Source organism: Salmo trutta, chromosome 18 (genome assembly GCF_901001165.1).
Source record: "Salmo trutta chromosome 18, fSalTru1.1, whole genome shotgun sequence".
NCBI lineage: Eukaryota > Metazoa > Chordata > Actinopteri > Salmoniformes > Salmonidae > Salmo > Salmo trutta.
Genome location: NC_042974.1, coordinates 36,576,152 through 36,648,240, shown reverse-complemented (window position 1 = coordinate 36,648,240; position 72,089 = coordinate 36,576,152). Strand labels below are relative to the sequence as shown.

Genomic DNA, 72,089 nt, shown 5'->3' with positions numbered 1-72,089 from the left:
GTTTGGCGATGGATATGAAGCGAGGGCCAGCCAACGAGAGCATACAGGTTGCAGTGGTAGGTAGTATATGGGGCTTTGGTGACAAAACGGATGGCACTGTGATAGACTGCATTCAATTTGCTGAGTAGAGTGTTGGAGGCTATTTTGTAAATGACATCGCCGAAGTCGAGGATCGGTAGGATAGTCAGTTTTACTAGGGTATATTTGGCAGCATGAGTGGAGGATGCTTTGTTGCGAAATAGGAAGCCAATTCTAGATTTAATTTTGGATTGGAAATTCTAACGTGAGTCTGGAAGGAGAGTTTACAGTCTAACCAGGCACCTAGGTATTTGTAGTTGTCCACATATTCTAAGTCAGAACCGTCCAGAGTAGTGATGCTGGACGGCGCTGGTAGGTGTGGGCAGCGATCGGTTGAAGAGCATGCATTTAGTTTTGCTTGCATTTAAGAGCAGTTGGAGGCCACGAAAGGAGTGTTGTATGGCATTGAAGCTCATCTGGAGGTTAGTTAGCACAGTGTCCAAAGAGAGGCCAGAAGTATACAGAATGGTCTCGTCTGCGTAGAGGTGGACCAGAGAATAACCAGCAGCAAGAGCGACATCATTGATGTATACAGAGAAAAGAGTCAGCCCGAGAATTGAACCCTGTGGCACCCCCATAGAGACTGCCAGAGGTCCGGACAACAGGCCCTCCGATTTGACACGCTGAACTCTGTCAGAGAAGTAGTTGGTGAACCAGGCGAGGCAGTCATTTGAGAAACCAAGGCTGTTGAGTCTGCTGATAAGAATGTGGTGATTGACAGGGTCGAAAGCCTTGGCCAGGTCGATGAATACTGCTGCACAGTATTGTCTCTTATCGATGGCGGTTATGATATCGTTTAGAACCTTGAGCGTGGCTGAGGTGCAACCATGACCAGCTCGGAAACCAGATTGCATAGCGGAGAAGGTACGGTGGGATTTGAAATGGTCGGTGATCTGTTTGTTAACTTGGCTTTCGAAGACGTTATAATGGAAGGGTTGGATAGATATAGGTCTGTAGCAGTTTGGGTCTAGAGTGTCTCCCCCTTTGAAAAGGCTTTCCAATCTTTGGGGATCTCAGACGATACGAAAGAGAGGTTGAACAAGCTAGTAATAGGGGTTATAACAATTTCGGCAGATCATTTTAGGAAGAGAGGGTCCAGATTGTCTAGCCCTGCTGATTTGTAGGGGTCCAGATTTTACAGCTCTTTCAAAAAAATCTGCTATCTGGATTTGGGTGAAGGAGAAATGAGGGAGGCTTGGGCAAGTTGCAGTGAGGGGTGCAGGGCTGATAGAATATGTATCTTTAAGGAACAAAATTATGTCCACGTTTTCCTTTACCAGCAAACGCAATTGACACAATGTGAACAAGTAAGTTTGCTTACCTTACTTTTTTTAGCTAAGTGGCAATGCAATGAATCATATACATTACACCATGGTTAATTCAGTGGTGGGAATATAAACAATTTATTCAGCCTGGCTGCTATTTTTGTGCTCCACTGCTGTTTGTGGTGAAATACATTTGCATAATTCTTCATGATATTATTTACCGAAAATGAGACCGAAAATGCAAAATAGTCTCTCTGAGCTACACTTCTTGATTTGATCGTGGTGATAAGTTGCCTTCTGCTTGAGTTCCCGCACCTCCTATAGAATATGAGGAGTTCCTGCACCTACTGTAAATATAAACTGTACCGGCACCCAAAATGCGTATCGGCACCTACTTCAGTCCAAGTCAAGCACTGATTATTATTTATGCTCCTTAACTTTTAAAGTCACTGTAAACTAACACAAATAGGCACAAGTCTTTGAAAACACTGTACAGCAAGGGTCCTAAGTAAGGATGCTATGTGACATTTAGAAGTGTAGCCAGGATTTTTTTAACTGACCATGTGACCTGACCAGGAAAAACTCCTAGCCCTATTTGTGGGCCTTGAGTTTTTTCCCCCTGGACACTTGGTCTGGAAAAACTCTTGTCCCTATGCATAAGCAAGACAATAAGTCCTTCACTAGCAGTGCATAATGTACCTGTCCCCACCACATACAGGGATGACATTTTACATGACCAACATAATGATGTGCAGTAATTGTGACTCCTCACCCTTGGTACGAGACATGAGTATTGTTTGATGACCTAATGACAGCCTCATTTTATGACAACCACTAACATATGAATCCCTCTTGCATTACAGTGTCATAGGAAAACATTTGGACTGATCATATACAGGGGAGGATTACTGTCGATAGCACAAGGAGAGGGCAATCAACCACGCTTCAATTATGCTTCTTCACTCCCCATTCACTTGCCACTGTAGGAGGAGAGTTTTGAGCAAATGCCACCATCTATCCACAGTTTCTGGTTAGGGTAGGTTTTAATAGTCACAGTGGGTACAACATCTCCTATACACTTCCATATAAACTCACTCACCGAATTAGCGTATACGTTGATATTATTCTCTGAGGCTACCCGGAACATATCCCAGTCAGCATGATCAAAAACTGCTGTTTATGTTGTGTTTGTGTCTAATCCATGTCTTTCAGGTTGGTGTATTGGGGCGGCCTGTTCTGTCGTCTGTATTTCAGACCAAAGCAAGACAATGTTTAAAGCTCACTATGGATCTTCAAACAGGTTAGCCTCTATAAAGTTTTTGGATGGATTTGCAGTGTGATTATTGTTTGTTCTGGTAGTCCAATGTCTTTGTCTTTTCAAATAGCAACTGAATGGTGAATTAATGCATTTACAGTCAATCAATCAATACAGTGTGATTATTGTGTGTTCTGTGTAATTCCTTTGTCTTTTCCAAAGCTAACTAAATGTCTGGTGTCACTTTGTCTTATTTTTGTATGTGAGAAGAGAAGTTGTTTCTTAAGGGAAAGGAAATGTTTCTTTTCCATTCTCTATTATTTGAACAAAATTCAACTCCAGCTTAAGAACTAGGATAAGCTACAACTCTCATTGTGGGGTAGGCCACATGTTATAAAGATGGTTAAAACTCCTAAACTGAATTATGTCATCAGCATGTTTCCACTGTCCATACCTGCCTACACCTTTAACACCATAGTCAAAATGATTACTCAGTTTACCTGGACTATTAAAAGGGCAAGGAATAACCTAGCTAGATTACAGGCAGACATAGAAGGGAGGCTTGACATAATAATTATATCAAGAAGCCTTTATAACTGCCCAAATAGGCTCTCTTTAATGAGAACTCTTGCATATCAATTTGGGTTGACATGGAATAAGAACTTAATGCCCAATTTGGAGCGTCAAATTATCTGAGTCACCACTTAAATGTGGGACTTCAGAATCCCATAATGTCCCATACTAAGAAATATTGGGTCAGATAACCTTTCACCTTTCCTGACCAGCTCTGCTTCATTATGGAACAACCATAAATACAAATCAGGAGGACAGGTGGTTGTGTGGAAAGAGTGGTATCGTTTTTTTTTTGCCTCAACACTAATAAATCTCACTTCAACATGGATTTGAGTGTGGCTGTGGAAGACTGGTCCCTAGATGATGTCTGCAAGTGGCTGAGAAAGTATATTTGTTTCAAAGTGGACAATTGAATAGAGTTTCCATTCTGCAGACAGATTGTGAACCTTAGAATGATGGGATGGCATCATGAAAATCATTGGTACTCAGTGTCCAGTCTACTCACACATACCTGTATTGGCCTCTATCACTAGCATGAACCACGTTTTCCAATTACCTGTGGACTTAATGGGTGTGGGAAAACAAAATAGATTTTTCAGCGCCTATCGGTCACACATATACCAAAGCCACAGTGCTTTTAAGCTCCAACTTAGATGAGAATTGCCCTCAGGGGCGGCAGGGTAGCCTAGTGGTTAGAGTGTTGGGCTAGTAACCAAATGGTTGCAAGTTCAAATCCCTGAGCTGACAAGGTAAAAATCTGTCCTTCTACCCCTGAACAAGGCAGTTAACCCACTGTTCCTAGGCTGTCATTGAAAATAAGATTTTGTTCTTAACTGACTTGACTAGTTAAATAAAGGTAAGATAAAATAAATAAATAAATAAATGATGTATCTGGGACTGATTCCATTGAAGATGATGTGAGTGATGTAGAGAGTCTGCCAGAGGCTGAACATGTTCAAGCCACAGAGAGCAACACTGTCCAGCTAATTGAAGGTCTCAATTAGCTGCTCAGGGAAGGACAGCTATGGTACAAAATAGAATTGTTGAGGACCTCAGAATGATTTTTGATGCATTTATGACACACTACAGTGATGCCCTCAGGTTTCACCTTCCAAATAAGCAAATAAATGTGGATGAAGATGACGATCTCAGGGACTTGCTTAATGACTCAGCAGTATTTGAGGAACGCATTAGATGCATAAGCTCTAGATAGATGCTGGATCATTACTGTGTGAAATAATTGGGCATGTTCAGGCCAATTGAAGTACCCCTGAGCAACAAAGAAGGTTGTAAAACAAGGTAATTTCAATACATGCCATTGGTCAGCATACTGCAAAAAAATACCAAGTAATGAAGAGGTCTGGGCCACCTTGAATCAAGCCCAAAAGCCACATAATGATGAAATTATGGAAGACTTTACTGACAGTGAATTGTTCAAATCAAATCCCAACCTAACAAAGAGCCTCTGTCTGCAGTTCTATGTAAATTAATTTGAAGTTGTCAATCCAATGGATTCTAAAAATTGGCAAGCACAAATTGACCACAGTGTACTTTAGATTAGGAAATGTTGACCACAAGGATACTTCCCATCTCCAAACTATATACCTCTCCACACTGGTTCATCAACAACAAGTCACCACTTACAAATAGGTATTCAAGCCTTTGATACGTGACATCCAGGAATTGGAATTTCACCATGCGTGACCCAGACAACTGCAAGTACCATTTGCAGACTGTGGAAGAAAATCCGGACAACGCATCGATGTATGGCATCAAAAAAGCCTGTTGCTTCTTTCTGCTGAATCATGTGCCATCTCCAATTACCTATCTGTTTCTACCAGACGTCATGCATGACCTTCATAAGGGCACCATACCCACAGTGCTCAGACTAGTGCTGCAACAACTGGTTCAAGAGAGGCAAATTACTCTTACCCAGATTAACTATGAGATTGAGAACTTGTTTTATGGCAAACGAGATATGTCTTCTAAACCTGTGCCACTATCTGAGAGAGTCCTAAGGAAGAATAGCCATCAGAAAAATTTACATTTCTATGTTTACTCCCCCAAAACAACTGCTCTGGAAACACAACAACACACTTTGCAGACACAAGAGATGTCCCACTGCATGCACTTCCAAACTCTGGCCTTGCAGTACTAAGTGCCAGATTCGGAGAAGCTATCAGAGGAAGTCCATTGCAGTGAACAACACGCAATACAATGTAGGAGACTATCTGGTCATCGACACAGCTCATTCTGAAGAGATCCCTGTGTTCATAGAAGTGTGTGGAATATACCATTTCCTTGGTATTTACTGTATATATATAGAATGTATATCTGTCTATATTGTCTTTTTAAATGTGTCATAACTTATTGAGTATCTATAGAATGTATATCTGTCTATATTGTCTTTTTAAAAGTTTCATAACTTTTAAAGTTTCAACAGCCATTTCAACAGCCATCACCATGTCATACTTGGTTCAACACAGTCAACAATGGATTGCTATACGGCCTGGTGGGTGAGGAGCTCAGTTGGTAGAGCATGGTGTTTGCAACACCAGGGTTGTGGGTTCGATTCCCACGGGGGGCCAAGTATGAAGAGAAAAAAAAAAGAGAAAAAAATAAAAAATGTATGAAATGAAAATGAAATGTATGCATTCACTACTGTAAGTTGCTCTGGATGAGAGCGTCTGCTAAATGACTAAAATGTAAAATGAGATTGATTTCCATGGGATAGAGGGATACAGAGTCTCAGCGGGAAGAGTGTCCATTTCACTTCACCACTGGATTGCAATTAGTGGGAATGCATTAATTTATTAAGCACAACACACTTCTGTTTTCACATTTTCAAATGTGTTTCCTATTCTGATATGCACTGACTAGAACAGTGATCTTTTTGGACCACGTTGATGGAGAGACGTTGATGTCATTGGACCAAAAAATGGTAGAGCAACTCGTTCCAATAATCAACGTTTAAAAAATGCACAAAATTAATTGAGAATCTAAAAGCTATAAATTGCTAAGTCAATTTATGATTGTTATCTACATCATTGATTCTATCACATTGATCCTATTCCAATTTTCGGCTATTTAATATTTTCTGAGCCTGAAAGCACAAAGAAACGATGTTATTGTTAGTTCACAGATGCAGCAAACAGCCCAGCAAAATGACCAAGCACCTGTCCATCAAAATGACACACCAACTGGCCTTCAGCATGACATCTCACATGGCCAGCCTCAGGACACATCAGTCAGCCAAAGAGTCTGGCCATCTGTGTTTAGACTTCCACAATTTCCAGCCGTATTAAAAGAAAAACTTGAGGGACAAAAATGCATGATCTCCATTGCGCTACTGTGCGCTCGCATGTGGAGGTCTCAGATTGTGCAGGTGTTGGTCGACTTCATGTGTACCTACACTTGGTGAGTATAGTTATGTAGTATACTGATCTTAGCTTCATGTTAATGTTAGAAGCTCCTCAATTATGAATCATAATGTGTGTCCGTCACCCTGAGCCCTTCTCCTGTCCATGTCCTCCATACTCTCCTCCATACTGTTGTTATAATCACTGCAGCTGATAGCATAGCACATGCTCAACTTTTACATGATGATAATCAACGTAATCGATCAATGTAATTTGTATTACAAACTGAATTGTTAGTCTAATTGTAATGTTGTATGTTTCTCGTTTGCTTTAGGTACCCCACTCCCTGGCAATACATGGATGTGTGCACAGCGCTCATTCAAAAGTACCCCTCATTGAGAGACCAGAATGGGAAGGGATACAGTGTGTAAGAACTCTTCAGTTTTCCTACTCACATTAATTCACACTAATAAACTTTTTACACCATTTTGCCTACCCAGACCATAATGTTCTTCTCCCATTGTTAAACCTTCACATTTCCAGCAGCATAACAGGACCATCTCTAGTCTGCTCCTCTGACCTCAGTCCCAATAATCTGTCATGACATTTCTCCTCTCCTCTCCACATTACATTTTTTAAGGAGTCACGGCATGGCATGATAAAGAATAAATACAAAAAAGAATGGCAGCCGCTTGCTCACGTTGCACAAGTACAGGAAATGCAGAAGAGGTTTGGGAGGCAAGGGATAAAAATAAGCCCAGATGACACCAAAAATGTAAATGTACTGTAAATGTATACAGATAACGGCCCATATTCAGTGTTTCAAAAATGGATCCCAGATCCGTATTTAAGATCAAAAATAGGATTGCATGAACAGGTGGGGACCTGATCCTAGATCATTTTGCCTTTTTCAATAGACTTTGATCGGGTTCGATGCTGTATGTATCAATATTTTATCATATTTATATTCGATTTTCAGATTGAGTCTGATGCGGATTCCTTCAGTCAGAAATTACATGTTGAAAAGATGCAGGTGGAGTGCCAAAAAATTTGACCTAACATAAGTTCCCTACAACACAAAATGAAAAGGACTGAAAAAGAGACAACAAGGCACCAACAAAGGTCAACTAATGTAACATATCTAAGTACTGTCATCTGAGTCCAAGATATATTGATGATGCATAATAAACAAATTGATTGTCAAATTTTCTCTGATATGATAAGCAAATTCGGTATGAATGTGGACAGAAAAAGGAGTGGTATGGCCTTGGAGTTGCTGAATCTTTACAAGATGCCACTTCTCTCACACACAGAGGAGGCTCACAAAAATATTTTTTACTGCATGTAAAATGTACCCTTAACAGAATGGAGCTGTTCTAATCCAGCCTTATTATTACACACCGTCCAATTTAAGGTCTGAAGATCCCTGCAGCCATTTTGCTCCTCCCCTACTTCCTCAAAGAAGATCCAAGTGGGCTGTACATCACAGACAAGGTATTTCCCAGCAGACAAATAAATAAATGTAAAGTTAGTAGTACTATGTAAGGAGTGCTCAGTTGTTAACTTACTGTTTGAAATATGACTTGAGTAACCTTAATTTTATAAAAAATGTTACTTACAGTGTGTAAAGTTCTCATCACCTACCATAAAAATAGAGGGGAATCCCTTTGCAGATGAGAGCCACATCCAACTCTTCCTGGATGGAGAGGAGCTACATCTCCATGCAATTGGGAGTAGCAATGGGGGGTCCACTTCCTTTTTAATATTGAGTATGCAGCATCAGTGAAAAGCACTATGCTATTTTTCAGAAATGTGTTCTGGGAATTGATGAGGGGTGTAAATGACCAACAAATGTTGTATGAATGCCAAACGTTTTGCTGAATGTAACAGCTGTTGAATGGAGCAGACCAAGGCGCAGCGTGGTGAGTGCTCATCATTTAATATATATTCTGAGAACACAATAAACAAAGAGAAAACGACAGCCAAACAGTTCTGTCAGGTCTACAAAACACTAAACAGAAATTAACCACCCACAAAACCCAAAGGAAAACAGGCTACCTAAGTATGGCTCCCAATCAGCGACAACGATGTACAGCTGTCCCTGATTGAGAGCCATACCAGGCCAAAACAAAGAAATACAAAACATAGAAAAAAGGACATAGAATGCCCACCCTAGTCACACCCTGGCCTAACCAAAATAGAGAATAAAACCCTCTCTATGGACAGGGCGTGACAGTACCCCCCCAAAGGTGCGGACTCTGGCCGCAAAACCCTGACTCTAAAGGGGAGGGTCCGGGTGGTCCTTCCTTACGGCGGCGGCTCTGGTGCGGGACGTGGACCCCGCTCCACCTTCAGCTTGGCCCACTTAGGTGGCGCCTCTGGAGTGGGGACCCTCGCCGCCAACCCCGGACTGGGGACCCTCGTAGCAGGCCCCGGACTGGCGGGCGACTCTGGCGGCGCCGGACTGGCGGGCGGCTCTGGTGGCGCCGGACTGGCGGGCGGCTCTGGCGGCTCCGGACTGGCGGGACTTGCAGTAGGCCTGGCTCTGGGCGCAGGCACAGGATTCACCAGGCTGGGGAGACATGCAGGAGGCCTAGCTCTGGGAGCAGGCACAGGACTCACCAGGCTGGGGAGACTTGCAGGAGGCCTGGCTCTGGGCGCAGGCACAGGATTCACCAGGCTGGGGAGACATGTAGGAGGCCTGGCTCTGGGAGCAGGCACAGGATCGACCGGGCTGTGGGGGAGCACTGGAGATCTGGTGCGTAGGCTTGCCACCATTCTTCCAGGCTGAATGCCCACTTTTGCCCGGCACGGGCGGAGCGCAGGCACAGGACGAACTGAGCCCTCCCAGCGCCCCGGAGAGACAGTACGCAGAGCCGGCGCAGGATACACTGGGCCGAAACAGCGCACTGGAGACCAGATTCACTGAGCTGACACAATCTGCCCTGGCTCGATGCCCACTCTAGCATGGCACTTGCGGGGGGCTGGCCTATAGCGCACCGGGCTATGAGCGCACACTGGAGACACCGTGCACCTCACCGCATAACACGGTGCCTGACCAGTACCATGCTGCTTCCAGGAAGCTTGGGGAGTTGGCTCAAATCTATCACCTGACTCCGCCAATCTCCCCGTGTGCCCTCCCCAAAAAAATGTTTTGGGGGCTGCTTCTCAGCCTCCTCTTGCCGTGCCAGCCGATTCCCAGAAACGCCGTTCTGCCTTCGCTGCCTCTATCTCCTCCGGAGGGCGGCGGTATTCTCCCAGCCTTGTCCACGGTCCTGCCCCTTCCCGGATTTCCTCCCAGGTCCATGACTCCTTTTTCCCACGCTGCTTGGTCCGTTGATGGTGGGTGGTTCTGTAACGGCTGTTGAATGGAGTAGACCAAGGCGCAGCGTGGTGAGTGCTCATCATTTAATATATATTCTGAGAACACAATAAACAAAGCGAAAAACAACAACCAAACAGTTCTGTCAGGTCTACAAAAAACTAAACAGAAATTAACCACCCACAAAACCAAAGGGAAACAGGCTACCTAGGTATGGCTCCCAATCAGCGACAACGATGTACAGCTGTCCCTGATTGAGAGCCATCCCAGGCCAAAACAAAGAAATACAAAACATAGAAAAAAGGACATAGAATGCCCACCCTAGTCACACCCTGGCCTAACCAAAATAGAGAATAAAACCCTCTCTATGGCCAGGGCGTGACACTGAAGAGAGGGACCAGATTTTTCTGTGACTTTTAAAGTCAATAAAATGAATGTGACTACAAGTTTGCCACTCAATATTATTTTTATTGTTATTGTCAATATTATTATTATTATTCACAGTGGAATACACCGGACATAAAAAGGTCCCTACAGGAACCTTAACACCCTAAAAGGTCATTTGAAAGGTTCCTCATGGAAAAAGGTTCCTGGAAGCACCTTTAGGGGTTCTGCCGGTGTTGCAATCTGAGTAACCCCTAAAGGTGCCTCTAGGAACCTTTTCTTTTAGAGTGTGGCACAGAAACCTGTTACTGTAATTATAAATATGGCATCAAAATGTTTAAAATCTGATTTCCCCTTAGCTGATCATTGTCTGCACCTGGCTCTGATCATAGTGTAGGCCTAATGAAAGAGGCAGGGAGAGTGAGGTCGTCCGTGGTGGTCGGCTAACCCTTACTTAACCTTCTGGCCCATAACCCTGCGTGGCATCCACTGTGCCACAAAAGCATGCTGAAGCAGCAATCGATATCCACGTTTATAAACACAGGGTCACTACAGTTGTTGTTATTTGTGGTCGTAAACATTATTTTGAGTTAATTCTATGAGGGGTATACATTTCTAACTGTCCCTAAGCATTAAGTCAAGGACTCTAATATGACAATGAACACTTCAAAAACACTTCAACGCCTGTGCTGAGACACTAAAAATTGACTAGAGATTGAAGTGGGTGGCTGGTAAGCTAGGCTTAATGCTTGATTTTACGTAAAATGTGTCCACGTACAGAGTGTGTAAAAACATAGAAAATACTGGAAAATATCAGTTAGAAACAAACAGGCCAGACTTTGGTAAGAAGATAGGTTTACATGATGTTGGGAAATTATAGATTCCATACTGAGTCTCTGTGGTTCTGCTGCCCTCTGGTGTGAGGACGTGTACCAATGTGTGTCTAGGGCAGTACAGTATAGAATGGCGTCTATGCTCAAACACAAATTTCATAAGAAAAAAGCAGCTTATGACCATTTGTTTACGTCTTTAACATTTAATACATTTATTGTAGTTCAAATGAACATTGTATGGCCCTAGAAACAGGGTGTTTCATATTTATTTTTAAATATTAATAGAATAGAATAGAATAAAACTTTATTGTCCATCCAGCATGGAAATGTTTCTTTGGCATCACCTTCCATTACTTGAAGGCAACGTCATCTGATAAAATCCATTGTGCTGTTTGCTCCAATATTGTTTCTTACAGAATTATTTCACAGTGACTGCAATTGAAATGCCCAGTGGCATACAGCAGTGTTTTCAACTCCAGTCCTCAAGTACCCCCAACTGCACGTTTGTTGTAGACCTGGACAAGCCCACCTGATTCAACTTGTCTATTAATCATCAAGCCCTCAATGATTTGAATCTGTTGAGTTTGCCGAGGGCTATAACAAAAATGTGTGCTGAGGAGGGGTACTCAAGGACTGGAGATGGGAAACACGGACATACAGTATATAAAACGATCAATCATTAGCATTGTGAGGGCTCTCTTTTCACTCTCAGTATGTGTCATGTCAAAGCTTCCCCACTAGAGGGAGTAGTCCACCTGGCTCTATCTCAGTCATTTTCCAGGAGTCTCCTACAAAAAGCGAACTCTTCACCAGCATGTAAATGCACCGCCGTCAAATGCGTCATCACGAACGGCAAGCGAAAGGATATCACAGAGGGAAACCACACAAAAATGATATCCTTTCAACTTCAAGTAGGGCTCCTGAGTGGCACAAAGGTCTAAGGCACTGCATTTTAGTGCTAGAGGCGTCACTAGAGACCCTGGTTAGTTTCCAGGCTATATCACAACCGGCCGTGATTGGGAGTCCCATACGCCGGCGAACAATTGGCCCAGCGTCGGCTGGGGGAGGCTGTCATTGTAAAAAATTATTTGTTCTTAACTGACTTGCCTAATTAAATAGAGGTTATTTAAAAAAGTACTAAACAGATTTTTATTGTCTATACATTCGCCCATTGTGACATGTCATGTCCATGGTTTATCCCACTTCACAGTTTATCTCATAGGACTCATAGGACCATGGGGGACTTACTCCTCAGGACTGTATCCATCTCTGGTTAAGACATTCCTCATGTCTCTGTCCAGTGGAAGGCCTTGTTGTCCAGGACTGTGGCCAGTTTGTGGTTGAATGGCTGGTGGAACACCTTGAGGAGGTCCCTGGTGCTGGGCAACATGGGGCCCAAGCTCCTGTCTGCTGCCCTCCGTGTGTTGGACATGGGTCTCTTGGTGAGCGCTGCCTCGATCTGCTCAGATAAAGGCCCTATGCAAAAGACAAATTGTTGTTCAATATTTTGTTTATAAATAGATTATTGTGTTTCTATCGTCTGCCTTGGTATAGGCTCTGAGATTAAATAGGCTATGATGTCACGCTCCTCAGCAATACTGTAGTATAACCATACTTTCACATACTGTCAACGCTACCGGTCTATTTACTTTCAAGCATGCTTGATTGATAAATGGTAGCCTACTATTTGTTGTGTAGCAGGAATAATTTAAACCAATTATGTCAGAAAAGGACCCACTGGGCACAGATGTCAGTTCAACGTCCAGTTTTGATTTACATCCAATCCGCTTTCCACGTTGATGCAATGTCATCACATTGAATGTTTTGGTTGAAATGACATGGAAACAACATTGATTCAACCAGTTTTTGCCCAGTAGGGAGAGACATGTACTGCAATATGATTATGATTCAGGCCTATGTAATAAAAGTAAAATAAACATATTAGACGACATGCTGCAATGCGATCTCCTTACCAACGGCAGATGCATCTGTTTTAATATTTTTATTTGCTTACCATTATAATAATTCTCAAACATCAAACACCTCCCCATTTCCCCCCAAATGAACAATAAAGCTTATTTTCTTGCAATTCAGTTGATCAACCTTCTAGAAGTTGTGTACACACATCATTTGAGATTTGTGTGGAGATATGCACACTTTCCCATCATGTTCAAGATTAATATATACCAACCTTTGTGGCGCAGACAAGGTATAGAGTCTTTTTTATCCACACACACTTTTGATAAATGAGGCCCAAGATTTTTAAATGCACACAGAGGAAGAAGCAGACATGTACATGCATCAACAATATTGTGTCTTAGCGCTGAACAAACCTAGGATGTTGATGTAGAATTGAAGCTGATAACTGTGTTTTTCCAGTACGTACCCACGTTTAGGAAGTCAAAGACTTTATTTATGGTGAGTCTCAGATTGGCAGCGTAGTCTTCTAACTGCAGAACTAGGATCTGATTCCTGTGGAAGACAGTCAACCAGTCCAGCAGGAAGACAATATATAGTCCCAGGTTCAGTCTGACCTGGAGAGGACCACAACAAACACTGAACATTAGACTATCATTACATTTACATAACTATTCTACCAAGGCTTCATTGTTAAGGTGGAGAACAAGCTACATGCTATAGGAATACTGGTGATAAAGAGTTACAGCATGACTCAATAGAAGTACACAAGCTTACCTGCAGAGAGTGCTAGAGACCAACCGACAAAAGTAATTATACTTTGTAGATACAGCAGCGAGAGAGGAGGCACTGTGAGATTAACTACATTTTGACATCGAGTAAGGCTGAAATATTTTTTAAATGATCATAAGCTCAACAGCATGGATTCAGAAGTCAAATGTAAACAGGGAGCTACTTTAGGTCGACATCCATGACGCTGCTGTATGTCAAAGAACTTATACTTTTCATATTTATTTACCTTAATAGGTAAAAGGTACTCCTCTGAACACCATGTTGGCACCAATATAATAACATTACTACCACAAATCAGTCTGAGAGGTATGTAGAACAGTGTGAACAGTAGTGTTTATCTCTGGCTGTGGGTATCATGATTTGTGCTTTTCCTATGTAAACTAGCTGTGCCCCAGGCTGTGACAGCTGCAGCCAACCGGGTATGCTACTGAGTGACGAGGGTACAGACAGAGTTAGCTCAGCTCAACCCCATGGAAATGCTGCTCGGTATATTACAGCATCTGGACGGTTTATAATTTACAGAGGGAATTTGGCAAGCCTTTACTTAGCATTGCTGTACTCTGTCCAATAAGGAAATATTTACAGCATTAAAGCTTGTAGACCCAAGGAAGGGTAGCTGCTGCATGTGCAACAGCTAATGGGGATCATCATAAACTAAACAAAGCACACATACCTGTATAAAACTGAGCCAATGTCAATGTAGTAAAATAGTTAAAACAGCAAGAAAATGTATTTTCTGAAAATAAATTACAATATTTCTAGAGACTACTTCCTAAATAACTTCCAGTAAGTGCATCTCAGTTCAATCAGTTCTGAAAGGAAACTTCACAGTTCCTCACTAATCAAATCAGTGGCATATGTCACAACACAGTCTCACCAGCCTCGAGGAAGTAACCGTGATTTGAATAAAATATCCTATTAGACATGGTAAATAAAGGTCTGAGTTATGGATCACAATTTGGCATGGAATCAATCTAGCTAAGGCCTGGAAAATGTATCACAATTTGGCATAGACAAAGCCATATCTGAATAACTTTGTATGTACTTTGATGACATCCCACTGGGCAAAAACTGTTTGAATCCACATTGTTCCCATGTCATTTCAACAAAACAAAAAAATGTCATGATGCTGAATCAACGAGGATTTGCAAAAAGATTGGGTTTGTAAAAAGTCATCAACATAATGGGGATTTAGTACTTTTTTTACCCACATTTTAACCCAACTCCAACGACATGCTGACATTTTTGGTTGATTTCACATTGAATTCACATTAGCTGACAACTCAACCAAGCGTAAATCAAAACTAGACATTGAACTGCCCTTTGTGCCCTGTGGGATAATGCTCTTTTAATAAATGCGGTCAAAATGAGTGTTTCTTCTTGCTCTTGCACATTACTTCCCATCTAGACAATACACTATCCATCAAAGATAGTGACACAATAAACAGAATATTGCATTCCAATGCATTTACTTTGACTACCTATGGTAAGAGACTGTTGTACATTTCCAATGCCAGGAATAAAAATATGCATGCAAGTCGCTTTGGATAAAAGTGTCTGCTAAATGGCATATGTATTATTTTATTCATTTATATGTTCCACTCACCGGCATGGCATTGGAGAGTCTAGTATTGTAGACACAGGAACGCATGGAGCTCTCTGCTAAACAAGCCTCAAACAGCTGTAAGGATTCTGAGACCCTCTGGTCAAAGTCCTCCACTGACTTGTTAGCCATGTTGAAGTACAGGTAGTCTGAATACAACCTAAACCACAGGGAGACACAATCCAGAAAACATACTTTCATCGGATACATTGACCAAATGCACAGACATTCCTATAGTGAAAACTATGTGACAGCAAGCCCAGACATTCTCGAGTTCTACAGATGTAGGACTTAATTTGATCACCCTGGTGTGTGAGAATAGTGTATTCAATGTTTAAAAAGGATACTAAGGTTTGTAATTTCCATTTTAACATTTCAGACTTGATTTGCACAAACACAAAGGCGGATCAACCCTGACAAAATGTCTATTAATTATAATCCACATGATAGTGTACTGCAGTTGCTGCAGGATTATTTCCTACTGTGAGAAACTGGTAAAATTACGATCCCACATCTGTACCTCTCTACTGGGTCTCTGAGCATGACGATGATTTTAGCGTTGGGCTGAACAGTGTGGATGAAGTCCTGGGCCAGGAAAGGAGGCTCCCCATCCACCCGGTTGTCATAGAGATAGCTCCAGGCTTGGTTGTCCCACATCGTGGATGCGCTTGCTTCACCTGTCAATCCAACAGAAATGTGATGCCCATTTAAGTGATAATGCCAGAGAAGCTGGTGTTTGGAGGCAAACTGTGCCAATATATCCTCCAGACACCGGATTTGAGGGAATTATCACTTTCATACAACGGATTACCAACATATTCATATTTTCATTAAAAACGTCATTTTTATGAATTTATTTAAACTATTTCATCCCTCCACGAGATATAGTCCCGACACAAATGTAGGGTTGCTAACCAAGCCAGATGGTTATTCATTCTATCGGTTAGGTTGCCAGAGATGCAACCCAGTTGTGAAGTCTTTTTGTTGTATGTCTTTGGATGTCACCCAGTAATTTGTTCTAAATGTTCAGGATGGCAACGTTCTTATCCCTTGCTTGCTAGCTAGCCAATTTCAGCTAACACATTCTATTTGTCACAACAGTTGTAGACCTTATCGTGAAATGCTTATTTTCAAGCCCTTAACCAACAATTCAGTTCAAGAAATGGAGATAAGAAAATATTTCCTAAATAAACTAAAGTAAAAAAAATACAAAATAAAATCCAAAAGTAACAGGTCAATGTAAATAGTCCGGGTGGCCAATTGAGAAATTGTTCAGCAGTCTTATGGCTTGGGGGTAGAAGCTGTTAAGGAACCTTTTGGTCCTAGACTTGGCACTCCGGTACCGCTTGCAGTGCGGTAGCAGAGAGAACAGTCTATGACTTGGGTGACTGGAGTCTTGAAAGATCTTTGGGCCGTCCTCTGACACCACCAAGTATATAGGACCTGGATGTCAGGAAGCTTGGCCCCAGTGAAGTATTGGGCTGTACGCACTACCCCCTGTAGCGCCTTACAGTCAGATGCCGAGCAGTTGCCATACAAGGAGGTGATGCAACCGGTTAGGATGCTCTTGATGGTGTAGCTGTGGAACTTTTTGAGGATCTGGGTACCCATACCAAGTCTTTTAAGTATCCTGTAGGGGAAAAGGTGCTATCATGCCCTCTTCACAACTGTCTTGGTGTGTTTGAACCATGATAGTTCGTTGGTGATGTGAACACCAAGGAACTTGAAACTCTAGACTGGCTCCACTTCAGCCCTGTTGATGTTAATGTGGGCCTGTTCGGTCCTCCTTTTCCTATAGTCCACGATCAGCTTCTTTGTCTTGCTCACATTAAGGGAGAGGTTGTTGTCCTTGCACCACACTGTCAGGTCTCTGACCTCCTCCTTATAGGCTGACTCATCGTTGTCGGTGATCAGGCCTACCACTGTTGTGTCGTCAGCTAACTTAATGATGGTGTTGGAGTTGTGCTTGGCCACGTAGTCGTGGGTGAATAGGGAGTACAGGAGGGGACTGAGCACACAACCCTGAGGGGCCCCTGTGTTGAGGATCAGCATGGAAGGTGTATTGTTGTCTACCCTTACCACCTGGGGGTGGCCCATCAGGAAGTCCAGGATCCAGTTGCAGAGGGAGGTGTTTAGTCCCAGGGTCCTTAGCTTACTGATCAGCTTTGTGGGCACAATGGTGTTGAACGTTGAGCTGTAGTTAACCTCACTAGGGTAGGGGGCACTATTTTCACCTCCGGATGAAAAGCTTGCCCAAAGTAAACTGCCTGCTACTCAGGGCCAGAAGCATATAATTGGTAGATGTGGATAGAAAATACTCTACAGTTTCCAAAACTGTTGGAATAATGTCTGTGATTATAACAAAACTGATATGGCAGGCGAAAACCTGAGGAAAATCCATCCAGGAAGTGCCATTATTTTGAAATGGCTGTTTTTCCAATGAAAGCCTGTCCACCATTTAAAGGGATAGGACCCAGATTCCGTTCCCTGTGGCTTCCACTAGTTGGGAACAGTCTTTAGACATTGTTTCAGGCTTTTATTCTGAAAAATGAGGGAGAATGACCACTTTGAGTGAGTGGATAGTGGGATGTCCCCAGAGTTGTGTCTGCGTGCGACCGAGAGCGCGCCTTTCTTGTTTTTCTTTTATATTGACGACGCTATTGTCCGGTTGAAATATTATCGATTATTTAGGCTAAAAACAACCTCAGGATTGATTATAAACATCATTTGACATGTTTCTAAGAACTTTACCGGTACTATTTGGGATTTTTGTCTGCCTGTTGTGACTGCCTTTGAGCCATTGGATTACTGAACAAAACGCGCCAACAAAACGGAGGTTTTTGGATATAAAGAGGGACTTTATTGAACAAAACAAACATTTATTGTGTAACTGGGAGTCTTGTGAGTGCAACCATACAAAGATCATCAAAGGTAAGTGATTAATTTTATTGCTATTTCTGACTTTTGTGACTAGTCTACTTGGCTGGTAACTGTATGTAATGTTTTGTGAGCTGGGCGCTGTCCTCAGATAATCACATGGTATGCTTTCGCCGTAAAGCCTTTTTGAAATCTGACACTGTGGTTGGATTAACAAGAAGTTAATCTTTAAGCCGATGTATAACACTTGTATGTTTTATGAATTTTTATTATGAGTATTTCTGTTTTTGAATTTGGCGCTCTGCAATTTCACCGGATGTTGGCCAGGTGGGACGGTAGCGTCCCACACCCCCTAGAGAGGTTAATGAACAGCATTCTCACATAAGTGTTTCTTTTGTCCAGGTGGGAAAGGGCAGTATGGAGTGCAATTGAGATTGCGTCATCTGTGGATCTGTTGGGGCGGTATGCGAATTGGAGTGGGTCTAGGGTTTCCAGCATGATGGTGTTGATGTGAGCCATGACCAGCCTTTCAAAGCACTTCATCACTACCGACGTGAGTGCTACGGGGCGGTAATCATTTAGGCAGGTTACCTTCGCTTTCTTGGGCACAGGGACTATGGTGGTCTGTTTGAAACATGTAGGTATTACAGACACGGTCAGGGAGAGTTTTAACATGTCAGTGAAGACACATGCCAGTTGGTTCACTCATGCTTTGAATACATGTCCTGGTAATCCATCTGGCCCTGCGGCTTTGTGAATGTTGACCTGTTTAAAGGTCTTGCTCACATCGGCTACGGAGAGTGTGATCACACAGTCATCCAGAACAGCTGGTGTTCTGATGTATGCTTCAGTGTTGCTTGCCTTGAAGCGAGCATGAAAGGTATTTAACTCGTCTGGTAGGCTCGCGTCACTAGGCAGCTCACGGCTGGGTTTCCCTTTGTCGTCCGTAATATTTTTCAAGCCCTGCCACATCTGATGAGCATCAGAACCAGTGTAAGATTCAATCTTAGTCCTGTATTGATGCTTTGCCTGTTTGATGGTTCGACTGAGGGCATAGTGGGATTTTTTATATGTGGATTAGAGTCCCACTCCTTAAAAGCAACAGCTCCAGCCTTTAACTCGGTGCGGCTTTTGCCTGTAATCCATGGCTTCTGGTTGGGAAATGTACGTATGGTCACTGTGGAGACGATGTCGCCGATGCACTTATTGATGAAGCTGTGACTGAGATGGTATACTCCTCAACGCCATTGGATGAATCCCGGAACATATTCCAGTCTATGCTAGCAAAACAGTACTGTAGCGTAGCATCCGCATCATCTGACCACTTCCGTATTGAGCGAGTCACTGGTACTTCCTGCTTTAGTTTTTGCTTGTAAGCAGGAATCAGGAGGATAGAATTATGGTCAGATTTGCCAAATGGAGGGCGAGGGAGAGCTTTGTATCCGTCTCTCTGTGTGGAGTAAAGGTGGTCTAGAGTTTTTTTTCCCTCTGGTTGCACATGTGACATGCTGGTAGAAATGAGGTAAAACAGATTTAAGTTTGCCTGCATTAAAGTCCCCAGCCACTAGGAGCGCCACTTCTGGATGAGCATTTTCTTGTTTGCTTATGGCCTTATACAGCTCGTTGAGTGCAGTCTTAGGGCCACCATCATTTTGTGGTGGTAAATAGACGGCTACGAAAAATATAGATGAGAACTCTCTTGTTAGATAGTGTGGTCTACAGCTTATCATGAGATACTCTACCTCAGGTGAGCAATACCTCGAGACACACACCCCCACCCCTCTTCTTACCAGACATAGCTGCTCTGTCCTGCTGATGCACAGAGAAGCCAGCCAGCTCTATAATATTTAGTCGTTCAGCCATGTCTCGTTGAAACATAAGATATTATACTTTTTAATCTCCTGTTGGTAGGATAGTCTTAATCATAGATCATCCTGTTTGTTTTCCAGAGGGTAGGGGTGGTTTACCTACTCGTCTGTGAATTCTTACGAGGCACCCTGCCCTCTTCCCCCTTTTCCTCCTTTTCTTCACGCTGATGACAGGGATTTGGGCCTTGTCTTGACAAAGCAGTATATCTTTGTGTCGGAGTCATTAAAGAAAAAACTCTTCTTCCAGTTCGAGGTGAGTAATCGCTGTTCTGATATCCAGAAGCTCTTTTCGTTCATAAGAGATAGTAGCAGCAACATTATGTACAAAATGAGTTACAAACACTGCGAAAAAACAAACAAAATAGCACAATTGGTTCGAAGCTGTAAAACAGCAGCCATCCCCTCCAGCGCCATTATTGGTCCATCTAAACTGCTGAGAAGTGTATTTTCCATGACCAAAAATAAAGTATTTTTAGCTGTTTGAAGCTGGTGTTCAAAACCGCAGGTAAAGATGCAAAAACAAAACTTAAGAACTGGAAGCATAGAAATAAATAGTGCACTAAGAACAGATCTACCGCTTCTTAGACTTGCTTTCAATGAGAATAATAGATCTAGAACACACATTTCTATGTGAATTTGGTCTGGTCGCCCAAAAAGTAACATATTGCAGCTTTATGTTTTCATGTACTGGAAAAAAATCAAAAGTTCAATGTGTTTAAATCGCATTTTCACAAACTGTTGCGTTAAATAGCAAATGTACCTAATCTAGTCTTGTCCCGTGCTCTCTAGCCAACAGCTTGCAGATACAGTGTGGGTAGGCTCTGCGGGTAGGTTAATCTACTTGATGAGATTGTTATGGATAAGAGCAAGAATATTTGTATTTGTCAAACAGCACTCAAGCATCGATCTTCATGTCACCAGAAGGAGACCCTCAACATTTATTGGAAAGGAGCATCATGCTCATACTGTGCACTTTCACCACCCTGTGAAGTTCATCATTTATTTAATCTATAGCCTAATAAATGCATGGTTTCTCGAGTCGTAGTGGGAGGAGGACCACACACCATGTCATCATGTAACTCAGTTTACTTCGATATGATGGTTAATATATCAGTATTTGCACATAAAGGCATTTCCACCACCATTTCTCGCATAAACATTTTACCGACACAAAAAGATCCCACCATGTCGAACGAACAAATTATCTGTCTGCATTTATGAAATTGTACCGAAACTTCCTGCTTCCATCACAGCTGTCGTGATTTTTCTTTTTTACAGAAAAAACTGTTGATGAAAATGTGCTTAATGAGCTCAGACTTGATTTGCACCTGGCATAGAAAATGTGCACTCTCGCCAGGACACTGTTCAGAGGAGCTAGCCAACTACACAACAACACAATCACTTCAAACTGAAGCTGGAAAGATAGCAAACTAGATGCAGTTTGTTTCTTTTTTCTGCTTTTGTGTTGACATGCCTTTGTATATAGCCATAAAAAGGATGCTGATCCATGATTTCGACTGGCTAAAAAAATCCTCTTGCCTGTCTGTCTCATCCTGACTCCCGGCAAGTTCATTACTCTGGGACAGCTGAAGATCGAATTTCAATATTGAAACAATGTTGCAAATGTCGGAGAAGTAGACAGCAAGGTTTATAGAAATCTCTGCTGTTGAAAACCAAATTCTAGTCTAAAAGACATGGGAGATAATGTCTATATGCTTTTTATAGCGGAGATCAACTTTAGAAATTGTCTGGCTGGACTGATGAGACAATGGATTGTGCAGTAAGATGCAACAGTGAATAGGCATTTGAAAATCATAGCCTTGTGGAATAGACACCGGCTAGAACATGGTTTTAACCAATCAGCATCCATGATTAGACCCACCTGTTGTATAATGTCATATCACTTAAAAGTGAATATAACACATCAGTAGTAGCCTCCTACATAACACTGAATCTTATGTTGGCTTTATCAAATTAAATATGTCAAAATCTTAAATGTCCATAGGAGAGGAGAAAATAAGTATTCTGGTGTTAATCAGGGTCACATTCCTGCTCCAATCTGTTAAAAGGTTCTGAATTGGCAGTGAATACTGAATGACGTTTGTAAAAGGGTTCAAAGATGGCGCTGGAGGGTACGGCTGCTGTCTTATTGGCTCTTAACCAACCATGCTATTTTGTTTGTCTTTTCGTGTTGTTTGTAACTTGTTTTGTACGTAATGTTGCTGCTACCATCTCTTATGACCGAAAAGAGCTCCTGGACATCAGAACTGGGATTACTCACCTCAAGTTGGACAAGGAGTTCTTCTTCAATGAGTCGGACGCGAGGGATATACTACAGACGCCCGACCAGGCCCAGATCCCCGTGATTCGCTGGAAGAGAAAAAGTAGGTTTCGCGGAAAGAGATCGAGATGCCTTGTGAGGATCAGGCAATGAGTGGCTAATCTGCCCTTGCTCACGTTCAATCGCTGGAAAATAAATGGGACAAACTGAAAGCATGTATATCCTACCAACGGGACATTAAATATCTTATGTTTCACCGAGTCGTGGCTGAACGACGACATTAAGAACATACAGCTGGCGGATTATACACTATATCGGCAGGACAGAACAGCCTCTGGTAAGACACGGGCGGGAGCCTATGCATTTATGTAAACAACAGCTGGTGCATGATATCGATGGAAGTCACAAGGTTTTGTTCGCCTGAGGTAGAGTATCTCATGATAAGATGAAAACCACACTATCTACCGAGAGAGTTTTCATCTGTAATTTTTGTAGCTGTCTACATACCACCACAGACCAAGACTGGCACTAAAACTGCACTCAATGAGCTGTCTTCTGCCATAAGCAAACAGGAAAACGCTCATCCAGAGGCAGCGCTCCTAGTATCCGGGGACTTAAAGGCAGGCAAACTTCAATCCGTTTTACCTCATTTCTATCAGCATGTTAAATGTGCAACCAGATGGAAAAAAATTCTAGACCACCTTTACTCCACACACAGAGACACTTACAAAGCTCTCCCTCGCCCTCCATTAGGCAAATCTGACCATAACTCTATCCTCCTGATTCCTGCTTACAAGCTAAAATTAAAGCAGGAAGCACCAGTGACTCGGTCTATAAAAAAATTGGTCAGATGAAGTAGATGCTAAACTACAGGACTGTTTTGATAGCACAGAATGGAATACGTTCTGGGATTTTTCCGATGGCATTAAGAAGTACACCACATCAGTCACTGGCTTTATCAATAAGTGCATCGAGGACATCGTCAAACCACAGTGACTGTACGTACATACCCCAACCAGAAGCATGACAGCATCAGCTGTTCCGGACAACTGTGTGATCACGCTCTCCGCGGCAGATGTGAGTAAGACCTTTAAACAGGTCAACATTCACAAGGCCGCTGGGCCAGACAGATTACCAGGAAGTGTACTCCGAGCATGCGCTGACCAACTGGCAAGTGTTTTCACTGACATTTTCAACCTCTCCCTGTCAAAGTCTGTAATACCAACATGTTTCAAGCAGACCACCATAGTCCCTGTGCCCAAGAAAGCGAAGGTAACCTGCCTAAATGACTACCGACCCGCAGCACTCACGTCTGTAGCCATGAAATGCTTTGAAAGGCTGGTCATGGCTCACATCAACACCATTATCCCAGAAACCCTAGACCCACTCCAATGTGCATACCGCCCCAACAGATCCACAGATGATGCAATCTCTATTGCACTGCACACTGCCCTTTCCCACCTGGACTGAAGGAACACCTATGTGAGAATGCTATTCATTGACTACAGCTCAGAGTTCCACACCATAATGCCCTCAAAACTCATCACTAAGCTAAGGTCCCTGGGACTAAACACCTCCCTCTGCAACTGGATCCTGGATTTCCTGACGGGCCATCCCCAGGTGGTAAGGGTAGGAAACAACACATCCACCATGCTGGTCCTCAACACGGGAGCCCCGTGCTCAGTCCCCTCCTGTACTCCCTGTTCATTCACGACTGCACGGCCAGGCACAACTCCAACACCATCATTGACTTTGCTGACGACAAAACAGTGGTAGGCCTGATCTCCAACATCGATTAGACAGCCTATAGGGAGGAGGTCAGAGACCGGGTGCAAAGACAAGAACCTCTCACTCAACGTGATCAAGACAAAGGAGATGATTGTGGACTACAGGAAAAGGACAACTGAGCACGACCCCATTCTCATTGACGGGGCTGTAGTGGAGCAGGTCCACATCACCAACAAACTAACATGGTCCAAGCACACCAAGACAGTCGTGAAGAGGGCACGACAAAACCTATTCCTCCTCAGGAGACTGAAAAGATTTGGCATGGGTAATCAGATCCTCAAAAGGTTTTACAGCTGCACCATCGAGACCATCCTGACGGGTTGCATCACTGCCTGGTATGGCAACTGCTCGGCCTCCGACCGCAAGGCACTACAGAGAGAAGTGTGTACGGCCCAGTACATCACCGTGGCCAAGCTTCCTGCCATCCAGGACCTCTATACCAGGCAGTGTCAGAGGAAGGCCCTAAAAATTGTAAAAGACTCCAGCAACCCTAGTCATAGACTGTTCTCTCTGCTACCGCTTCGCAAGCGGTACCGGAGCACCAAGTCTAGGTCCAAGAGGCTTCTAAACAGCTTCTACCCCCAAGCCATAAGAATCTTGAACATCTAATCAAATGGCTAACCAAGACTATTTGCATTGCCCCCCCGCCCATGCTACTGCTACTCTCTGTTATTATCTATGCATAGCCACTTTAATAACTCTACCTACATGTACATAATTACCTCAACTACCTCGACACCGGTGCCCCCGCACATTGACACATTGACTCTGTACCGGTACTCCCTGTATATAGCCCCACTATTGTTATTTACTGCTGCTCTTTAACCTGTTAGGGTATAGGGGGCAGTATTTTCACGGCTGGATAAAAAAATGTACCCGGTTTAATCTGGTTACTAATCCTACCCAGTAACTACAATATGCATATACTTATTATATATGGATAGAAAACACCCTAAAGTTTCAAAAACTGTTTGAATGGTGTCTGTGAGTATAACAGAACTCATGGCAGGCAAAACCCTGAGACAGATTCTGACAGGAAGTGGATACCTGATGTGTTGAATTGACTTTAAGCCTATACCATTGAAAAACAAAGGGGGTGAGGAATGTTTTGGCACTTCCTATTGCTTCCACAAGATGTCCCCAGCCTTTACAAAGTGTTTTGAGTCTTCTACAGTGAGATCTGACTGAAGAAGAGCGTTGGAACGGCGATGGCCCATTAGACACCTGGCGTGCGATTTGATGGTGGGTACTCTCATTCCGAAACGTTTTAAAAGAGAACCCAATGGTCCGCCTTGAATTTTATTCATGTTCTGGTTAAAAAAGGCCCTAATGATTTATGCGATACAACGTTTGACATGTTTGAACGAACGAAAATACATTTTTTCCGTTCTTGAAGTGAAGTCCGGCTGGCTTAGATCATGTGCTACAACACGGAGGTTTTTGGACATAAATGATGAGCTTTTTTGAACAAAACTACATTCGTTATGGACCTGGGATTCTTTGGAAGTGACATCTGATGAAGAGAATCAAAGGTAATGGATTATTTACATAGTATTTTCGATTTTAGATCTCTCCAACATGGCGGTTAGTCTGTATCGCAATGCGTATTTTTCTGGCGCAGTGCTCAGATTATTGCAAAGTGTGATTTCCCAGTAAGGTTAATTTTAAATCTGGCAAGTCCATTGCGTTCAAGAGATGTAAATCTATAATTCTTTGAATGACAATATAATATTTTACCAATGTTTTCTAATATTAATTAATTATTTTGTTGTCATGACTTGACTGCCGGTATTGGAGAGAAACGATTTCCTGAACATCAACGCCATAGTAAAACGCTGTTTTTAGATATAAATATGAACTTGATAGAACTAAAAATGCATGCATTGTCTAACATAATGTCCTAGGAGTGTCATCTGATGGAGATTGTAAAAGGTTAGTGCATAATTTTAGCTGATTTTATGGTTTTGGTGACGCCTGTCTTTGAATCGACAATACACTACACACAGCTATTGTCAATGTACTCTCCTAACATAACCTAACTTTATGCTTTCCCCGTAAAACCTTTTTGAAATCGGTAAACGTGGTTAGATTAAGAAGATGTTTATCTTTCAAAGGCTGTAAGTTAGTTGTATGTTTGAGAAATTTGAATTTTGACATTTATTTGGTTTCAAATTTGCCGCTCTTGAAATGCACCTGCTGTTGATAGGGTGCGCCACGGGTGGCACGCTAACGTCCCACATAGCCCCAAGAAGTTAATTATTTGTTAGTCTTACCTCTTACTTTTTTTTTCTTTAAACTACATTGTTGGTTAAAACCTTTTAGGGCTAGGGGGCAGTATTGTCACTTTTGGATGAAATACGTGCCCATATTAAACTGCCTCCTACTCAAACTCAGAAGCTAGGATATGCATATTATTAGTAGATTTGGATAGAAAACACTCTAAAGTTTCCAAAACTGTTTGAATGATGTCTGTGAGTATAACAGAACTCATATGGCAGGCAAAACCCTGAGAGAAATCCAACGAGGAAATGAAAATCTGGTTCCTGTAGTTTTCTCAAGTCCTTGCCTTTCTGACAAACAGTGAGTTAGGACTCAAATAGCACTTCCTAAGGCTTCCACTAGATGTCAACAGTCTTAGAAAGTAGTTTGAGCCTTTTGCGGTAACACAGACCGAAGGAGAACGCTGGTAATCAGGTGAACAGAAAATCACATCAATTCATAGGGCGCGTTCATGTGAGAAATCCCTTTGCATTCCAAAACGTTTTTCAAGGCAATGTAAACGTCCGGTTGGAATATTACTGAAGTTTCACGTTCTCAAGGCCCTAAAGATTGATGCTATACAAAGTTTGACATGTTTGAACGAACGTAAATATAACTTTTTCTTGACTTTCCGTCGTCACATTTCCGTCGCACGCCTACATTTTGAGTAGCCTACAGAACGCACGAACAACATGGAGTTATTTGGACATAAATCATGAACTTTATCGAACAAAACAACATTTGTTGTGGACCTGGGATGCCTGGAAGTGCCTTCTGATGAAGATTATTAAAGGTAAGTGAATATTTATAATGCTATTTATGCGTTTAGATGACTCCAAGATGGCCGGTGTCTATAATTGCCTGATGTTTTTTTCTGACCACAGTACTCAGATTATTGCAATGTGTGCCTTCCCAGTAAAGTTATTTTGAAATCTGTCAACGCGATTGCTTTCAGGAGATGTTAATCTATAATTCTTTGAATAACAGTTTAATATTTTATCAAGGTTTATGAATAGTATTTTTTTATTTGTTGTGCTGATTCACCGGCATTTTTGGAGGCAAAATATTTTCTGAACATCACGCGCCATTGTGAAATGCTGTTTTTGGATATAAATATGAACTTGGTAGAACAAAAAAAATGCATGTATTGTCTAACATAATGTCCTAGGAGTGTCATCTGATGAAGATTGTCAAAGGTTAGTGCATCATTTTAGCTGGTTTTCTGCTTTTGGTGACGCCTGTCCTTGTATTGAAAATGGCTGTGTGTAATGTTTTGTCAATGTACTGTCCTAACATAATCTAACTTTATGCTTTCGTCGTAAAGCTTTTTTGAAATCGGACAACGTGGTTAGATTAAGGAGATGTTGATCTTTCAAATGGTGTAAAATAGTTGTATGTTTGAGAAATTTGAATTATGAAATTTTGATGTTTTCAAATATGGCGCTCTGATATTTCACTGGCTGTTGATAGTGTGTACAGCGGGTGGCCCACGTAGCCCATAGAAGTTAAGGGCTTGTAAGTAAGCATTTCACTGAAAGGTCGACCCCTGTTGCATTTGGCGCATGTGACAAATAACATTTGATTTGAATCACACAACACCTCCTCACATAAACGTATACATAATATATATACACACACACACACACACACACACACACACACACACACACACACACACACACACACAGAGTAAGACGGCAGCCTCCATGACTAACTTTCTTGAAAAGAGTGAAGAAGCCAGCTTCTACGACTAACTTTGTTGAGTGCAACCCAAGAGTTTATAAAGACTTTCAAATTATCTAAATTATTATTCAAGATGTGTCCTGTATATATAAATGACCTACAGTACATATATGACAACCTGTATGTTACCTGTGATGAGGTGTTGCTGGCTGTCATCTCCAGAGGTATTCCCCAGTATTCCCTGCTGGATGTGGTAGGCAGCCAGGTCAAAAAGGTCCAGGTAATCCTCCACAGGGAAGCGCTCCAGGAGGCCATCTTTAAGATGGATGATACCTGCACCACAAGGGAAAACAACATCATGGTCAATGACTTCATCATTCAATCTTATTTTACTACCACTTCCATCTGTGATCTATCATAACTCTAGACCCTCTCAAAAGCAAATCATATTTTTCAACAAAACTTCTCTGCCAGCTTAAAACCTGTTAGGGATAGGGGGCAGTATTTTCACGGCCGGATAAAAAACGTACCCGATTTAATCTGGTTACTACTCCTGCCCAGAAACTAGAATATGCATATAATTAGTAGATTTGGATAGAAAACACTCTAAAGTTTCTAAAACTCTTTGAATGGTGTCTGTGAGTATAACAGAACTCATATGGCAGGCCAAAACCTGAGAAGATTCTATACAGGAAGTGCCCTGTCTGACCATTTCTTGGCCTTCTGTAGCCTCTCTATCAAAAATACAGGATCTCTGCGGTAACGTGACATTTTCTAAGGAAGGCGGCAGAAAGTGGAATGATAGCTCTGCAGTCTCTGGGCGAAAAACAGCAGGGGTTTTTGTGAGTGGTCCTTCTGAGGACAATGACACTGGTGCGCGCGTGCACGAGACAAGTTAATTTTTTTCTTTCACTGTTTGAACGGATACAACGTCTCCGGTTGGAATATTATCGCTGTTTTACGAGAAAAATTCACCCTTCGGATAGTTACCTGAACGCACGAACAAAACGGAGCTATTTCAATATAACTATGGATTATTTCGAAACAAAACAACATTTGTTGTTGAAGTAGAAGTCCTGGGAGTGCATTCTGATGAAGAACAGCAAAGGTAATGCAATTTTTCTTATAGTAAATCTGAGTTTGGTAAGTGCCAAACTTGGTGGGTGTCAAAATAGCTAGCCGTGATGGCCGGGCTATGTACTCAGAATATTGCAAAATGTGCTTTCACCGAAAAGCTATTTTAAAATCGGACACCGCGATTGCATAAAGGAGTTCTGTATCTATAATTCTTAAAATAATTGTTATGTATTTTGTCAACGTTTATCATGAGTAATTTTGGAAATTCACCAGAAGTTTTCGGTGGGTATGCTAGTTCTGAGCATCATATGCTAATGTAAAAAGCTGTTTTTTGATATAAATATGAACTTGATTGAACAAAACATGCATGTATTGTATAACATAATGTCCTAGGAGTGTCATCTGATGAAGATCATCAAAGGTTAGTGCTGCATTTAGCTGTGGTTTTGGTTTTTGTGACATATATGCTTGCTTTGAAAATGGCTGTGTGATTATTTTTGGGAGGGTACTCTCCTGACATAATCTAATGTTTTGCTTTCGCTGTGAAGCCTTTTTGAAATCGGACAGTGTGGTTAGATTAACGAGAGTCTTATCTTTAAAATGGTGTAAAATAGTCATATGTTTAAGAAATTGAAGTTATAGCATTTTTTAGGTGTTTGTATTTCGCGCCATGCTATACTATTGGATATTGGTGAGGCGTTCCGCTAGCGGAACGTCTGTCCCTAACAGGTTTTAAGGTGATAATTTTGACTGTAAGTTCCTTCCATATTTTCACACCAGTCAGAGCTCAGAGAAGATTAAGACCTCCGACTATGTCGCCACAGGAGACCCGATGTAGCTGCCTTTCTGATCCATTGTCAGCAGAAAGATCAACAGCTTCAACCATTTCCCCCACTGCTTTGAACGCCCACAAATCCACTTGGCGATGGAGTCGGCAATCAATGCACTCTGTGTGATCTACAGCATGGCTCTCCTTAGAGTGTGATCCGACACCTACGCTGCCTCTCAGACTCTACCATGAAGCATTCCATTCAATTAAAGGAATTACAACAGACACTATGCTGCACACTACAGTAGAGGCCTAGAACAACACTTACTCACCCTGTACAAAGGTTTTGAAAAATAACTGTAGGGGAAATTATAAGCGGAGATGATCAAAACAGAGGGAACTCTTTGGGTTTTCATTCAGTTATTTTGTTACTAGTGTACATAATGTAGATTTAGGCACAGTCATTGGGAAAAGAGGCACAATGTATTATCTCAAAATATATGTAATATGAATATTAATAGAAATAAGTTCATCCACACATTACTGGTGGTTCCCCCTGGAAATGTATTTTGGCAGGGTGAAAAGTCTGTTGAGGCCAATGTAAAGGTTTTCCATCCAAATCAATGGAAGTCAAATTCTTTGGGCAGCTCTATCAACGTGAAGACAGGGGGACTAGGGCTTACCAAACCTTTTCCTTGTCCACCAGTGGGGCTCTTTCATGGTGGTGAACTTGACCTCCGGGTGTAGCAGCAGTCGGTGAAACAGGTCCGTTGTGCCACATTTGGGCTGGCCAATGATGTAGAAATATGGCAGACAGCGCAGGCGGTATTGCTTGTCGTCGACGCTGTGGGACAAGTGTTCCTGGAAATTATTCCTCAGGTAGTCACAGACAGTCCGGAAGCTCTTGGAGCGAACTGCATACAAGTTTTTCCTGTAAGGATCCACTTTGGTTTTCCCAGAGAGCTCCTCATACCAGCATGGACTCTTGATATTGGGGAGAAACTGACGAGGAATAATGGAAAACAACTGGGAAGTGCAAAACAGATACAACGTCAAATACTTTTCAAACAGTCCTAGACAATGTAATGACGCTATTATCTTAATTGATATTATGATTGAAAGAATTTCCGCCCTGAAACAAAATAGCACACATGAAACAACAGGCCAGACACATACTCACATGAGAGTCACTATTGACAACGTCCTTCAGAAGAGGCAGCTTCCTTGGGCTGAACTCAAGCTTAGCTGTAATACACTTCACCAGGAGCTTAATGTTGACATAGTCCTTGGTAGAGGACAGGTTAGGGGAGATGGTGCTGCTGGGGTTGACTATAGCACTGAGGTGGAATGGTGGCGGTGTCAGCATCAGACCCTTTTTATCCAAGGTCAAGACGTAAGAAGCCATAATGAGGAAGGTCAACGTCAGTCCGAGCAGGAAGCTGATAACCTTGACCTTTGTGACACTCCTCAGGGGGCCCAATGGCCACAGAGGAACCCGGCTCACCTCCAGGACACTGGTCAGGCTTATGTGATCGTCATCCACATCGTTCAAACAAGACATTGTGGGTCTTTTCCTGTAGTTCTCAACTTCCATGGGGCAGAGTTGGCCATATTTGTAGTCCGTTTGAAGAATGGCACCATTTTTGTAGTCTGTAAGAGACATTATGTAGACAGGATGGAACAGGGCTGTGGAGAGGGGGATGCAGATGTCAGAGGGGAGGGATCGGGGCCATCAAGGCACATCTATTGTGGGATGGGAGGTGTGTGGAGGAGCAGAAGAGGGTTTGTCCATCATGGCTGCTCCAAATGTTGCTGTAGGCACAACAGGTACTGTAGCACCACAGTCTGGCCTTCCGTAGTGTTCTCCTGTCAAACCAGAGATAATTATATTTCTTTTTTAACCGTTTTTAAAACAGAGGAACATTTAGAACACTGAAATGGTCAATTATTCTGTGATTGGTTTTCCCCTTCAATGGTGTAGTGTTTTGTGGACTTTGTCATAAACAGCTCACAGCTGAATTAATGTAACATTAATTCTGCATCCTCCACTAGCAAGTCTGACCCCTCCAATTACTTATCACAACCTCTCAGGAAGCTCATAGCAGAAAGTGTGTTCTTGTCAGGTAATGCTTCCCTGCTTTAGGTATAAGGATCAAACAGTGGGTACAAAAGCTTCCAATGTGAAAGCAAAATGGTCTGTCTGTACCTTCATCTTCTGAATATAGGGCTTATTCATCACAGTCCTTTGCCTGTTCTAAAATAAACCTTAACATTTTAGAACACATTTCCCTCTATTCTACGGGTAAATGAAAGGTTGATCCAAGAAAATGTTATGATTTGGAGATTAAAGGTTTTCTTGTGACATCAACAGTACTATTGATACAGGTGGACAAGCAGCGCGGCAGTCTTTTAGATAGAGAATGCAAGTATTATTACTGGACCTGTGTGCTGAATAATTTCAGACACAGGACTGACAAAATTCTTGAAAAAAACTTCCATCACACTTCCTGGAACCATAATTCATTCTGTTTTCTTTTCTTTCCAGAGTTTATACAAATGAACAATCCCTCTGGATGTTGAAATGAAATCCCAGCCCAGTAACAGTGAATTACACTTGGTACATTCAATGAATTTACAGTGTTATTCCTCATTGCATTATGGTTGTTCTATTCACACTGGGGCCTCATTAAACAGAGGCCACTAAACACTTCAGTGATTTTAAATAGTCACATATTTCTAGCACTGGCTGTCAAAAATGTTAGGTTACACTCTACTTGAGCGATGCGTCATCATACAACCTATAACATACAGCAATTATAAATAGATTTAGTTAAAAGGCATATTCAATGTGGGGTAGAGTGGGGTAAGTTGAGCATTTTACATTCAGCATCACTCCCTCAAGGGAAATATAGTATCCTGTCTAACAAAGATTTCTACATACATTTCAGGATGTTGTGCATCCCTAGAAATAATCTGAATTTGTGTAAATATTAGTTTTGAGAACATATCTTGTCCAAAAAAAGTGGTCACTTGGCATAATTTACCCCAGGTATGGTGTATGTTGAGCCACGGGGCAGGGTAAGTTAAGCCACCTACAAATCTGTACTGAATAAAATATGACCACTACCTTTATAAAACAATATCTGTCTTTATTTCCCAAAAACAATTCATCACAACCACAATCACTTTTTTGTCTTTTAATAATTTTAAGCATATTTTAACACAGGCTTAACACCTAACAAACACTTTGTCATTTTTTTACACCTTTATAGTCCAGGCCCTTTTGTTATCTCATATCCCAAGGATAATGCCTTGCATTACGCCTTGGAAGAAATTTGCTCAACCATTGGCTCAACTTACCCCAAGCAATCATTTTGACTATATTAGCCCACACAGCCACAATAATGCACTTTCATGCTAGGTTTAGAACCTCCTATTGAGACCCCAACTGATGTATAGAACAATCTTATAATGATCTACTTTGGTTTAGATACAAGTATCATGAAACCTCTAACACAATACATTCATTTGAGTTGGTGAAAATCAATTTTTTTATCTAACTTGCTTACCACTTTTTCTGTGTGGTTTCTTCCTTCACATACTCCATGAAATGATGACCTCTTCCTAACTATTTGGTCAAATAATTAATTCTGTGCATGGTGTCCTAGAAACCTGAGTGGCTCAACTTACCCCTTTGACTCAGCTCACCCCTTTGGCTCAACTTACCCCTTTGACTCAGCTCACCCCTTTGGCTCAACATACCCCTTTGGCTCAACTTACCCCTTTGGCTCAACTTACCCCACTCTCCCCTATCATTATGTGATGGTCTATAGCCTATGAAGGTTTGTATCCTATTTTCAAGGTCTCAGCTGAACGTGTTCTTCTCCTGGTCCTGCTGTTGCTGATGAAGGAAGGGGGTCTCCTGTCCTCTCTTTAAAGCTCGTGGAAGGTTATTGTCTGCCAGAGCCAGCAGCCAACATCCCAAACTGTAGGCTTGATTTCTGAAGAGAGACGACAAGAAGAGGGGGGAGAGGGCAAGACCAGCATTATTAACCCCATGGGAATAAAAGCGTCTGGAATCAATCTGTGACGGAACTTCTGTGGGAAACAGGCAGAGTGTGGAATGGAACGATTGATAAAGTAACACACACCCCCAGTGATTTCTACCATAACCTAAAATCCTTGTGTATATCCTAACATATGTTTGTATCCCCCATGAGTGCTCATTGTTCCAAAAGTTTATGTGAGTCAATATTACTCACAATGTCTATATGCTTTTGAGCTGAGTTAAAAATACAACGACTCAAAAAATGCTATGTGTTTGAGGTCATCTCCACAAGGTGTAGGTCCAGTATGCAGTATCCAGCAAGCAAGCAGAGCATACATAAACTGTGTCTATGGGATGAGAGGACAGTGGTGGTACTGGTACTGGTGGGGATGGTGGAAGGAGAGGAGATTTAAAGATGAAAGCTGGTATATTCAACCCTGCTTGGTCCTGTCTTTGGCAGATATCTGGGTCAGAGTGAGTCTTTTGATTTGGCATGCCTCCTTTGCAGAGATTTCAGGGAGTCAAATCCAAGAGTTAGTTTAGTCTACACACACATACACAGCTTGAGAGTTGGCACTCACCAACTGCTCTCTTCTGTGTGTTTGTGTTGTTGGAGGGTTGAGGGTCAGTGCGGGGTGGCATACTCCGTGGCATCTCATTCATAGTTTGGCTGTGTGCTGCTGTCCTGATTCTAAGATTCTGCTAACACACACACACGTATGCACGCACGCATTACAATTTTGATAGTCATCACTGCAACCTGTATCAAAAGGATGGCTGGACTTCGCTAATGACCCGTAGATCTATACATTACTCCCTTTTTGTTTACAAGGTTTAGTTTTAATGCACCGTATTGCTATAACTGTCAAGTCTACCCTCGCTCCGGCGCCCGACGTCGTTTACTAACCACCGGTCCTGGCAACCCTCATTTCAAACACCTGCGCCCCATCACTACCATGATTACTTCTCCTTTATCTAGCACTCCCTAGCATCACCGTTCAGGCAGTATTGGTTCTGTGTTCATGTCCAAACGAGTCTCTTGTTTTGTATCGCTCTATGTTCTCTATTAAACTCACCAACTGCACCTGCTTCCTGACTCCCAGTGTCATTGTTACAGAATACTGCCTCAACAAATGGAAGCAGCGGGGAATCAAGACCTCCCAGATGGTCGGCAAACAGGGACATCTACTTCGTCAACACCGCAACCAGCTGGAGCATCAGGGGACGGCTATGGATGAGGTCCTCCGCGTTGCTCAACGTCTCGACATTACCCGTGGGGCATCACATCCAACAAGCGGAGGATTCTCTACCACGAGTCGACCCAGCGAGCCAGCACCCCAGCTGATCCAGCAGTCCACCCAGATCAGCGATGCCCGTTTGTCCCTCCCAAACAAATATGACGGGACTCCATCCAAATGCCGTGGCTTCCTACAGCGGGGATCCCTCTATTTTGCTCATCAGATGGGAGCCCCCACCACCAAGAGGTCCATGGTTGCCATGGTTATTTCCCTGCTGACGGAACGGGTGTTGGAGTGGGCTACGGCCGTCATGGAGAGAGAAGGAGCTGGGTTCCTATGAGGGGTTAATGGCTCTGTTCAGAGGAATCTTTGATCATCCACCAGAGGGCAGAGAGGGGAGTGAGCGCCTACTCCAACTACGGCAGGATGGCCAGACTGCTCTGTCAGTGTTACAGGCATTCATTAACAAGGTGTTCCGGGACATGCTCGGATGCCAGGTGTTCGTTTATATCGACGACATCCTGGTCTATTCCATCAGAAGGCTGTTTCCTTTCTGGGTTACCAGATCAGCCTGCAAGGAGTGATGATGGATGGTAAGAAGGTAGATGCTGCCAGGTCATGGCCAGTCCCAACCACAATAAAGGGGTTACAATGGTTTTTGGGGTTTGCCAACTTCTACCGCCACTTCATCGAGAACATTAGCGTTCTCCTCTCACCTCTCTCCTCAAGGGTGGTCCCTGTAAGTTGGGGTGAAGTTCTGCAGCCGACAAAGCCTTCCGCCTACTGAAGGGACTTTTCACCTCTGCCCCGTTGCTCAAACACCCAGATCCTACGCTGCCCTTTGTGGTGAAGGTGGATGCTTCAGAAGTGGGTGTGGGGGATTTCCTGTCCCAACGACAAGGTAATCCACATAAATTGTTTCCATGTGCATACTACTTAAAAAACTGTCCCCTGCAGAGAGGGACTATGATATGATGACGGCGATGGGAGCTCCTGGCGGTGAAGTTGGCATTAGAGAAGTGGAGACACTGGCTTGAGGATGCCAAGGACCCATTTCTCATACTCACTGACCATCGGAGCCTGGAGTACAAATAGACAGCGAGGCGGCTGAACCCACGCCAAGCAAGGTGGGCCCTTTTTTCCACTAGATTTGACTTCACTCTGACATATCGCCCAGGTTCAAAGAACACCAAAGCCGATGTCCCATCTCTACGATTCGGGAGAGGTTCCTGCCCTGAGTGCACCCATAATTCCCCTCTCTCGAGTCGTAGCCCCTGTGGTCTGAGACGTAGATGTGGACATTCGCCAGGCGCTGGAGAGGGAACCCGCACCCGCTACCTGTCCTCCTGAGGAAATGTACATTATTATTATTACATTATTACATTATTACGGCGATAAGGGATCGGTTGCTGACCTGGGCACACACAGATGTCATCGCTGGACATCCAGGTATCACCCGCACTATTCAATCTATCTCTGAAAAGTACTGGTGGCCTACATTGGCGCAGGACGTCACTCGCTATGTCAACTCCTGTTCCGTATGTGCACAAACTAAATCTCCCCGGCACGTTCTAGCAGGGAAACTCCTTGCCGTGCCTCAACGTCTATGGTCTCATCTGTCCATTGATTTTGTCACTGATCTCCCTTCTGATGGTTTCACCACCATTTTGGTGGTTGTGGACAAATTCTCTAAATCCTGCCATTTTATCCCGATCTCTCTCAGTGTAACTGGCAGGTGGAGAGGATTAAACAGGAGCTGGGGAGGTTCCTGAGGAGTCACTGGCAGGGGGAGTGGGCCCAATTCCTTCTCTGGGCGGAGTACGCTCAGGATTTATGGTGTTACTCTACCACCTGACTCCCAGCGTCATTGTTACAATAACAACATTCTAGATACATTTCATCTTAATGTTCTGGTGCCGTTCGGGCAGTTTAGAGTATTGATTTGGGAATTATTTGTGGAGGAATGTTAGTTTTTCTGCGTGATTTGTGACGTTTTACATGTGCTTCCCATTACTGTGTTTTTGTATTATGTGTATATTTGTAATGTGCAGGGAACATTTGAAAAAGAGACCTATGACTCAATATCTTCCCTGGTAAAATAACACACACACACACACACACACACACACACACACACACACACACACACACACACACACACACACACACACACACACACACACACACACACACACACACACACACTCACACAGAGGTTGTTACCACTCGACATTGCAAGTGTGATTCATGGGATGTGGACAGGCATCCCTATGATCCACTCCATCTGGGTTAGAGTTCAACCCTGCTGCTGAGGAATGAGTTAATGTAAAACCCGCCTGACACACCACACAAAGGAGGGCACTGAATGAACCTGAATACACAACCGAAAACTGAAAAAATAGCTCAGCCATGAGGGATGCAGCAGATCTCCACCTTTTAATGATATGCAGTGACAAGCCAGATGCCTACAGACTCAGGGCCATGGAAACCCTGCAGCCCCAAATCTCATGTTTTATTTTCTCAGCTTCCAGGATCCCATTAGAGCAGGTCTCTCTCCCTGTGTCACTGCCCACACACATTTTTCCACCAAGGTACACACATGCACGCACGCACACCACTCCCTACTCCATTCCATCACATATTCCAACTGTCAGTGTTTGTCCCTCTGACTGTTCCCCCTGGTTTCTCTCCATGCCCAATCCACAGAATTGCCAGTGGTGGAGGTGTTGCTGTTTTTTCCACATTCCTGTAAAGATTAGACAGGAACTCATGTTAAATACTGTTGAAGTAATATGGCCACAGGTTCATCTGCCTCACCTAAAGCCCATTCTAGTGCCTTCCCTGTAGCTCAGTTGGTAGAGCATGGTGTTTGCAACACCAGGGTTGTGGGTTTGATTCCCACGGGGGGCCAGCACAGGGAAGAAAAAAAAAATGTATGAAATGTATGAAATTGTATGAAATGTATGCATTCACTACTGTAAGTCGCTCTGGATAAGAGCGTCTGCTAAATGATGTAAATGTAGTGGGAAGCTGCTATAGACCACCAAGTGCTAACAGTCAGTATCTGGATAACATGTGAAATGCTTGATAATGTATGTGATATCAACAGAGAGGTATATTTTCTGGGTGATTTAAATATTGACTGGCTTTCATTTAACATCTACGGGCTACGGGGGCAGTATTGAGAATTTTGGAAAAAATATGTGCCCATTTTTAACTGCCACCTACACCAACTCAGAAGCTAGGATATGCATATTATTACCAGATTTGGATAGAAAACACTCTGAATTTTCTAAAACAGTTTGAATGGTGTCTGTAAGTATAACAAAACTCATATTGCAGGCAAAAACCTGTGAAAAATAGATTTAAAAAAATGAGAATTTTGTGACTGTACTATTTAGTGTCATTGTTTTATAGATACCACAGTGAGAAAGGATTCAGTTCGCAACTCCTACTGCTTCCACTAGATGTCAACGATCTTTAGAAAGTTGTTGGAAGCATCTGTCATGAATACAGACCGAATTAGAATGCTTACAAGTTGACACGTCATCACTTCATTTTTTGCGCCTGCGCATGAATCTGAGAAGAGTGTCTTTGTCATAATCGTTTATTCTAGACACTTGATAGGTTGTGTGAAAATATTACTGATGTTTACTGATGTTTCACGTTAAAAATGGACCAAAAGATTAATGCTAAAAAACGTTTGACATGTTTGAACAAACATAAATAGATTATTTACTAGGTTTTTTTTAGCTTTTCGGCGTGACTTTACACTGCCCACCTCATTTTGTGGGAGCCTACTGAACGCTAACTATTTGGACATAAATTATGAACTTTGTCAAAAGAAACCACATTTGTTCTGGACCTGGGATCTCTGGCAGCGCCTTCTGATGGAGATAATCAAAGGTAAGGGGATATTTAGAATGTTATTATCGATATTAGATGATGCTAATGCTAACGGTATAGCTTAGCTTAGCTTAGCTTAGCTTATAGCTTAGCTTATGTTGTTAGCATAGTACCCAGTTTATAGCAAAATGTGATTTCCCAGTAAAGTTATTTTGAGATCTGGCCATTCGGTAGCAATTACGAGATGATAATATATTATTCTTTGAATGACAATATTATAATTTACCAATGTTTTCGAATAGTAATTCCGTGATTTGTAATGCTGGATTCACTGGGAGCATTCGAGCCGAAAAATATTCTGAATTTCACCGCGACTGTAAATGCTGTTTTTGGATATAAATATGAACTTGATGGAACTAAAAATGCATGTATTGTCTAACATAATGTCCTATGAGTGTCATCTGATGCAAATTGTCAAAGGTAAGTGCATAATTCTAGCTAGTTTTCTGTCTGTTGATGCCCTTCTTTGAATTGGCTAAACATTACACGCAGCTATTGTCAATGTACTCTCCTCACATAACCTAACTTTATGCATTCTCCGTAAAGCCTCTGAAAATCGGACAGCGTGGTTAGATTTAGGAGATATATCTTTCAAATGGAGGAAAATAGTTGATTATTTGATTATTTGAAATGATTACTCTTGCAGTTTTGAATTCCCCGCCATGGTCACATGACAATGAATCCCAATACCGGGATAAGATCCTGCCCCCTGGCCTCAACATTAAGCTGCCCACTCAAGAAAAAGCTTCAAACTGTAACCAGTGCCTGAAACCTGGTTCGGGTTATCAGTCAACATACCATGGTAGTTAGCAACAGCACAAGAATGAAATCAACAACATGTATTGATCATATCTGTGCTAATGCTGCAGAAATGTGCTAGAAAGCAGTATCCAGACCCATCGGATGTAGTGATCACAATATAGTAGCCATATCTTGGAAAACCAAAGTTCCAAAGGCTGGGCATAATATAGTGTATAAGAGGTAATAAAATACGTTTTGTAGTGATTCCTATGTTGATGATGTAAATAATACTTGTTGGTTCGTGGTGTGTAATGAGGAGCAAACAGATGTTGCACTTGACACATTTATGAAATTGCATATCCCAGTTACTAATAAGCTTGCACCCATGAAGAAAATGACTGAAAAAAGTGTTAAATCCCTGTGGATTGATGAGGAATTGAAACATTTTATGGTTGAGAGGGATGAGGCAAAAGGAATGGCAAATAAATCTGGCTGCACAACCGATTGGCAAACTGTGAAATCATGTGACTAAACTGAATAAAAAGAAGAGAAACTACACTATGAAACAAAGATAAATTACATAAAGAATGAAAGTAAAAAGCTTCAGTGAAATTTTGGGAAAAAAGGCTAACTTAGCTCCATCATTCATCTCAAAACCGAATGGTATTACCAGCTGCTTTAATGATTTTTTAATTGGCAAGATTAGCAAACTTAGGCATGACATGCCAGAAACAAATGCACTTGGACTACACATCCAAGTATATCAGATCAAATCATGAACGGCCAGAATTGTAATTTTGAATTCCGTAAAGTCAGTGTGGAAGAGGTGAAAAAGTATTGTTGTCTATCAACAATGACAAGCCACCGGGTCTGACAACTTGGATAGAAAATTACTGAGGATAATAGCGGACGATATTGGCAATGCTATTTGACATATCTTCAATTTAAGCCTACTAGAAAGTGTGTGGCCTCAGGCCTGGAGGGAAGCAAAAGTAATTCTGCTACCTAAAAATAGTAAAGCCCCCTTTACTGGCTCAAATAGCCGACCAACCTTTAGAAACTTTTGGGAAAATGGTGTTTCACCAGATACAATGCTATTTTACAATGAATAAATTGACAGACTTTCAGAACGATTATAGAGAAGGCCATTCAATAAGCACAGCACTAACACAAATGACTGATGATTGGCTGAGAGACATTTATGATAGAAATATTGTGGGGGCTGTTTTGTTGACTTCAGTGTGGCTTTTGAAATTACCAATCATAGTCTACTGCTGGAAAAACGTATGTGTTATGGTTTTACAACCCCTGAAAAATTGTGGATAAAGAGTTACAGTTGAAGTCGGAAGATTACATACACCTTAGCCAATTACCGTTAAAATCAGTTTTTCACAATAAAATATTTTTCTTAGGTCAGTTAGAATTAACACTTTATTTAAGAATGTGAAATGTCAGAATAATATTAAAGACAATGATTTATTTCAGCTTTTCTTTCTTTCATCACATTCCCAGTGGGTCAGAAGTTTACATACACTCAATTAGTATTTGGTAGCATTGCCTTATAAAATATTTTTATCTAGGGTCAAATGTTATGGTTAGCCTTCCACAAGCTTCCCACATTAAGTTGGGTGACTTTTGGCCCATTCCTCCTGACAGAGCTGGTGTAACTGAGTCAGGTTTGTAGGCCTCCTTGCTCGCACACGCTTTTTCAGTTCTATCCAAAAATGTTCTATAGGATTGAGGTCAGGGCTTTGTGCTGGCCACTCCAATACCTTGACACTGTTGTGCTTAAGCCATTTTGACACAACTTTGGAAGTATGCTTGGGGTCATTGTCCATTTGGAAGACCCATTTGTGACCAAGCTTTAACTTCCTGACTGTCTTGAGATGTTGCGTCAATATATCCGACGAATTGTCCTACCTCATGATGCCATCTATTTTGTGAAGTGCACCAGTCCCTCCTGCAGCAAAGCACCCCCACAACATGATGCTACCCCCCAATGCTTCATGGTTGGGATGGTGTTCTTCGGCTTGCAAGCGTCCCCCTTTTTTCTCCAAACATAACGGTGGTCATTATGGCCAAGCAGTTCTATTTTTGTTTCATCAGACCAGAGGACATTTCTCCAAAAAGTACGATCTTTGTCCCCATGTGCAGTTGCAAACCGTAGTCTGGCTTTTTTATGGAGGTTTTGGAGCAGTGGCTTTTATCCTTGCTGTGCGGCCTTTCAGGTTATGTCGATATAAGACTCATTTTACTGTGGATATAGATACTTTTGTACCTGTTTCCTCCAGCATCTTTCACAAGGTCCTTTGCTGTTGTTCTGTGATTAATTTGCACTTTTTGCACCAAAGTACGTTAATCTCTAGGAGACAGAATGCATCTTCTTTCTGAGCGGTATGATGGCTGCTTGGTCCCATAGTGTTTATACTTGCGTACCATTGTTTGAAACAGATGAACATGGTACCTTCAGGCGTTTGGAAATTGCTCCCAAGGATGAACCAGACTTGTGGAGGTCTACAATTCTTTTCAGAGGTCTTTGCTGATTTCTTTTGATTTTCCTATGATATCAAGAAAAGAGGCACTAACTTTGAAGGTAGGCCTTGAAATACATCCACAGGTACACCTCCAATTGACTCAAATGATGTCAATTAGCCTATCAGAAGCTTCTAAAGCCATGACATCATTTTCTAGAATTTCCAAAGCTGTTTAAAGGCACAGTCAACTTAGTGTATGTAAACTTCTGACCCACTGGAGTTGTGATACAGTGAATTATAAGTGAAATAATCTGTCTGTAAACAGTTGTTGGAAAAATTACTTGTGTTATGCACAGAGTAGATGTCCTAACCAACTTGCCAAATCTATAGTTTGTTAACAAGACATTTGTGGAGTGGTTGAAAACGAGTTTTAATGACTAACGTAAGTGTATGTAAACTTCCAACTTCAACTGTACCTGTCTAACAGGACACAGAGGGTGTTCTTTAATGGAAGCCTCGCCAACGTAATCCAGATAGAATCAGGAATTCCCCAGGGCAACTGTCTAGGCCCCTTACTTTTTCAATCTTTACTAACGACATGCCACTGGCTTTGAGTAAATCCAATGTGTCTATTTACACGGAGGAATCAACACTATACCCGTCAGCTACTACAGCAACTTACATTACTGCAAAATTTAACAAAGAGCTGCAGTTAGTTTCAAAATGGGTGGCAAGGAATAAGTTAGTCCTAAATATTTAAAATACTAAAAGCAATGTATTTGGTACAAATAATTCACTAAACTCTAAACCAACTGAATATTGTAATAAATAATGTGGAAATTGAGCAAGTTGAGGTGACTAAACTGTCATGATCAAAACATATTCATACAACTGTAGCTCAGATGGGGAGAAGTCTGTCCATAATAAAGTGCTACACAACTTTCCTCACAGCACTATCAACAAAGCAGGTCCTACAGGCTCCAGTTTTGTAGCACTTAGACTACTGTTCAGTCGTGTGGTCAGGTTCCACAAAGAGCGACATAGGAAAATTGCAATTGGCTCAGAACAGGGCAGCATGGCTGGCCCTTGGATGTAGACAGAGAGCAAACATTAATAATATGCATGTCAATCTCTCCTGACTCAAAGTGGAGGAGAGATTGACTTCATCATTACTTGTCTTTGAGAGAGGTATTGAGCTGTTGAAAGCACTGAGCTGTCTGTTCTTAGGGATTGTAATGCGTGTTGTACGGAGTAGACCAAGGCGCAGCGGGTTGAGTGCTCATCTTAACTTTTATTGAACACTTAACAAAACAAAACAAGAAAACGAACGAACGCACGGTATTGCAGGCTACACACACAGCAATGCATTTACATTTACATTTAAGTCATTTAGCAGACGCTCTTATCCAGAGCAACTTACAAATTGGTGCATTCACCTTATGATATCCAGTGGAACAACCACTTTACAAAAGTGCATCTAAATCTTTTAGGGGGGGGGGGATTAGAAGGATTACTTTATCCTATCCTAGGTATTCCTTAAAGAGGTGGGGTTCCCACTTACGACAGGTGAAAAAGGGCTACCTAAGTATGACTCCCAATCAGCAACAACGATGTACAGCTGTTCCTGATTGACAGCCATACCCGGCCAACACAAAGAAATATACAACATAGAAAAACTATAGAAATACAAAACATAGAACAATACCCAAAAACCCCGACAACACAAAATAAACACACCCCTGCCACGCCCTCACCAACCTACAATGACAAATAACCCCTTATACTGGTCAGGACATGACAGGGATAGACCCTTTTTTTCCAATTTTCGCCTAAATGACATACCCAAATCTAACTGCCTGTAGCTCAGGCCCTGAAGCAAGGCAGCAGTGTATGTGCAAAGTTTCAGATGGATAACTTGGAGTATGACTGATCCTCAAGACTTTTAGTGTGAAGTCCCCAGGTACATTTGGGCAAATCGTGAAGGAGCCGTTCGCATTCATATTCCTTTTTCTGCAAGAATATCGTCAAATCTGTATTCTTGGACTTTGATTTTGCTTTCCAAGTATTAGTAGCCATATTATAAGTTCAACATTTGCAAAACATCATAACTCTGAAAATCCTTGTCATTTTTGTCCAAAATGAAAACGCATGCTGTCGTACAAGGTTAGAAGCTACATTTTACGACATATATATGGTTTCGGGATAGTCCTGTAAAGCCCAGCTCATTGGCTATCTAGCTTGACCCCGATTGGTGCTTATTTCACAAAGATACAGTTGTTCAAGTGATGGCCGCCCGCGTCATCGGCGTGCCATGAAGGCATCGCTTTCTGACCAAATATGGTGTCCTATAGGATATACTACACGCCTAATGAAATGGTGAAGTCTTGTTACATTCTAGGATCTCTGAGGAATAGATATGAACGTGATTTGACTCGTTCAATCAATGTTTAGGGTGAGATTTTCCCACATTCCTTTCTTAGCAAATTGAACGAGTGGAAATACAAAAGCGATCGTGCGTGCTATATGGACCTTTTTAGGACATGAAAAAGGATTTTATCGAACAAAACAACACTTCATGTTATCTCTGGGACCCTTTGGATGATAAATCAGAGCAAGATTTCAGAAAGTAAGTACACATTTCACCTTCAGAGGTGAATTCATCAAACCTATCGCGTTGAAGAAAGTGTTTTGTTGTTAGGAGCTCTCCTCAAACAATAGCATGGTCTTTTTTCACTGTAATAGCTATTGTAAATTGGACAATGCAGTTATATTAACAGGAATTTAAGCTTTCAGTCGATATAAGACACTTCTATGTACCGACATTTGTTGTTACTCTAAAATCTGCAATCTTGATATAATGCACTGCGTGATTTACAACTGTCCCGTTGACAGAACGCCGATCCTTAAGAAGTTTTGAAACAACTAGCACACAGCTCAGATACCCATGCATACCCCACAAGACATGCCACCAGAGGTCTCTTAACAGTCCCCAGTCCAGAACAGACTATGGGAGACGTACAGTACTACATAGAGTCATGACTACATGGAACTCGATTCCACATAACTGATTAACAGATTAAAAAACTGTGGAGAGAGAACCTTCCAGAAGGACAATCATCACTGCAGCACTCTACCAATCTGGCCTTTATGGTAGAGTGGCCAGACGCAAGCCACTCCTCTGTAAAAAGCACAGGACAGCCCGCTTGGAGTTTGCCAAAAGGCACCTAAAGTACTCTCAGACCATGACAAACAAGATTATCTGGTCTGATGAAACCAAGATTGAACTCTTTGGCCTGAATGCCAGGCGTCACGTCTGGAGGAAACCTGGCACCATCACTACAGTGAAGCATGGTGGGGGCAGCATCACGCTGTGGAGATGTTTTTCAGTGGCAGGGACTGGGATACTAGTCAGGATAGAGGGAAAGATGAACGGAGCAAAGTACAGAGAGATCCTTGATGAAAACCTGCTCCAGAGCGCTCAGGACCTCAGAAAGGGGTGAAGATTCACCTTCCAACAGGACAACGACCCTAAGCACACAGCCAAGACAACGCAGGAGTAGCTTCGCGACAAGTCTCTGAATGTCCTTGAGTGGCCCAGCCAGAGCTTGGGTGGCCCTGACAGAGCTTGAGAGAATCTGCGGTGAAGAATGGGAGAAATTCCCCAAATACAAGTGTGCCAAGCTTGTAGCGTCATACCCAATAAGACTCGAGGCTGTAATAGCTGCCAAATTTGCTTCAACAAAATACTGAGTAAAGGGTCTGAAAACGTATGTAAATGTGATATTTCCATATTTTTTAAACATTTGCAAAAATTTTCAAATGAAGAGTTTATGCTTATTATGGGGGCATTGTGCGTGAATTGATGGGGGGGACTATTTAATCCATTTTAGAATAAGGATGTAACATAACAAAATCTCAAAAAAGTCAAGTCACATCCAAACACACACACACACACACACACACACACACCCCTCTTCACCCCTTCTCTGTGCTGTGGGAGAATGTGACAGGCAGCAGCCCAGTGGGATTCCTAGGTAGGCTTTCAAATACAAAATGTGCTGTCATAGTGGATGTCTCCTTCCTTTAAAGTATTTGACTTCATCCATCTCTGTGTTCTGGAATGGGAGTGTGAAAAATAATCTATATTCAGTATTCACAGCCTTCACAAAGATCTGCTTTGGGGAGGATTGACTTCTAAAAAGATGTAGGAAATAAAATGTTACAGAGAGTAGGTTATGAATAATGTCATTATTTCAGATATAATATTAAATGAAAAATATTGCCTCCAATATCTAGCAGTCTTCTCTTTTCCACCACAAAGCCCAGGCCAAGGTGATTCCCCCTCTCCCCTTATACCCCATGTACTGTACCCCTTCTACATTTCTCCTTCCTCTCCCATTGACTGAATGTAGATCACTCTTGCCTGACTGTTGTGCAGTCCATCTATCTGTTAATACTCTGTTGTTCCAGAGACTTATCAGAGCAGTCAGACAGAAGAGTTATATAGCTATCTACATGTTTACCACTTCCAGAGGAATGTCTTGGTACAGTAGACTCTGTGAGGGGCTATTGGCAGTAGACCAGAGAGTTTTATTCTCTGGAAATGGGGAAGAGACAGCCTAAAAACACTGAACCATTGCACAAGAGCAAAACCATAAGTAAAAACTAGGCGCAGTGGTAATAAGGCATGAAGCGCTTTGGAATAACAGCATTCATCATCCTCCATTGAGAATAAGTGCATCCAGGTAGTGTACTTAGCTGTAGGCCTGGCCCACAGCCGGTCTGACTAGATGTTGGCAGGGAAATCAAAATGTGTTCTCAGAAGAACACAGAGATCTGGAAGTCTGATTAATTTACCTCATTGGGTCAGATTTGGTTACCTTTTCCCACCATTATTTTAGTTACAGAAAAAGAGTGATTCTCTACTGAAATATGGGTTTCACTGTCATGTCTGATAATTGAAGGAAGATAGAACAACAATAATCTTCAATATTTGAAGTCCTGACATGTGCAGCATGATTGTTGTGTCTGTAAATTAATTAAGGATTGGTGTAACGGCTGTCCAAAGGAGTAGACCAAGGTGCAGCGTTGTAAGTGTTCATCTTGAATTTATTTTAAATCAGAACACTTAAACAAAATAATAAACAATGATAAATGACCATCACGTCTTGCAGGCTGTACCGAGCAGTACAAAAATAAGATCCCACAACTCAAGGAGGGAAAAGGGGCTGCCTAAGTATGGTTTCCAATCAGAGACAACGATAGGCAGCTGCCTCTGATTGGAATCCATACCTGGCCAAAACATAGAAATATAAACCATAGAATGCCCACCCCACACCCTGACCTAACAAAATAGAGAAATAAACCGTCTCTATCAGGTCATGGCGTGACAATTGGACATTTCTTTTCAATTTTCGCCTAAAATGATATTCCCAAATCTAACTGCCTGTACCCCAGGACCTGAAGCAAGGAAATGCATATTCTTGATACCATTTGAAAGGAAACACTTTGAAGTTTGTGGAAATGTGAAATCAATGTAGGAGAATTTAACACATTAGATCCATAAAAAGATTTTTTTTTTTTTATGTTTGCTATATTTTTTTTTGTTCCATGATCTTTGAAACGCAAGAGAAAGACAGCAGGGTTCAAACTGTAGAACCCAGTTCCTACATTTGAATATAAAAATGGATTTTAACAAACAAAACAAACTCTGGGATAATTTTATCCCTCATGATGACAAATCAGAGCAATGTACTTACTGAATGTAAGTACATTATTTACCTTCAGAGGTGAATGTATCAAACCAGTTGCTGTGATAAAACGTTTTTGTTGTTGTGCACTCTCCTCAAACAATAGTATGCTATTTTCTCACTGTAATAGCTACTGCTTTCTGCCCATATAAGACATGTCTATGTCCTGGAAAGTTTGCTGTTACTTACAATGTCATTCTAGTCACATTAGCGCACGTTAGCAACCACCATCCAGGTATAGCGACACCGATCCCGTAGATCCTTAAGAGGTTTTAATGAACTCACAACCCCATTGATATGGCTTGAATATCTATTCAACTAAAGACTTACCGGCAGCAACTATAACATAACATATGACACGACAAAGAACTTGGGGGCTTGAAGGTGACTAAAGAGCCATGTTGTTTTCCATTTCCCATAACTTGAGCGATAAGGAGAATTAGCCTAGTGTAAATAGAGTAATTCCCAACGGACACTATTTTCATCTATGAGGTCTTGACTAGTTCAGGACCAGTCATTGCAGTCCAGTACTGAGACATCTGGCACCCAGCTGTGGTTTTGAGCTGAGCTCTATGTTTCTGTTGAAGTGTGGGACCGTGACACATCATAACAAGCAGAGAAATGTTGAAAGGTTCCTACTACTGTTTAACATGTGCATTTCAGGTGAGGGGGGAAGAGGACAGGGGGAAGAAGACAGGGGGAAGAGGACAGATGGGGACAGGGGGTATCCCGAAGCAGTGAAAGTACGACTGAATGTGGAAAGCATAAGAAGGCAACAGACAATCCATTGGGGCAATTCCAAGGTAATGGAATTATGCTTTGAGATCTTTTTTGTTTTTACTCTAAAATGTATGCCAAACAAAAACCACTGATTTCAAAGCTTAACAAATACAACTCTTTGCACGAGGACTACTTTGAACAATTTCCACTGAAAAATTTACAAAAACGAATTTAGTGGAAGAACTGTCCAAGTCCAAACTTCGGTAACTGGATTACAGTAAAATCTCCCTCAGGTTTTTATGTGACCACGTTTTCCAAAAACTGTTAAAAATCTGCTCGGAATTAAGATTCTAAAATGTCTGCAGAAAGAATGGGGTGTCAGTTATAACATGGCATCTTGAGGTTGAAAAAATATATTTTGGTTATAGAACTACAGTAAGGGAAGTGGATTTACACCCTGTAACGGAATTACGCAAATAAATAATTATGGATATGAATGTCATTCTCCACAAATTTGGACATCACAGCGCAGCAAAAGGAGAGCACAGTAGAGTACAGTGCAGTGCAGCAGTGTAGAGCAGAGTCAAGTTCACTACATTGCAATAGAGTACAGTCGAGTACAGTACAGTTGTCACGCCTACTCCTGCTCCCTCCCTCCGGCGCTAGATGTCGCCGGTCTACTAACCACCGGTCCTAGAACACTGATTACTCTCCCTTCATGTAGCCCTCACAAACCTCAGTCATCAGGCAGTATTGGTTCTATTTTCATGACCAGATACTTCTCTTGTTTTGTAACGCTCTATGTTCATTATTATTAAACTCACCATCTGCACCTGCTTCCTGACTCCATGCGTTGTCGTTACAGAATACTGCCTCAGAAATTACAGAAGCAGCAGATGACTACAACGTCTTCCAGATGGTTGAGGAATAGGGTCATCTACTCCACCAACACCATGACCAGCTGGCTCGACTGGGTACGACCATGAAAGAGGTCCTCTTTGTTCTCCACCGCCTCGACACCACCAGCAAGGTTCTCCATACCTCTGACGGAGGGCCTCCTACCACAGGTTGTCACAGTGAGCCAGTCCCCCAGCCTACCCAGTCATCCACCCAGGTCAGCGATGCCCGACTTTCCCTTCTGGAGAAGTATGACGGTACTCCATTGAAATGCCGTGGCTTCCTACTCCAGTGCTCCCTCTAATTAGCCTATCAGACGGGAGCCCCCATCACGAGAGGTCCAAGATTGCCACCGTCATTTCCCTGCTGACTGGTAGGGCGTTGGAGTGGGCTAAGGCCGTCTGGGAGAGAGGAGAGGATGAGTTGGGTTCCTATGAGAGGTTCATGGCTCTGTTCAGGGTGGTCTTCGACCTTTGTTCAGAGGGCCAGCGAATGGAATGAGCCGGTGCTCTGCACTCTATTCCACAGTAGACTGTGCAAGGAGGTCCAGACGGAGTTGGCATGTTGAGATGTCAACCTATTGTTGGATGCTCTCATCTCGATGGCCATCCGTCTGGATAACATTCTTCAGGAGCGCCAGTGGCCACCTAGCCACTCGCCTCCCTCCTTTGGCTATCCTGAGGCAGAGCCTGAACCATGGAGGTGGGGGCCACACACCTCTCCGGGGTGCAGACAGCTGAGATCCGACACAATTATTGACATCACAGCACCACTCACCCTCAGCGTGGGGCCCAAGGACCAGGAAAGCCTTTCCTTTTTAATCATCACCTCACCCGTACACAAAGTCATCCTCAGCCTCCCGTGGCTCCAACTTCATAACCCCACTATCACCTGGTCAAAGATGAGAATGACCGCCTGGGGACGGAAGACCAGCTTCCTGCACCCTGTGGTTCCACATCGGTGGAGGGTCCTGTGAGTGTCCTCCAACCCATCAAGCGGTCCTCCCGTATCGTTGGCCCCGTGTTATGAGACGTAGATGTGGACATCCGCCAGGCTCTGGAGAGGGAACCCGCTCCTGCCACCTGCCCTCCAGAGCGCATCTACCCACCCACGGAGGTGAAGAGATCGGCTGTTGATCTGGGCACACATTTCCCTCTCCATTGGACATCCAGGTATCACCCGCACCCTCCAATCACTCTCCGATAAATACTGGTGGCCCACCTTGGCGCATGATGTCGCCCACTATGTCAACTCATGTTCGCTATGTACTCAATCCAAATCTCCCCGGCACGCTCCAGCAGTTAAACTTCTTCCCCTTTCCGTGCCTCAGCGGCCTTGGTCACATCTGTCCATAGACTTTGTAATGGATCTCCCCCTTTCTGATGGTTTTACCACTATTCTGGTTGTTGACAGATTCTCAAAATATGTCCGCTTTATCCCTCTTTCTGTTCTAACTTCCGCTCTCCAGGTTGCTGAGGGACTATTCCAGCAGGAAACACTGTCACCACCAATAAATCTATGATAATCAATAATTTCAATAAGCATTATTCCATGGCTGGCCATGCTTTCCACCTGGCTACCCCGGCCAACAGTTCTGCACCCCCTGCAGAACCCCCCCCCCCCCTTCTCCTACACCCAAAACCAGACAGCAGATGTTCTGAAAGATCTGCAAAATCTTGATCCCTACAAATCAGCTGGGCAAGACAATCTGGACCCTCTCTTTCTAAAATTATCCTCCGAAATTGTTGCAACCCCTATTACTAGCCTGTACATCCTCTCTTTCATATCGTCTGACATCCCCAAAGATTGGAAAGCTGCCGCGGTCATCCCCCTCTTCAAAGGGGGAGACACTCTAGACTCAAACTGTTATAGACCTATTTCCATCCTGCCCTGCCATTTTAAAATCTTCGAAAGCCAAATTAACAAACAGATCACCGACCATTTCGAATCCCACCGTACCTTCTCCACTATGCAATCTGGTTTCCGAACTGGTCATGGGTGCACCTCAGTCACGCTCAAGGTCCTAAACAATATCATAACCGCCATTGATAAAAGATAGTACAGTGCAACCACTTCATCGACCTGGCCAAGGCTTTCGACTGTGTCAATCACCGCATTCTTATCGGCAGACTCAATAGCCCCGGTTTCTCAAATGACTGCCTCGCCTGGTTCACCAACTACTTCTCAAACAGAGTTCAGTGTGTCAAATTGGAGGGCCTGTTGTCCGGACCTCTGGCAGTCTCTATGAGGGTACCACAGGGTTCAATTCTCGGGCTGACTTTCTTCTCTGTATATATCAATGATGTCGCTCTTGCTGCTGGTGATTCTCTGATCCACCTCTACCCAGACGACACCATTCTGTATACATCTGGCCCTTCTTTGGACACTGTGTTAACAAACCTCCACACGAGCTTCAATGCCATACAACACTCCACTCCTAACCCTAACCCGTCTGTAAATGGCACACCCAACTACCTCATCCCCATATTGTTTTTTTTCTTTTGCTATTTTGCACCCCAGTATCTCTACTTGCACATCATCTTCTGCACATCTATCACTCCAGTGTTAATGCTAAATTGTACTTATTTCGCCTCTATGGCCTATTTATTGTCTGACCTACCTAATCTTACTACATTTGCACACACTAAACATAAACCTTTTCTATTGTGTTATTGACTGTACATTTGTTTATCCCATGTGTAACTCTTTGTAGTTGTGTTGCTTTGCTTTATCTTGGCCAGGTCACAGTTGTAAATGAGAACTTGTTTAAATAAAGGTGAAACCTACCTGGTTAAATAAAGGTGAAATAAAATGAAAATAAAATCAGTAGCATACAGTACAATATATTGTAATCTACTCTACTATACTCTACTTCTCTTTGTTGTATTGTACTATATACTTTGCTCTACTCACTGTACTGTGCTATCCAAACTTGTGAAACATTCGTTTGTGATAGATCCGGTCCAAATGTTCAACGTCTGTGGATGTCCGGTGTCGATTGGTTCTCAGTGGGTGAGAATGCTGGTTACAGTAAATGGAAAAAGAGGAGGCTCATGGGTAGGTGTCAGTAAGAGCTGGGCGAGGTGACATTTATTGGAGAGGCAGAGAGAGAAGGAGGGGTTGTCCAGACTGTTCTAACACTCTAGGTTTGACCACCAGGCAACAAAAAGACAAAGAAAACAGTTATGAGCTGAACATAAGTATGCCAGTGGAAGAGCGGACAGTAGCAGGTGACCCACAGTTGTGTGTATTCATGGATGACAAGGGAAGCCAGGCATCCCAAAATATTTGACCAATATCTTTTATTTTATTTTAAAATAATTGCTCTTTCGTCTGTGTTTTCATAATTTTCTGTCAATTCGCAAGTGGCTAAATCTCACTGTATAAATCATCCGAGCGAGGGAAAGAGCACCCCTATGTCTCAGAATGTGTAGGTCATGTATCTGATGCTGTCTGGAACAAAAAAGTATGACATTTTGCCGCAGTAGCGTTTGATGCATGCAATCAAGCATTTGGCCTCCCGTGCAAAACAATTCTAAAGGCACTCGTACATCTGAGCTATCTCTGCCGCAGTTGCATGGCAACAATTGAATAAGATGAGAAAAAAGAAGAAACTGCACACTTCTCTTGCTAATATCACTGCTCTTTATTAAGCTTTACGTATCGGCCTCAAGGCCTTCGTCAGAGCTTTTGTGAGTGTTTATAATTTGCACCCTTATGTACAGTAGACATTGCTCCACCCACATCCGTTCAATGCATCGAATGAGGTTGGAGTCGAGGGAACATAAGCATGTGCATTTCATAAGTAGTCTAATAAAATGTGTACATAAAACATATAAAACACGTCTGCAAAACCACAATGAGGACATCGACCTACCAAGTAAGCTTTCATAAGTCATTGGATACAGTGCAATACAAAAATGTACAAAATAATTGAGCTGAGCTCAACTGTGTGTTGTCCAGGCGCATGAAAACGCTCCCCCAAGGGAGGCCAGTTTGGATTTGGCTTACATTTACATTTACATTTAAGTCATTTAGCAGACGCTCTTATCCAGAGCGACTTACAAATTGGTGCATTCACCTTATGATATCCAGTGGAACAACCACTTTACAATAGTGCATCTAAATCTTTTAAGGGGGGGGGGTTAGAAGGATTACTTTATCCTATCCTAGGTATTCCTTAAAGAGGTGGGGTTAATGGGCTTCACACCAATTAAATCTCATCCTGAGCAAAACTTCATAATTGTCAGAAAAACTTGTCTGTTTCTGGTCCTGCAGTAGCTACCTTGCTAAATCGTCCCTTTCCTAAGCCATAGATGCAGATTTTCTTTTACTTATTTCTCTTTACAGGCTTATGATTATGACGCCGATTCTGATCTAACCATACATTTTTATATTGTGCCACTGGCCTGAGACAATTGAAGTTCAATATGTAGCCTAGATGTAGCCTAGTAGGCTCACGTTAACTAGCTAGCTAACTTAACTGGTCAATGTTGCCCATGCGAGTAAGTTAGGCTTGCAAGCATTTTAGCTAGGCAGCCTATGAAAACAAAAAGTAAAAGCGTATAGAACCATAGACCGTTATGCCAACATGAAAGAGAGGAGGAAGGCATTGACATTAAACTAGTCTACATTTAGGAGTCCCACGTTTTTATTTTTTTACTTTTGCACTTGCGCACACACACACACACATACACACACACACTCACAGACCGACAGAAATCAGTACCATGGACAGCCACATTAGCAACATTAATTGGACTAAATTGTTTTAGGTATCTTTACGTTTGTTCTCAGTGTATTAAACTAAGCATATTTGTTGTTAAAATGTTAAAGTTGAAATGGTGCTGGAATATCAGAGGCAGTGCTCCTGGTGTCTTTTTGCTGACTTGCGGTAACTGTGGTTCTAAATCAGTAGATGTTCAGTAAACTGCAAAAAACATTAACTTGCTTGACCATGCTGCAGGTGATATAACTGATTGTTACATGCAAAATTTGCTTTGTGGACTTCACCGGACAGATGTTGCTCTCCGGTTTTGTGATGAAACAAACGTATGTGTAGTTGAATTTATTCCTCCACTGTGGGGCTGTGGACTTTTTGTTGTCACGGCCTTATTGTATATCACGGTGGCGAATGAACGAATGGGCTATATAGCAAACAATGCAAATATCAAAACACAGTTTGTAATATGGCTTTTTTACTGGCTTGGCTTGGTTTCCACAGTGATTTTACTACTGGTGACCCAACTGTGGTTTGTGACTATTATGATTTCCCATTGTAGTAATTCAGTTGCAGTAATTTTGTTTCAGAGTTTTTGGTTATCGTGAGTTTTAATCACTTAATATTTAATAAACAACATTTATATCAGTAAAATCACTATAATTAATTTGTAGGTCTACCATATGTGTTACTTCTGTGAACTATTATTATCCTTCCTCATGAGGGAGAGAAATTAGAAAATAACTTTAAAATATGTGGGTTTTTGGTAACGGAATTACAAGGCACATGGCAATATTTCTTACATTTACAGAAGGTAAACAATTTCTCCAAAACAAAATATGTGTTGATATTAGTTGCCAGGGGTCTTTAAGTCAATAATATTGTATTTTGATGTATTTCTGATACCTTTTAAGACTTTTCCAGGTAGATGTTTTTTAAGACCCTGTCACGCCCTGACCATAGAGAGCCTTTTATTCTCTATGTTTGTTAGGTCAGGGTGTGACTAGGGTGGGTTATCTAGGTTGTTTTATGTCTATGTTGGCCTGGTATGGTTCCCAATCAGAGGCAGCTGTTTATCATTGTCTCTGATTGGGGATCATATTTAGGCAGTCATTTCCCCACAGGTTTTTGTGGGATCTTGTTTTGAGTTAGTGCATGTAGCACCTCTGTCGTCATGGATCGTTGTTTGTCTCCTTTTGTTGTTGGTAAGTTTCAGTAATAAATTATGTGGAACTCCGAACACACTGCGCCTTGGTCCGTCTCTCCACACAACCGTGACAGACCCCTTTTCCATCTGTTTGACCAGAAATCAAAGCCATTATTGAAGCCTCATTTGTAAGATAGAGAATAGTTGAAAAATGTATCTAAAACTATTAGCTTTCATTTGACATCCAATATGATATGCTCCTATGAACTTCACATGTTGATTTTGTTTTTGTGTTTTGCACTCTAAAAGAAAATTGTAGAATCATCCACACAACTGGGCGGTTTTAATGTTTTGGGAACATATCTTATGTGAAGTCCCCACAATGTTCTCACCAGACATTTCCCACAACCTAATGAAACATTCTGGGAACCTTTTAAAGAACAGATTAAATGTGTTCTAGAAACGTTCTTGCAACATCAGGTGAATGTTTTATACATACATTGTATAATCATCAGCACGTCTGGACAGTTTTTGTGTTATGAGAACATTTTCCGTAACCTAACGAATGTTTTGGGAACTTTCACAGAACCAATTTTGGTTTACTGGGAAAACATTACTGTACATTGTGTTATTACATTACCTAGAAGCCTAATGATAACATTTTTGGGAATGTTCTGTGGTGGTTGTTACAGATGTTGTGTACAACATTTTAGTGAATGTTAGGAGAACATTCCAAGGATGTTTCATTCAAAAACAAATTTGAAGAAAAATTATATTTAGGACGTTATCATCTTAATGTTTGATAAAGCCCTAACTAGAACTTAATGGGAATCTTAGCTAATGTTATGGGAACGTTCCCAGTTTGCTGGGTACACTCTTAGAAATTTCTTTTAAAGGGTTCTTTGGCTGTCCCCATATGAGAACCCTTTGAAGAATCCTTTTTGGGTCTAGGTAATGTAGAACCCTTTTGGTTCCAGATAGAAGCTTTCAGGGTTCCATGTAGGAAAGAGTTCTGCCTGGAACCAAAAAGGGTTATACCGGGAACCAAAAAAGTTGCTCTTATGGGGACAGCCGTAGAACCCTTTTGGAACCCTTTTTTTCTAAGAGTGAATCAATCCCAGGATGTAGCTACAGTACATGGAGGATTGAAAAGAGCAGAAGCTTTCCAAGGAGGTCTACTGTACATACTACTGTACTCGACGAAGGTGGCACTGTGTAGATGCAAAGTCTCACACCAAAGATATAAAGTAACAGTGATGTTGAAGCTTCTATCAGATAGTCTATCTATCATTCCACCTGGCACCTCCTCCTCCCTGGACTGGTGTCAGCGGTGTGGTTGGCTGGTCTCACTGTGAAACTGCTTAGAGACACACACTGTCATCACCACTGCTATGGTTCTGAGTGTGGTCCTCCAAGGCAAACTGGCAGGCGCACACAAACAAAAGCTATTCCTCAAATGACTGGAAGTATTTTCCCCCAATTTGCCCTGGATGGCAGGGTAAGCTTCACCATAGCAATCTTTCTTTGCATGCTTTCAACAAGTGCCAAGAGAAGCATAGCCTTGGCATCTAAAAGCTCCAGACCTTTGCTCACCCTATGGATGACCACGAAACCTCTAGTATAGTGAGTCATCCTCCAGGGTATGACACATACTGGGGAAAACAGGGTCTGGGGAGACAGAGTTAAGGTGAGGTCCACCAACTTCCCCACCCTCTCGGCAGGTAGTCTAGCAGTTAGAGCATTGGGGCTGGTTCGAATACCCGAGTTGACAAGGTGGAAAACTCTGTGGATGCGCACTTGAGCAAGACACTTACAACTTTTTGTATTCTTTGCTCAAAGGTACATTAAGTGTATGTCAACATGAGTCAACAGAGACAGGTTTATCCAAAGGTCATCTGTCTATTTGCCATGGCCTCATGTCAGAGCCCTGAGCAATAGTCTACCACAGCTCCTGAACAAGAGAGGGGAGAGGAAGTGGACAAAATGTCAGAAAGACATTTTGCTCTGACATCTGGCAGATCGTACCCCTGCTTCAGACATCAAACACCTCTGGATACTGGTGGGTGATTACTGTAATACGATATGGTATTGCCATCCTGCCTAGCAGCCTGACAGAGCAGTGTGTGTGTGTGTTTGTGTGCGTGCGTGCGTGCGTGTGTGTGTGTGTGTGTGCGTGTGTTTACCCTAAGCCTGTGCAGTCCGACATAAAGTAAACAATTAATGTGAGAAAGAAGAAACCAGGTTTCAGATTTGCTGAGGACAATAAGGACATTCTGAACTGTTTCTTAGTTAACTTGTTAATTCCGCCTCATGAAATAGCCTTTTGTAGTTTGGTGTCTGGTGGACTAGGAGTGGATTCAATCCCAAGGAATGGCACTGAGAGATATTCTGCAGCTGTTCACTGAGGAAAAATAAGTCTGCCTCAGGAGAAGAGCTTAGAAACAACTCTGACACAGCTCCTATTTGACCAGGCACCACTGTAATATATCATGGTTGTGGAGGTAAAAGTGCAATTTGGCATTTAACTTGGGCTTGATAGTGTAAAGTGAGAATATGTTAGTGGATGTAATATTCAATGAATCTGTATACTTTTAGTTCAACCCGAGAGCAGCGATTTGTCTTTAGATGTCTTCTAATGCAATCTCTTGTTGGAGTACATACACAAATCCTTAAACTAACTAGCTCCTCTTCATGTGCTGAAATTCTAGTTCGATTCCAAGAAAATTACTTTAAAATGTTAATAGCTCACCAAATTGGTCACTGTCACTAAATGATCAATACTGGCAGGGGCATTGAAATCAATTAAATCAATTCAGTATAAGCAAATTCATAAAAAACGTAATTTCTGCTAAATCTTTGGTTCTCAGAAACAAGTGCAGGTTCCATTATATTTTTTATAAAATACATCACAAGTTGGAGTGAAAGCTATAGTACAGCTTCTGAATAGGGTTCATATTTCTAGGTGGAATAGAAGTAGCCTACGAGATAATGCTGTCATTATTATGCCACAGTAAGACCACAAACATAGTTTGGTTTACATATCTGGGTAAAAACTGTTAAATGTACCCATGAATTGATTTACATCCACTAACATATTCTCACAGAGCAATGAATTATATTGCCGTTACTCACATTCACGATGAATCAATCAATGCGACTCCTTTGCGCGCTCTTCATGACCATTCCATATCCATTCTGGTAATAAAACATTTACTAAGTTTTATCTCAATGAGGTAAGGTATACAAGTTTACACAGGAACATTATAATGAATTCAGAACTGCGTTGTTTTGGATAGCTCTCAACCATTATAGTCTACCACTGGATTGATCGCAAACGTTCAGAGACTATCCATCTCGTCTCTCGCGCTGCAACCGAGTCAGGGAGACTGAAGAGAGGGAGGGACCAAGGGAAGAAATAAAGTATGCTGGACAGCCACAATAATCAGAGCAATACAATGAACATCCCCACTGGGCACAGACGTCAGTTCAACGTCTAGTTTTGATTTACATTTGGTTAAATTGTCAACTAACATGAATTCAAGGTGAAATAAAAAAAGATGGTTACAAGTTGGGTGGAAAAACCCTGAAATGCCCTTACATTAGTTACTTTTTGTTAACCCAATCAGTTTTCCACAATGATTCAACATCATCACATAGATAGATTTTTTGGGTTGAAATGATGTGGAAACTATGTTGATTTAACCAGTTTTTGCCTAGTGAGTTCTTACTGTAGGTCCCTACACTAGTGTCTACATTGCTAGCCCCCTATCATCCTTTGAAAAGGTGCACACTGTTTAAATCTAGTCATGAGACAAAGTTAGGTTTATTAATTGGTAAGTGATACAAAATGAAGGTTGGCAAAAATATTTTGGAACACTTTCAAAAAAACAAACAAAAACCCTGAAAGAGTCCAAAATAAAAAGGATTAGGCCTAAACAGCTATTCCTGCCATATGCCAATATACTGTATCCTAGCATACTTGGTTGGCACAGGTGCAGGGTCTACCAGGCTCTGACCAGCCTCCCCAAGAGCAATTCCAAAACTGGCAAAAGTTACCAAACATATTTAGACCGCGTTCATAACCAAGTGTGAAGGTGGTAATTAACAGTTGTGAAGTCGTAAATACGAGTTAGTGCTTGAACTAGGAAATATCATCAAACATCACGGGCATTAGAAGGCTCTTTTTTGACCACACACATAAAAAGCAAGCATTTTTACCATTCAAGCAGGCGTTCTTATCCAAGTGCATACGTTTTTCCATACTGGTCCCCAATGGGAATCAAATCCATTACCATAAACAACAACTACTGAATATGCTGCCATGCTTGCTGTCTTTTTTGTTGACAAATTACATCAGAGAGGTGGAATTGGGAAACTCAGAGCACGAGGATGAATGACGAGTTTCTCACTAGTAATTACCAGTTGGAGGGGTGTTCAAGTGGATTCTTTCCTTGTCGTGTGCTGGTATATGAGATGTCATGAACGCAGCGTTATAGGATCTTCCCTCTTTGCCACAACTTGGATTATACCATGGCCCACTATCTAAGTGGAGAACGTCTAATTACCTTCAATGAAAAGGCATAATCAGGCAAAATAGCGTACCTCAACAGTACAACGCTCTTATAATCACATATCTAAAGCCATGGAATATAACATTGCAGATAATGTTCGAATTACACAATTTGATGAATACAACATCTATAAAGACCTGCTTCACTATACTAATAGCGTTGACGTTTTGAAAATGACGTACTTGGGTGTTTTTGAAGCCTTTGTTGTTGTTTTTCTGTGCCCCTAGAACTGCTGAACGAGCATGAGGAAGTATATCACTGATGGGGAAAGTTTCTCAAAAACAAGTGAGATTGCAAAGAAAGTATCTGAGCACTTAAATAGCATGCCATTTACAATATAGATTTGGTTGAAATAACGTGAACGTCTCATTTAAGACAGAAACAATAGGAGGTTGGTCGGGGAGGATGGGTGGGTGTAATGTTCCTAACTCCTAAAATCTAAATTCAGAGCTTGGCTACCCCCTGCCCGAATCATGGTGACAGGCAGGAACACCCGCAACCAAAACAAACTGACTATATTCAAGTCTAGAACTGAAAAGTACATGAGGTCACCAGTCCCATATTTCTGCTCATTGATTAATGAGTCGCTTTAAGACTTCAGGACATTATTGATGTCATTTTTTACTCTTATTTTTGTATTGTGTTGCTCTTATCCTTTAATATGTTGTATGCTCATGGGTTTCAGTTTATATTGACTGCTATATGAGTGTAGTAAAAAAACATACCACAACTGTCTAGCATTCCAAAGATTGGGAAAGGAGATACCTAGTCAGTTGCTGAATGCAGTAAACCGAAATGTGTCTTCTGCATTTGAGAGAGAGAGAGAGAGAGAGAGAGAGAGAGAGAGAGAGAGAGAGAGAGAGAGAGAGAGAGAGAGAGAGAGAGAGAGAGAGAGAGAGAGAGAGAGAGAGAGAGAGAGAGAGAGAGAGAGAGAGAGAGAGAGAGAGAGAGAGAGAGAGAGAGAGAGAGAGAGAGAGAGAGAGAGAGAGAGACAAACAGTGCAATTAGTGCAACCAATGACAATAGTGAGGGGTGTGTCATAGTTATTAGGTTGATTAGATTAGAATGATGCAACAAGCAACCTGGTCTCAGATAGACTATTTCCTCCAAGGATGTTCCTCCAAGGTCCTGTGTGACTCAGTTGGCAGAGCATGGCACTGCCACACCTGGGATGTAGGTTCATTTCCAAAGGTGGACCAATATGAAAATGTATTAACTCAGGATAAGAGTGTCTACTAAATGACTTAAATGTATGATAAGTTACTTTATCCAATTTGTATTGTACCACCGTCTAAGACTTATGATACTATACGTGCTCTAATTCTTATGATATTGTATGACCATAATGTATCATTACTAAATGAAGGGGAACATATAATGAAATCTCTTCAGATGTCAATGTAGTCTTGCACAGATGATGGAAGACATGCTTATGAATCTGTATCTAGCAAATAACATATTTTAGAGGACTCAGTGAAGCTGGTGTCCGTTTGGATACAGTCATGTTCCCGTAATGGTCATCTGTTAGGATCTCTACTGCCTGAAAAATTACAAACAACCTTCAACCGTCATATGAAGTGTACGTCACATCACATTGCAGCTATTTGAAACTGATTTTCGGGGAACAAAAGAGAGAATTCACTACCCACACATTTCCTCTACTGCTTAGAATGTCTACATGATTACAGAAGACATGGGGATATCTACAGAATTATGAACTGTATCATACATATGTGATTAGGGCCTTTTTAATGATATGATTAGCATTATATTCCATCATTAGATGTCAAAAGACTCTAGTGTGCAAAGAAGCAATGAGCGAAATATCAGCAACTGTAAAGCACAACTAGCTGAAAATAACTCAATGTAAAGAATGCATTGGCTTGTAATGAAGACAGGTTCCATTTTTTAACAGGCAGGGTTTACTGAGCAGGGGTCTAATTGAGATCAGGGCCTGAAATGTACATAGAGAGGAAGTTAAGGTCCCTTGCATAAAATGCTAAATTTACCACTCATATTCTTGGACATGACAAATCTACGAGACTAAATCAGGTGAATAGAGACATTAGAGGAGGAAGTGGCAATGACCTTTGACCATAAGAGGACCATCATCATCATCTGTGTTTTGAATTCCATTAGAACTCTAACCGATTCTTTAATAATGTTTGTATTCTTTTTTTGGAGAGAAAGAACTAGTAAAATGGCTAATAAGATTGAAAATAGCCACCGACTCCCCTGGTTTTTAATGGACTCAGAGACCACTTCACATAGTTTTTCCAGAATGACATATACGGTAGTGTAAAAAGGTATTTGCCCCCTTTCTGATTTTCTCTATTTTTGCTTATTTTTGATAGAATGTTATCAGATCTTCAACCACAATCTAATATTAGATAAAGGGAACATAAGTTTACAAATAAAAAAACAAATATATGCTTATTTTATTCTTTAATTAACACATTTTTGCCACACCCAATTCCCCTGTATGAAAAAGTAATTGCCCCCTTACACTCAATAACTGGTTGTGCCACCTTTAACTGCAATGACCGCAACCAACCCCTTCCTGTAGTTGTTCATCAGAATTTTGCCCCACTCTTCCATGCAGAGCTGCTTTAACTCAGCAACATTTGTGGGTTTTCAAGCATGAACTGCTCATTTCAAGTCCTGCCACAACATCTGAATTGGGATTAGGTCTGGACTTTGACTAGGCCATTCCAAAACTTCAAATTTGTTGCTTTTTGGCCATTTTCATGTAGACTTGATTGTGTGTTTTGGATCATTGTCTTGCTGCATGACCCAGCTGCACTTCAGCTTCAGCTCACAGACGGATGGACTGACATTCTCCTGTTGAGTTATCTGATACAGTGCAGAATTCATGGTTCCTTCTATTAAGGCAAGTCATCCAGGTCCTGATGCAGCAAAGCATCCCCAAATCATCACACTACCACTACCATGCTTGACCATTGATATGAGGTTCTTACAGTGGAATGCAGTGTTTGATTTTCTCCAGGCATAATGGGACCCATTTCATCCAAAAACTTGACTCAAGTTTTCCAAAAAGCACCTGGAAGCACCTGGATGATCATCAAGACTCTTGGAAGATTGTTCTATGCACAGATGAGTCAAAAATATAACTTCTTGGATGACAAAGTTTTGAAATGGCCAAGTCAAAGTCCAGACTAAATCCCAATTCAGATGTTGTGGCAGGACTTGACACGAGTAGTTCTTGCTTGAAAACCCACAAATGTCGCTGAGTTTAAGCAGTTCTGCATGGAAGAGTGGGCCAAAATTCCTCCAAAGCGATGTGAGAGACAGACCAAGAGACTGGTTGGAGTCACCGCAGCTAAAGGTGCCACAACCAGTTATTGAGTGTAAGAGGGAAAGTACTTTTTCACACAGGTGCATTGGGTGTTGCATTGTTTACAAAATAAATGAAATAATATGTAACTGTGTTATTTGTTCACTCAGGTTCCCTTTATGTAATATTAGGTTTTGGTTGAAGATCTGACAACATTAAGTATCAAAAATATGCAAAAGTGGAGAAAATTAGAAAGGGGGAAATAACTTTTTCACAGAACTATACTCTATCAAGGACAATCCTCTTCACATAATATTACATTCTCTAACAACCAAGGTTATGTAGAAGTGGATGATTGTAGGGTAAATGACAGTGTGTTGTTGTTAAAAGACTGCTAAAATTAACTGTGGTGAGTCATTGTGATGATAGGGAGAACTGCTCTATTATGCAGGGTTGGGAGTTAATTGACTGAGATGTGGAATACAACATTTTCGGACACGTTTTCTAGAGTTTTCTCTACTTTGGAGGGGGGAGAAAATGTATTCTGTTGTCGAGATCGAGCTCTCACCTCATCCATTGCAACATCTGTTTCTTGAGCTGAAAACTAAATTATATTTTTAATTTTATTTATTTCACCAGGTAGGCAAGTTGATAGGCAAGTTGTGAACAAGTTCTCATTTACAATTGCGACCTGGCCAAGATAAAGCAAGCAGTTTGACACATACAACAACACAGAGTTACACATGGAGTAAAACAAACATACAGTCAATAATATAGTAGAAAAATAAGTCTATATACAAAGTGAGCAAATGAGGTGAGATAAGGGAGGTAAAGGCAAAAAAGGCCATGGTGGCGAAGTAAATACAATATAGCAAGTAAAACACTGGAATGGTAGATTTGCAGTGGAAGAAAGTGCAAAGTAGAAATATAAATAATGGGTGCAAAGGAGCAAAATAAATAAATACAGTAGGGGAAGAGGTAGCTGTTTGGGCTAAATTATAGATGGGCTATGTACAGGTGCAGTGATCTGTGAGCTGCTCTGACAGCTGGTGCTTAAAGCTAGTGAGGGAGATAAGTGTTTCCAGTTTTAGAGATTTTTGTAGTTCGTTCCAGTCATTGGCAGCAGAGAACTGGAAGGAGAGGCGGCCGAAGGAGGAATTGGCTTTGGGGGTGACCAGAGAGATATACCTGCTGGAGCACGTGCTACAGGTGGGTGCTGCTATGGTGACCAGCGAGCTGAGATAAGGGGCAAATTTACCTAGCAGGGTCTTGTAGATGACCTGGAGCCAGTGGGTTTGGCGACGAGTATGAAGCGAGGGCCAGCCAATGAGAGCGTATAGGTCGCAGTGGTGGGTAGTATATGGGGCTTTGGTGACAAAACGGATGGCACTGTGATAGACTGCATCCAATTTATTGAGTAGGGTATTGGAGGCTATTTTGTAAATGACATCGCCGAAGTCGAGGATCGGTAGGATGGTCAGTTTTCCGAGGGTATGTTTGGCGGCATGAGTGAAAGATGCTTTGTTGCGAAATAGGAAGCTTTTTTTTTCAAACTTCCAGCAGTTGTGGCATTTTTAACAAGTGAAAAAGCCCACCTGAGGTGACCCATGGCACTGTGAACAGAGATAAAGACTCATTTGAATAAATCATATCCCCCCCAGAGCAAATCCATATTCATGAGAGGCTGTGTCTAATTGCTGATAATTCACTGCTTGAGCGATACAGATTTATACACATCTCCCTGTGGGAGGCTGGGTCTGCATGCCGATGGGATCACATAATCTGCCAGCTCTCTCAGGCTCTCAAGCCTCCAAGTCCTACTAACTGGACAATCAGTTCTGATCAATATGTAATTGGTTTGTTATTGAATCTATTTTTGAGACAGGGGTTGATGCACTCATGCACACACAATTAAATGACTATCAACACAAACACATCTGGATCGGCTCAAGATAGGCAACTCTATTTTCACATGGATACCCATTACACTTTTTCATTAAGAGCTCAAGTAACATTTCAGATTATTCATGACATCATACAAGGAACATAAATCCCTCTCACTGTGAATGAAAATGGTTTTCAAACTGGAGCATTATTGTGAAAAATGTACATGCCTGTTTGCTCCTCAAGACATAACATAACTAATACCTGGGTTTATCCTGCCCCTTCAAGTAACCTTACCACCTCTGAGATAATACTTTTTAATAAAGAACAGAGTGTGTGAAGTGATATTTCGATTCTGTGGTGAGAGTCCCTATATGTCTTGGAAAGATGGAGCTGGGAGAGCATGTTGCCTTAATGCTCTCTACACAGCACACACACTGTGACCAGTATTTGCCTTTCTGCATGTATTCAATCACAAAACAATCTGAATCTCTGCTCATTTCACACTTTCATCTCTAGCATTGATTGTCAGTATTTCATATTTGAAACCATGCCTCAGAATTCTGGGAACCCTGTCGTCTTTGGTTCAGAGGATGCTGCTAGTGCTACCCTCTTCTAGAGGGAATGGGCTAGCCTGGTGCATCTCCAGTCCCCATTGGGCCTCTAAGAATAACACTGAATCCCATTAGTTTATTGGCAAAGCCATTCTGAAGTCATGTCTACAAAGGATTGGCATGGTTTCAAACGAATCAAACTTTGTGTGGTAAGCAGGACATGGACAGAGGTGACTAAGCGAGGTCTGATTTCGCTGCTGGTTTGACTATTTTTCAAGCTGGAACAGCTTGTCGAAACCAGGGAACTCATGATACGATATGTACGTCAATGATTGAGGAAATCAGTGTTTATTCTCAAAGAACAAGGTTTTCTAAGATCTTTTCATATACAGTTCTGGCTATGGTTGTCAAGTCTTTTGATCAAAAGCATAGTTGTATTTGCTAATAAAATAATAGAAGTATCATGCTAAAGGCCATGTTGGAGTATCGCCTGCCCTGAGGACTTATTATTGGATGTCACCTTGAGCGTAAGAATATCTCAGCTACAATAATAATGATCTACCGATTTTAGTTGTGAAGGACAGATGTATGCTTTATTTTGGTTATTGTGTCGAACAATTTGTAAGTCGCTCTGGATAAGAGCGTCTGCTAAATGACTTAAATGTAATGTAATGGATTGTGTTAGAAATGTGCGGCACTGAGGTCTTTGACTCTGACAGTATGTAATTAACACTGTTGTGTTCTGTTGAGTGTTATCTGTGCAGTTGACCTTTGATTAGATTAAACCAAAAACAACAAAATGCATTGTAGGAAAAACATGACAGCATTGTTGCTATTGTGAGTGGAGAAATGAGGAGAATATGTAGCCTAATATAGAGAGGAGGTTCATGTTTCAACCTGATGAATATTGTGGGGGTATTGAGGTTGTATTTATCTTTCCTGGAGAGGACGTGCCAAATTGTCTCGCTTTTTTATTATGAGGGTCTTCCCAGAGGGTACATGCCAAAGGACATACAGAATATGGCCAATGACCAGAATCTCTCCGAGTGGCTGTACTCAGACAGTAGGATGTGTTTAAATAGAGAGGGCCTATGCATAGTCCGTTTTTGGCCAAGTCCCCATTATGAGTAATGAGAAAAATATTCCTCTCAACTTTGCCTGGGTTCAGGCTGAATGTCAGGTTTAAGGGGAATTTCACCCCGGGGGAATCTAGGTTTGTTTTCATTCATCATGTCCGGGGCCTTTCTTGGTCAGTGAGATTTTTTTATTTAACCCTTATTTAACTAGGCATGTCAGTTAAGAACAAATTCTTATTTACAATGACGGCCTACACCGGCCATACCCTAACCCAGACGACGCTAGGCCAATTGTGCACCGCCCTATGGGACTCCCAATCACGGCCAGTTGTGATACAGCCTGGAATTAAACCAGGGTCTGTAGTGACGCCTCTAGCACTGAGATGCAGTGCCTTAGACCGCTGCGCCACATACACTGTAATTGCCCAGAAGGAAGGCAGGTCTGGGCTTTGCGCGCTGAAAGATACACCCTATGATGGCTTCCGGTTTATTGATGGGGGGGGGGGGTGAGATCTGAAAATAAATGTAGTCCTGCTTTGTGGCATGTCACAAAGGCTCTATGTTTTTGTGTGTGTATATTTGGTTGTCCTTGTTCGATAGAGCCATTGGACATCTTTCAGCGATGTTCCTATCAGCAGGTCATTGCTAAATATACAAGCTGACACATTTTTTCCAGTGTCAAATGTGGGGTGGTGCTTCGTGCTCTGGCCTCGTCCCTCCCGCAAAGCAGGCTTTTAAAAAAAGGCGGACACTAACAGCCCAATCCGTTCAAAGTTCAGTTTGAATTTAGAAAACGCTCAGTTACTAAAATAAAATAAAATTTTGCTCCATGAAGTAATCCAACAATGTGTACGCTGCCATTTTGTCTATTTAAAGTCTTCTCTCATTGATCAAGACAGGTGTCTGTCATCATGACATGCAGCACTTCGGGGTCAACACTCACGTCTCGATAAATGAGAGAAGACTTGAAATAGATAAGATTACGGTGTCCACTGTTGGATTACTTCATGGAGCATTTTCTAAATTCAAACAGACCCCCTGCAACTGGACACGGACATTTTGAGACTACTGTTCCACGAATGGAGGAAAAAGACAGCATAGCCAAGCTAAGGTTGATAAAAAATTATCTGTGCTACACCAAATGGTACCTATCCTGTAACTCACAGTAATGGATACCAAAAATATTTAGTTAAATCAAATTATCTGTTGTAACAATCTGTAGCTACAGTTCTCTGCACTTTACTACACATGAGACACTGAACTGTACTACACTGTTCATACTGTATGTTTTTGTTATTTTACCATGTAACATTATTGTTGAATACCCAGTTCTCTTTTTGAGTTAGCATTAACTATTGTACACTCCCCTGTATTTTTGATTTTGACAAATAAACATTATTTATTTGAATGTCTCACATATGTTTGATGCTACTGAGCCCTGTACAGCTTATATAAATATATTCTGTGTATCCATAAATGCAGACATATTTTGAGGATTGATCGAAAATATTAATATTTATTTTATGGTCCTTTATCTGGCTTCGGTACACTGTCAATGGTGTTTGGCATAGTGAGCTGTGGAAGCAGAGTGCTTGTGGCGAATGGTCTTGTCCCGCCTGCAGTGTATGGCCAGCTGGATAAGACTGTTGGAAGTGGTGTAGGGCTCGTAGACCTTAACCACCAACTGTTTGGACTTCTTGCAGAAGATTTGCTGGTACTACACGTCTCCTGGAAAGACATGGTTGTGGTGTTACCATTTTTGACTTTTTGTGTAACGGACGTAGGGCAACATGCCGTTGTTTGTAAAGGTGTCAACCGATTGGGACCTAAGTGTTTAGAGACAGACTAGTGTATTGTTTATGGACAATGAGGGACATTGGGAGTTGCTTTTGAGAGGAAATATCAGTTAACAAAGTGAATGGGCTGGGGGGGCTGCAGAAAGTGTCAAAAGTCTTAGGATGGCAGTTCTTACACAGTATCTATTGTTGTGTATGGGAGGCTGAGGAGAAATGATACCTTTCAATTGTTCACATACACAACAATATATTTACTGTCTCTAAGCACAACCCAAACCCCCTCCCTCTTCTCAAAGACCTATCTGTAAACCTACCTTAGGCAATTGACTTTCATAGATCACTCATGTCAATAGTAGCAGGGGATTTTTTGTAGACGTGTCTTTGTATTGTGTTCTGAGAATCTGCAAAGCGAAGAATGAGGTGGTTGTGTCATTACTGTTGTCTTGATTTTATAGTGTCCCTTGCTCATTTTTGTCCCTGTGCTCCATAACCGCAAGGTGTGTCCCCTCCCTCATGCTTGTGTACCAAAAATGTTCCCGCTTTGGGGTATTTTTCAGCGAGGCCTGTGGAAGGAATACAGAAAACCTGAGTTTTACAAAGAGAAAAGAGAAAAAGGGGAGACTAAATTGATTTAATGGTCTGGAAGGTACTCTGTGGTCCACAGGCTACATCTAATCACCTCTAATCCCATAACACAAACACAAACTCATACAAACACCACCCAATTCATGTTTAATGCATGCTTACTGTAAATTGAGCTATCTTTGCCATCAGCTTATAAATATTTTTGCCAACTTACCTTCACCTTGTGTAGAGCTGGGGGTTGAAAACACATGCTACTGTAATCAGAGTATGTACCACCTACAACAAAACACACAACAATACACAATTTAATCACCCCGCAAATTGTATTGATCTCTATTAGACTGGCTAATTTAGCACACCTAACATGGACACTTTAATATTGTCAGCTTGCTGTTAGCTTTTTAGTGTCACTAAATTGGTAGAAAGATTGCTAGCCAGTTGGGAACCAACTAACCAACCATCATTACTACCAACACACCAAGAGTGAATTAGATATATCAGCAATTCTATTTTTAGTAACAGAGTGTTTTCCAGACAAAGGTGGAATAGATGGCTACCAGGTTCAATTACTCTTATTTGCTAAAGTTAGCTGGCTTACGTTAGCTAATGTTAGTCAAAGATATAACGAACAGACAAACATGTTTACTCTGCTGAAGGTAACTACCAGTCTAGCAGTGATTACCATGGCATAGGCGAAATTGATTGGCAGTGTGAATCCAACAGATAGCTAGCTATATGATTTGGCTGATGGCTTTCAGAGTTCAATACAGGAGTGTAACATTAGCTAACGTAGGTCATTTACCTAGTCTAGCTAACATTATGTTACCTCTAATTAGGGATGTGAACATTTTGTCAGCTGGTGATTGTCAAGCAAATAACTCTCTGTCTCATTGTAATTGACCGTTCATTAACATAAATACATTTAGCATCTCCTGGCTTCAACACATAGCCTACAAGCCACTGATCCAGACCTTTGGAACATATACATTTTAAAAGTAATAATCCATGTAATATATTCTACACCTTCACAATAAATCCAATATTTATTTTAGACAGGTCTAAAGAAAAAAAGCATGATATGAAGAAAAGGTAGTCTATTTCAGAAGAACAGAATAGCATATTCTGAGTTGTCCTTATGTTAGGTCCTGATCTGGCTATGTCAAAAGGTTGTGGGATACACTAGTTCATTTAGCAGACAAGAGTTGCAAGAGTTGCTATGAAGAATACAATTGAACAAACCTGAATAAAATAGAAAGGATATTTTCTCCAAACGATTTGAGGGAGTGCGCACATGTTGGTATTCTGTGTTGGGAAGTTAACAAAGAAATAGGTTTTCCTATATTGTTAATTTAGAGTTATTAATGTAACTTTAGTTGTTCTACAACATTGGGCTAAATGTTTTGATTTTTAATACATTGTAAGGCTGCATGATGCGACTCTAGCGATGATTTGAAAAAAGTTGCTTGAAAGGCATGAGCTCTGCATTGTTTTTTGCGCAGGCTGTACACACTACATCAGTCACTCATTCACAATTTGACAAGCACTTGATAATGCCTAGAAATTCACAGCGGCATCCCCTTTGCGTGTCCGTAATGCACCCTAAAACAATTCATGCCTTTTGTGGCCAGTGGCCGTTGCGCGCTTCTCCCTGAGTGCTGCCCGCTCCATCATGTGATCAGGTCTTTCTCACAGGCTACAAGTGAAGACAGACACATCGTGGTGTCGGGTTCACCTATGGGTCATGATAAGGACTGTACAAATGTTTGATGTATTAGAATAATTTATTATGCTTATGTTATATTAATAGAAGGGGAGCGGTTAAAAGACCCCTCATTCCTTACGTTTATAGGGTCCTAGACTACAGATTAACAATATATACACATTATGAGGTTTTAATATTGTTCCACAGTTGTTTTCTAATTCTCTCTCTCTGCCTCATTAGAAAGAGGCCCCTCTGAGAAATGTGTGACTGTGCAGGGGAGTGGGGGAGATAAGAGACTAGTCAGACATTCCTTAAGCCATTTTGCCACAACTTTGGAAGTATGCTTGGAGTCATTGTCCATTTGGAAACACCCATTTGCGACCAAGATTTAACTTCCTGACTCATGTGTTGAGATGTTGCCTGAATATATCCACATAATTTTCCTACCTCATGATGCAATCTATTTTGTGTAGTGCACCAGTCCCTCCTGCAGCAAAGCACCCCCACATCATGATGCTGCCACCTCCATGCTTCATGGTTGGAATGGTGTTCTTTAGCTTGCAAGCCTCCCCCTTTTTCCTCCAAACATAATGATGGTCATTATGGCCAAACAGTTCTATTTTTGTTTCATCAGACAAGAGGACATTTCTCCAAAAAGTACGATCTTTGTCCCCATGTGCAGTTGCAAACCGTAGTCTGGCTTTTTTATGGAGGTTTTGGAGCAGTGGCTTCTTCCTTGCTGAGTGGCCTTTCAGGTTATGTCAATGTAGGACTCGTTTTACTGTGGATATAGATACTTTTGTACCTGTTTCCTCCAGCATCTTCACAGGGTCCTTTGCTGTTGTTCTGGGATTGATTTGCACTTTTCACACCAAAGTACATTCATCTCTAGGAGACAGAAGGCGTCTCCTTCCTGAGTGGTATGATGGCTGCGTGTTCCAATGGTGTTTATACTTGCGTACTATTGTTTATACAGATGAACGTGGTACCTTCAGGTGTTTG

General features: G+C 41.8%; 1 protein-coding gene across 1 annotated transcript; it reads right to left on the bottom strand.

The window, feature by feature from the left end:
- Positions 1-12,224: 12,224 nt before the first annotated feature.
- Positions 12,225-58,992, bottom strand: LOC115153249 (carbohydrate sulfotransferase 15). The gene is made up of 9 exons (XM_029698488.1): positions 58,757-58,992; positions 33,782-33,984; positions 31,164-31,849; positions 30,667-31,009; positions 28,327-28,470; positions 15,902-16,058; positions 15,385-15,541; positions 13,456-13,603; positions 12,225-12,545 (listed from the first exon to the last, which is right to left on the bottom strand). Exons 3-9 carry the CDS (start codon positions 31,644-31,646, stop codon positions 12,355-12,357), a joined length of 1,623 nt encoding a protein of 540 aa, XP_029554348.1. The 5' UTR covers positions 31,647-31,849; positions 33,782-33,984; positions 58,757-58,992; the 3' UTR covers positions 12,225-12,354.
- Positions 58,993-72,089: the final 13,097 nt, after the last annotated feature.

What these genes read in the sequence shown, in the direction of transcription:
- LOC115153249 (XM_029698488.1), bottom strand. Translation starts at nt 31,646, where the DNA reads ATGTCTCTTACAGACTACAAAAATGGTGCCATTCTTCAAACGGACTAC. An exon ending in GACTCTCCAATGCCATGCCG is followed by an intron (nt 13,604 to 15,384) that starts GTGAGTGGAACA and finishes GGTCCTCTCCAG; the next exon opens with GTCAGACTGAACCTGGGACT. An exon ending in CTTTGACTTCCTAAACGTGG is followed by an intron (nt 12,546 to 13,455) that starts GTACGTACTGGA and finishes TCTTTTGCATAG; the next exon opens with GGCCTTTATCTGAGCAGATC.